Source organism: Pinus tabuliformis, chromosome 1_1, assembly GCF_031772625.1.
Source record: "Pinus tabuliformis cultivar Carrire ecotype Pingquan chromosome 1_1, CPIR1, whole genome shotgun sequence".
Classification (NCBI taxonomy): domain Eukaryota; kingdom Viridiplantae; phylum Streptophyta; class Pinopsida; order Pinales; family Pinaceae; genus Pinus; species Pinus tabuliformis.
The window spans coordinates 344,244,077-344,316,165 of NC_142297.1; the positions used below are offsets into that span (position 1 = coordinate 344,244,077).

Genomic DNA, 72,089 nt, shown 5'->3' on the forward strand with positions numbered 1-72,089 from the left:
ATGATTTATTTATCATCTCAAGAAATTGGTTAAGGAATAATAAATAAATAATGATTTATCTAATTATTCTTAAGGGATTTAGTCAAATTTGACAAGGAATAATAATTAATTAGTGATTAATTAATTATTCCTAGAGAAAAATTAAGATAATTAATAATTTATCTTTTGATTTTTCATAATTGGGTCAAATATAACAAGGAATAATAATTGAACAATCTTTTAATTAATTATTCCTAGAAGAAAATAAAATAAATAGTGATTTATTTAATTATTCTTCATGAGTTTAATTATAAATTACTTAACAAAGGTGGTTTATTAAGTAATTTCTCACAATGAAAGCAATTTTACTATGGTAAAATGGACTTTACATGTTGTACTTTGATCCATCTAATAAATTAGGCTAGATGATCAATTTTTGGTGATAACACTTTCATCAAAGGGGACCGAGTTAAACAGGGAGAGAGGGTGGAATATTTTTTCTTTAGCAAGTGAATTTGAGGGCCACTGAGGATAGAACCAATAGCCATAAGCATATATTGCGTCGAAACACTCTATCGACATTGTTGAGCCGTGGATCAGGTCAACAATGGTTTGATCCACCATTTCACCTTCCAGGAGGCACCTCACCACGAAAGTGAGTGTTCAAATCACTAGAGCAAGGAGGTCGGCTGAAAATCGTGCAGACCTATCGAATCAATCGCATGGGACTATACCACTGATAGAAGGGAATTCGAGGCACTCATAACCAAACAGTCACATTGCTGATATGAAGGGTGATGTTTCTCAGTAGCAGTCGAGGTTGCGAGGAGGGTAATTTTGTGTGTTAAAATGAACACCAAGCCATCTAGTGAGTAGAGGTGTTAGATTGGTTTCAACCTCTGATTCCTTTCAATGGAAGGTGAAAGGGAGTATGAGTGTTGCATGCTGATTAGTTGATATAGCCTGAGCATTGGTCGCATTACCAAAACACTATCACAACAACTATCTAAGCAGAGAAAGGAGTTGAGCGTCCCCATATCTGTTCTAGGTGAAAGGAAGTGGACATAGCCTGGGCGTTGCACTGTCACCACAACCCTCTAAGCGCAGGAAGGATCCGAGCAAGTTTCATAGGCTTCGGTTCTGGCATTGACCATCGATTCATTATGGGAGCCAAAGTTGTCATCACTCTTAATAGCAAAGACAAGATTATTTTTACCATAGCGTCGGTCAAGGAGCCAACCATGGTCCTCTTCAGGTGCACGTGAAAATATTTGTTTTATTACATAGATAATTGATCTCGCTACATCAAGATCACCCACATATTAGTCATAGAGGCAAAGACACCATGTTTTTGCGGAATCGAGTAAATTATATTTCATCAAAACATTTTGTGGTGGGTCACCATAATTAAATAAAGTAATGCTATGTCTTTTTTCGTTATATAGTATGTTGCATTATGTGGTTGGATTGGTGTAGAGGTTTATCATTGTCGAATATAGTCTTATGCCTATACATTTGAAACCTCTAACATCAAATTCAATGTCGCACATGATCCATTGATCACTCGCAAAGGGCATAATTATTAGGTCCACATTCTTTTGATTAGTGTATGAAGATCTAAGTCTTTACCTGAAAACTGATTCTCTTTCCATCTAGATAGATTTTCCACTCAAAAATCTCAGTGTGGAAGCATGAAAGATGGCAGGTTATGGACTAAACCATGTTGATAGCTTTGAAAAGTTTGATTGGTTTTAGCATTTGACAAGGGGTTTGTCAAATTTTGGAGTTTGATGATAGAAAAGAGATTTTGTGTTAAAAAAAAAGAAAATGGAATAGGAAAGGAAGGAGGTGGTACAATCATCTTACTATTACCAATCAAGTTTGTATTTACCTTATCTTGGGGCGAAATCCATTGAAGAATTAGTGTATTCATGCTTTGGTATGAGGGGAGATGGGACTTTCCCTAGAAAACACATAAAATTTTGGACAAAATTCTAGATAAAATAAAAGAAGCATGGGGCATTTTCTTAGCAATACCACTTTATAATAGAATAGCAAGTCTTTCTCAAAAATGGTCTATGCCATTACGCAACAAAAATTCCCATGGGAAGTGAAGGAAGGACAAGGAAGAGGAGCTAAGTTCTTCGCACTTGGATCTTAATTGCAATGAACAAAGTCAACCATAGTCCTTCAGAAATTGGAGGAATTAGATACATGGCTATTAGAGGTGGGGCAAACAGAATGGAGGAAACTCAGTTGGAATCTCAAGCCATCTATGCTTTCATTAATACAACCCAAACTCATGGAGCATCCTTGTGAAGAGGTCAAGCTCACAATTGCTTCTTCTCTCAGCAAGATCATAGCTTTAACATCCCATGCATTGTCTTACAATAATTATCTTATGAGGGAGATATACAGTCATGGCAGAATTCAACTTTGGCACATTCATACTAAATTTGGAATGTGATGAGTTGATCTTTTAGTTGCTCCATAACTTTTACACTAGTATTACATAAGCTCATTTAGACCATGTCAAAACAAGCATACAAAAGATTGTGTCTCTATTATTAGAAGGCCATGCTCACATATGCAAGATACTAAGATGTAAATTGTTGACCATTTGGAGGAAGGAACACAGGGATCCTATGATCTAGTCGAGAAGTTTGTCAGGAAAAACATAAAATTACTCAAAAGGGTGCTCACTACGAAGGAGTTGATAAGTATTGATGGAGGAAGCAAGAACAAAATATGCATCAATAATGAACTAAGGATGAGAGGACTATGCTTTATCTGCAAGGGACCTTGGGCCCTTAACCATTCATGTCCAAGTGATAAGAGGAAACAAGGGCAGATCATGAAGATTCATCCATAGTTGGTTTCACTGGTTTTTAGAAGAGAACCTATGAAGGATCCAAGTAGTGAAGTACAAATGGTGAGCAACAACACCATGTTTTTCAGAGAAACTTATAGGACATGTTGATGATAATCAATCAACTTAACAAAGTAAATCGTGAAAGGAAGGAGGGAATTCCTCCTGATGATGAGGTAGTTGAGTCTATAGATATCTAGGAGAACATCCATAAAGAGTATGGATAATCAGGTATAGATAACAATCCACCAATACATCCATGTTTGACAATCAAAGAGGGTGGACAACTTATCCCCACATGTGAAAAATGCCAGGAAGAAGACATTCTAGGAGAACCAAATGAGGAGCCAATAATAATAAACTGACATGATGAGCATGATCATGCATGGTATCATGACAAATATAGTATGCAGGATAAGCCATTTCTAGAGGGTCAAACAAAGGTTCAAGTTAAAGTTGTGGTCATGGGGCATCCAGTGCAGTCAAATATAAAGACATTTTGCAGGGCACAAGAATTTCTAGTAGAGGACTTTTGGGAAAGGATCATGCATTACAAGACAAATCTTACGATGTTGAAGTAGAGAGTCAGGGTAGCCTGAGACACTGTCTTACAGGAGAATAGAAAATTTGAGAACCTCATAAGGGTATGTGTTGAATCAATGACCCAGTTGTCTAGTGTTGAGGAACGACTCAAGTCCCTCACAAGGCAGGAAGAGGAGTACATTTGGGAGTTGCAGAGCAGCCCTCTACAAGAGTACATAGATAAGGCTTGTAGCTCTACCAACCTGCCATTATACATTGGGGATAGTAAGGAAGAGTTATACAAATGGATCATAATGGGTGATCGGGTGGAGCAACATGAGTTGAGCCTTAGGCAACATCAACATGGTATATTTATTCCATGTGCAGGGATTCATGCATTATATACTTCCCACAAGATGGATTTACAAGAAATTATGAGTTGGAACTCTATTGACGGGATACTCTTAGCCAAGGGCATATTGCAAGTTGGGCCCTCAAGCACAAGCAATGATGGAGGGCTGAGGTGGTGTCATAACCAACATGTCCTAGGACTTAGGTGGCATTGGGATCTAGGAAAATCCATTGGGGGTAGTATTGACCAAAGGATTGTTTTGGATTCAGGTACTGAAGGATCCATTCATGATGATTTAGAATGGAGGCATGGAATAACACATTGGGTTGTATGGGATCTTGGTATCAATATACAAATGCTTCTTTTGTGGATAGAAGTGGATTACCTGAGGGCAAACAACCTTTGGGTGGGAGGATTTGTAATATATATATATATATACATATATATATATATATATATATATATATATATATATATATATATATATATATATATATATATATATATATATATATATAGATATAGATATATGGATATGGTCAAAGTGGATGGAATCTTCCCATGGTATTTAATGTGGCAGTTGCCCATGGCATTGGCCCATGGTATTTGCCTTTGTTTTTCGAGGGAAAACAATAAAATAAAGTCTCTAAAGAGTCAGTCAAGCCTATAAAAGGGGATAGGAGAGTTATTTATCTATTTGGCTTTTGTTGTGAACTTGGCAAGGCTAGTTCTAGTTGATCCTAGTTATGAAAACCCATGGGAGTAATTTTTGTAGTGGATCCATCTGGGATCTACGATTGTGCTTCAATATATTTAATTTCTTTGTTGATGGGCATCCATACATGCCAAGGCACAAGCTTTAGTAGGTCTTGTGTGGCCATGTAATTTTGTTTCTATTTATTTACATAAAGAAGAGGCTGCATTCTTAGATATTTATTATGTTAGGTCTTTTTAGTGCAAGAATTTCATTAGAACGCCTAGAGTGTACCATATCTCATTAAAATTTTGATGTTGGGATATTACAAGATTCAATCATGCAATATTTGCATGTTAGTGGAGCGCTATAAGCCAAGTAGACGTTCTTCATGGTTTTTCTAATATTTTGACAAAATTATCACCATTCAATAATGGGGTTAAGGTCCATTGCAATTTATTCTTTTAAAATGAAATAGTCAATGAACACTACTCCCATAATTAAGGATAATTTGTATAAGTTCAAAATATAGATCCAAATATGCATATACCAAATAAATCGCTAACATGCATGCATATAAGCATAGTAGTTATGTTTCTCATAATGCGTTTTTAATGGGGGATTAGCCAAAAAATATATTCCATCATTCCCAACATAGCTTCATCTACAATATCCTAGTACGAAAGAAATAACCAAAATTTCTTCTCTAGAAGGCTTTGAGAAGATGGAGACTTCAAAAGGAAAGACAATTTCAAGAGGAGCGACTGCTTTTAGGAGGTAATGAGACAATAGGTGTTTTACTTGAATTGTTATTAGAGTTTTAAATATTGTGACGAGGGATTTTCATTTTTTTAAGTATTTTTAGAAAGTATTGGCATCTTGAAAATAAAAATAGAGATGTAGTTAGAGTAAAAATAATTGGGAAACAATCATGAGACGTCATGGCGTATTGAGGAGGACATCATAGCTTGCTTAGAAAGATTTTTGAGTTTAGCACGGAGATAAATAAATTCTAAAAAATGGTATTTTGGACAATAGCTTGGCAAGGCCACAATAAGTGGTGTCTAAGAGGAGTTATGGCCACAATGCGTGGGTGTCTAAGAAGAATAACTCCTCTGAAATAGTACAGTGAGTAGTTGTCTCTTTAAAAGTCTATGTACATTATTTTTAATGTGAGGACAATAGCTTGGCAAGGCCACATTAAGTGGGTGTATAAGAGGAGTTATGGCCACAATACATGGGTGTCTAAGAAGAATAACTCCTCTGAAATAGTACAGTGACTAGTTGTCTCTTTAAAACTCTATGTACAATACTTTTATTGGGAGGACAATAACTTGAGAAGGTCAAAATAAGTATGAACCCTATATAAAGGATAAAGCCTCCTCATTGAGATATATCGAGTCTTATTTTGTCATTGAGCTCTGCACTATTGGAGGTTGCCCCCTCGAAGAGGCAAGTGAACACTACCTCCATCTCTTAATAATAAAATACTTGTTGTTTTTCTCATTTTGTTCTATGTTTCGGGTTGTATTTCTTTGCATATTTGGTATTTTGGAATTTCTCGCAAGTCAAGAGCATAACAATTTATGAGTGGTACATGGAGTCTTTTCCAATGGCTTTTAAAAATACCATTCTCCTTCAACATACCATGTGTGGTTCAACAAGTGCAAGGTTATGTTATGATTGTGACACCTTGTTAATCTTTGAAATATCTTGCAACCTTTTCTTTGCAAAGTATACATGAATTTGATCATCCCATCACATTTGTCTTTTAATAATCCTTGGATTTACTTCCAACATGTGAATAGATTTGATTGAGACTTGTATATTGAAGATGCCAACTATTGACATGATTTTAATGGTGTCTTGTGCTAATAATTACAAATCATGGATAATCTTACATAACACAATGCCTTAATACGTGGATGAGATCATCAAGGCTACCTTTATTCATGAAATTTTAAAAGTGACTGCAATACTTACAATCTCAAACTCCTTCCTAAAAATCAGAATCGTAGGGGTAAAAGGAAGGGCTTTATGAAACCTCTTTTCAACTTGAAACAAAATATAAGGAGGCAAGCCATAGGTTCTCCACCACTGCAACTTAAGTTCAAATGAATGGTTTATAAAGTAGTATGAGAGATTCATCACAACTGACTTGAGGGGTAAATCCTCCAATTTTGAACTCAATTGTTTTTCCTTAAAAATATCTTCAATAGCCACCAAATATCTATAATAGTAATCTTATTTTGAATCAAGCTAATATTATTACACGAAAACACTTGATACTAGATAAAACTATATACATTTTTAATAACATTAACCACCAAAAATACATTTCTAAAAGAATAATAAATAAAGTGATTCTATTAAAATAAATTCTCAAAAAATAAAAAAATAAAAAAACATTTATTAACAAGACTACCAAAACCAAAATATCTTACATAGACAAACATATTATTATCTTACATAAAAGACCTTATTATTAGTAATAATTAATAAATATACCACACATACACTAGATTTTCCTTCGGAAGTGTAGAATTACATGTGATACCTAAATTCAATGCAAGATTATCTTATTATTAATAATAATTAAAAAGTATACCACATAGACCAGATTTTCATATAACCATACTAGATTTTCCTTCCAAAGTATAAAGTGACATGTGATACCTAAATTCACATGGTAAAAGTCCACCAAAAAAAAAGGTTGCTTGCAATATTATGCTAAAGGGTGAGTGAGTCCCATGATAAAATAATTTTTTTTGAAGAGTCACAAATACTAAAAAAATCACATTTATGATTAAACACTTCAATCTCAAAAAGAATAACTCGTCTGCCAATATGTCATCCTTGTGACGTTGGTCTTTGCATGATTGATAATGTCATTCATGTAAATTTAATACATGAAAACTTCAAAACTTGACCCTGGTTGGGAGTGTAGATGGTTTTCAAATTCGAGTTTGGAGTTCGCCTACTTCTATATAAGGCAGGATATGCAATTGTATTTCTCACCTCTTGCTTACGGAATTTGCCCTACTCCAGTTCTAGGTATGGTTGTATATTTCTAATCTGTGAGATATCATTGATTTGCTCATATTCTATGTCCACGTTAAGCATTGATTTAGAGTAACTTATCAATGTCCACGTTATGTATTGTTGAACTGAAGTCGTTTTTTTTTTCAGAAGTGTGAATCTTGTTGTCTTCGAAGGCGTTCCAGTTTCAATATTCGTAAGCCAACAACATGAACAATCAGCGGAAATAAGAACAAGGTCGACCGCAGGTTCGACAGCGGCGACAAGAACGCTATTGGCCCCAACACCCAGATTCATGGGAATCCCATCCTCGGCGACAACAGGGGCAACAGCAGCAAGATCGATGACAATAACAAAACCAAGAGCAACTTGTTTTAGATTGTACACAAGGAAGACACTCCTTCCTAGAAGGCCATTAGTTCACAATGGCGATCTCATGTAAATAACCTGCAATGTTCATAACATTAAGCTGCGTATCATAGCCTTGACTCTCGATACTAATGGAAATAAGCATATTTACTTGTTGTTCCATGATAGGGGGGTTTTTAAAAATGGGTGTTCTGATTTGTAGCTTTGATATAATTCAATTTTTAATTCGATGAAATACATGTTTATTCTGTTAAAATAGAAATGATGTGTTTCATAGTTTGGTGTATGTCACGCTAGAGAAATTGAAACAACAGCTCTCTCCCTTTTTTTCATTCAAATAAATAATATATAAAGAAAGGTTTATTTTTTAATGGTTTATGGTGAAGGGCAGATGATATTTAATGCTCAACATATCAAACAGTATTGAATGTTAAAGACCTTGTAGTGAAAGGCAAAGCACAAAGAAGGGCAGATGATATTTAATGCTCAACCTATCAAACAGTAATGAGTGTTAAAGACCCTATAGTGAAAGGCAAAGCACAAAAAATGATTGAGGACTCAATTGTCCATAATACCCAAGTGCAATTTACCCATGTAGAAGTCCCCACACAGTTGGACATCATATAATAACTAAAAAAAATAATAACCTGAATAACTTGAATACAAACATCCAGTGTAAGACTAGTGATAGAACAACCCAGAGTGCACCAGGACATTTTCAATTCATTTGGAGACTAATTTCTGCAGTCTCATGAAAGAAAAAAAGTTTTGCAATTGGTCCCCATTTCTAACATTCAACATAACTGGAGATGAATAGCCAAAAGAGAGCAGCTCAATGCACCCTTTAAATTTTTCACTTTGTTTTCCATTTTTCTCCATTATATCATATAGACATGTTATGCTCAATTGAAAAAATGATTCATCACCACCACCACAGCATTCAATCCACTCCAAACTTATTTCATCAACTACATAGGTTTACACACATATGCATCGTATGATAGAAGAGAAAAAGACCCTGCCAGGTACTGGAAACTTTAGATTCAATCTCAGAGAGAAAAATTAGAAGGAAAAAATAAAATCCAGAGCTGCAACATCACTATATAAGTGGGGAAAGGGAAAACAAAAGTGATACAATGAATCTGGTTCTTCCTCAATTGAATGAAACTATGAAATTACAAATATGTAATGTAGGAATACTCTGATTCTCATCCAAAATCTAACTTAAACTCTATCCACTAATTCCTCTAAGAAATCTTTCCAGCAACTAATAAAAAGACGAAAGTAAGAATAAGCCAACTGTCAACAACCATATAGGTAAGGCAGGTCTATTGCCATTAAGTCTAGCAACCTTGTTAGATCCTTTGAGGGCAGTGACTAGGCCAAGAGTACCCCAGGTGACCAGGCCACTATGAACTTATCATAAACGTGTAGACTGTAATTGAGACCAAAAGGGATTTAGGAGTGCGACATACTACATTGAGAGAGCCTCAGGTCACCAGGTCATTATGAACCTAATCGTAAACAGGCAGACTGTAACTGATCAAGAATTGTGGCATAAAATATTACATTTGTTGAATCCCAAGCTTTACCAACTCATGCCTAAATAATAAATGGATATGGCAAAAAAATTGAAATAACTAATTTGAGGATGTTCTAGTTTCAATTTTTCCATGAAATAATTTGACCGACACTATTGGAAAAACAATATATGTAAACCAATCAAAATTTCCAAATCCGAAAGACTGAAAGAATATGAAGAGGAAGTGTGGGTTTACTGAAAAAACCGCTCTTTTCATCAAACCCGCTCTTAAGGGTTGTAATAAATCATTGTCAAGCAGCCGAAGGACAAGCAAAAATTAAATCAATCCACAGATGCACCAATAAATCAAAAAAATAATACATAGACAAAGAAATGGGCAAAATGTTTTAAAAAAAGATAAGGAAAAAACCAATTTAAAAATAAATAAATAAAATAAAATAACCCCAAAAAGTAGTTTTCACAGTGCATGAGAACTTACCCTCTCAAGCTCATCCTGGATTTCCTGTAACTTTTCAATGGAGAGAACAAGCTCACCGTCTATGTGCTCTTCCTCTTCCCCTTTTTCTCTCTTGGACTTGTCCATCTTGACCAGTTCTTCTGACCCAAAAGTCCTAAAAATTCAAGAGAGTCAAAGGCGTAGGCAGATTGGCGGAGAGGGAATGGTCCTAGCATTCATTATTACTTCCAGAAATGTTGCACCCTCCATCTTGCCATCCTTAATGAAGAAAACTTCCAAAGCTTAAAATTTAGATCCTATCATTCATTATTACGTCCAGAAATGTTACACGCTCCATCCTGCCATCCTTAATGAAGAAAAATTCAAATGAAATATTATCATTAAAATACCAAATAAGTTGTTGATTATTTTTTACTTCCACCTACAAAAGAGCATTTGCGAGTCTAGGATATATGTTTTGAAATAGTAACATTGGTAGTAGAGTGTGTGCTGAATTACCAAGCTGCAATGGTGGCACCTAATTTACCAGGAACGAAACTTAGGAAAAGGACTCAAAATAGATGTGCATCTACATCCTATTAAACTAGCAATATTTATAGTAAATAGAACTAATATCTCAACTATTTTCATATTTTATGAACTGTACCTGTAGAGGTCCAGCAACAGCAAGACCAAAAGATTTATTCTAAAGCTTCAAGCTGTAAAAAATTTGACCATCGCGCCATATAAGTTTCCCATTGATTTGAAGGCTTCGACATATTGATGTTGCAAGTAAAACATGCAATGGAGGCTTGCACAAAGCATTAACCAAATATCACAAGTTTCTTTAATCAGGTTGACGCTTATCATAATAAATACAATTCACATCTAACAACAATCAAGCCAATTTTTTCCATTTGTTATTTACAAAATGAAATGGAAATGAATATCTAATACCCACCCAGAGCCTACTGCTCACTAATCTCTAGGGACAAGTGCATTGCATAAACCTATCAAATAACCAAGAAGATCTAGGACAAAAGGTGGAGTTGCTACTATGGGTACTGCTTTTGATTGAACATTGGGACATTTGGCAGGTGAAAACATTGATTTCTGTATCAGTGGCGGATAATTATTCATATGGAAGGTAACAGTTTACTTGCATGTTTGGAGGTAACAAGGTAGATTAGGAGGTAACAAGGTATAAGGTACATATGGAAAGACATATGGGAGGTAACCTCTACAAGCATAAAAAGTGCTTAGAAGAATATATGTGTGCTCTGACTTCTCAGCAACATCAAGGAAAAACTTAATTTCAAAAATAAATTATTTAATGATCTCTGTACCTATTACTTACCACTTCAGATAGAAGTGTTGAGTGTGACAACTGCCAAAAAAACATATTATTATTAGACATATTGGAAGAAAACTTATTGAAATAAGCATAAAATGTAATACTTATATTAGAAAAACCTATACAAATGCAAACATCTCAAATAGTGACAGATGAACTTAAGCCTTTTCATTGAAATAACTTACCACTTCTCTGGAATCCATTTTAGAATCCAAAGTAAATCCCAAAACTTAGAAGACTAGCCATTCTTGAACTTCTTTCCTTCTCATTCTCCAACTCAAAATGGTGAGCCCCATGCTTGTGATAATAGGGCATAATAGAAATGGCGTCCAACAATCTAGATGATGCCATCAGCTCGAAATCCTTCTATGCTATTATAGCTTTTCTGGAGGATATAGAGCTTGTACCATGCATAAGCATGATACACATGACTTTCTAATATCTAAAATATCTTTGTTAACTTTGAATAATAGATTGTCGTCATATGAGGTTTAGGAATATTCTTGACCATACACAAGGCCATGAATATCTTCTATAGAGTGAAAAGCTTTCTACATATCATATGCCATCTGTCATAAGAAATAGTATAAGGCAAAAATATATTAAAAATAAAAATAATTTAGCTCACAGATTCTATAATAGGTTCATGAAATTTCATTCAACCCTAAGCTTCCTCTACAATAGGGTATTCTCCAATAATTAATTCCTACAAGATCAAACTATATCAACCTTCCCATCTAGACAAATATAATCCTATATCTAATTCAATAGATAACATTTTAGATTGCTGGCCCCCATTCGATAGTGATACCTTCTTAAAGGTGTGCCAAAAATCTACTCAACATGACATTATAACTATTTACATCATGGGCAATATGGGTAAACTCCCAACCAGAGATAAATGGTTTCTAGAATATGATTTTTCTACACATTTCCCTCATCCCATTTCACATTTTCCTCATCCCATTTCACAATGGTAGCCAACAATCCAGATGATACCATCAGCTTCAAATCCTTTTATGCTGAGTATTTATTGTAGCCTTTCTGGAGTATATAGAGCTTGTACCTTGCATAAGCATGATACAAATGACTTTCTAATATCCAAAATATCTTTCTTAACTTTGAATAGTAGTTTGTCATCATTTGAGGTTTAGGAATCTTCTTCATCATACACAAGGTCATGAATATCTTCTATAGAGTGAAAAGCTTCCTACATATCATATGCCACCTGTCATAAGAAATAGTATAAGGCAAAAATATATTAAAAATAAAAAATTTAGCTCACATATACTACAGTAGGTTCATCAAATTTCATTTAACCCAAAGCTTCCTCTGCAATAGGGTATTCTCCAATAATTAATTCCTACAAGCTCAAACTATATCAACCTTCCCATCTAGACAACTATAATCCTATATCTAATTCAATGGATAACATTTTAGATTTCTAATGCCCATTCGATAATTATACCTTCTTAAAGGTGTGCCGAAAATCTACTCAACATGACATTATAACTATTTACATCATGGGCAATATGGATAAACTCCCAACCAAAGATAAATGTGTTGTGCCTTTTTCCCATAAGAATTTATTAGCATACCCTTTTTAGTTCAGAGAAGATCCTTTGGATAGTGGGATGCAATCTTTAGTTCTTGTGAGGGCATCCAAAAATCATACTTGGACAATTGATTGCTAGCATCTCTACAATAGTTTTTGCTCACTGACTTGATACTTGTCTCAGGGGAGCTTTCCTTGAGGGTCTTTTGCCCAACACTTCGCCTTAAGGTAAAAGTGTGTATAAATTGTTGTATATAATCTTTATCTTCCATATTATCAATACAAGAAGATACAAATCCACCAGTTCAATATGCAATAAGTGCAAAATTAGACAGCTCAAATAGTTCACACTTTTTGTTTTCATCAAAGTTGGCTGATCTTGCATGTTCTTCATTAGAATTTGTCCAAACTGTTGTATTTTCTTTTTCTACAGTACAACTTTCATCCACACTACCCTTTGAATGTGATTTCTCCTGATTCATTTCTTCAACCTTATCCTCATTATACATCGTACTGGACAATCATCATTCTAGTACAGAACAACCTCTGGATATTGTTGGTGAATAATTGTAGTTAATGGGTTCTCATGCAAAGATTCTGAATACCAATGGAACAACATATAATTTGAATCACTCAAGTAATGAATCTCAATTTAACAACATTATAATATAATTACATTCTACCATAAATAGACATCAAGAATTCTTTGTCTTGTAGATTTCAGCACCCATGTATTCGATGGATTTATGGAATGAAGGGAAATTGGAAAGCCAATGATCTCCTACAGTTATCTATGGCCTTGTCTAGTACCTATGGCCTCTTAGACAACCAAGATTGAGCTCAAACTCACCCCAGCAAATGAAAATAATGCTCAGGGGAGAGGGAAACGACTCTAGTAAGTAGAAATCCACCCAAGAACACTTAAGAACACTCCAGGTAAGGAGAGAGAAATTCTTAACAGTCGTATAGAAACCAAATTAGCAACTCCTTGAGGAAATGCAACAGCTCTAGAACCATGGCAGTTGATCTCTAACTCAACAAGAAAGTGGATTATGAGTAACTTAAAGCTGATGCATTTCATAGAGCATCAATCAATCAAGAGTTTCTGAATGATGCTAATAGAAATTCAATGGAGAGTTATTTATTTCAGCCATGAGCACAAAGACAGGGAGCACATGTAATATAACTAAGGATTAAGAATGATGATAACTCATACACCATAAGTTTATTATATCTTCGGAACATATATTAGATGAGAGCCTAACACATTGCCTTCATTGTCAAAAGAGAGATGTCCATGTGCAAATTAACCCTCGCTCCATGTGAGACTATTGCAGCATAGCTGCTAACGAAGGAATTGGTCATGGCAGTTAAATAATGAATTGAGCTAGTTTCAGTGTTGTCCAATTAGGGCTATTGCATCTTGTCACACACAAAGATTGCTGGACATTTCAACATTACAAAGGCAACAATCCAGGCATAGTCACTTTTTGTTTAGTTAAGTCAAAGCTCATGGAGAATGATATCTAGGCGTTTTAGCCTATATTCGAACTCTTTTGGGTAGCAACCAAGAAAGTGAAAAAGCTCAAAGTCTGTAATCCAATGGGAGAAGAAAAACTGAGTATAAAAAAAGTCTAAAACACTTGAAGAAACTGAAGTCTGTGACTAAGCCGAATCTCAATCTAAAGCTATTTGTTTGCAGCAGGATCTGAATATCTGTGGTAAAGAGTCAAGGGTTTTCTGTAGTAGCCGAAGATCAGTAATAGAAGGCAAAGAGTTTGTAATTGGAAGTCAGTGTATTGTAATAAGAGACTAAACCTGCAATAAGGATAGAAATTCAGAAGCTGCTTCTGACTTTGACTAGGCAGAGACTCAACTATTGACCTTGACTTAAAGAGGAGGGCTGACTTGGAGGGACTCTTTGGTCTTGTTTTGGATATCTCATTTTGAATAAATTCAATAAGAGGAGGATGGTTGGGTTTTCCCCTATTGAGAGGTTTTGCCTTGCCTTGAAAGCCTAAATCTTTGTGTCTCGTACTTTTTTGTGTTTTTGGAAGAACAATTTGTGTAATTACTTGATGAAAGAGAAATATTAACTAACAAAGAAAAGAATACTTATATAGGAGTTTACTTCCAACTATGAAGTAATACAATGAGGACATAAAATTTGTAAATCTTAAACTTGGCTAGGCCACTGCACCTCCAAAAACCTGACTCATTAAGCCATAAACTAGAAACCTTCTGTGGAACTCCAAAAATAAATGAATTAGAATGAATTATCAACCAAAATCAAGGGCCTTTACACTTTACATTTAACAATCTATTGCAGTGTGAATATTGAGGTCACAACTATTCATTTATATTGCATTGTTGTAAGAAAGGATGATCATATTTTATATATTTTGTCTAGTAAGGCCCGCACTTCATCATTGCCAGCTCTAACCAAGGTTTCATGTTCCCATTGTAATGAACAATAGTTGCATTGTCAATCTGTGAACAGTCCATGCTAGGATTATATCCTAAACCCAGCACATACCAAGACTTGTCCAAAGGATGGGTCAAGCCATAAAATGTTCAATCCAGGGGGTAGTGTTCCAGGCTTCCAAAACACTCTATCCTCATTCTGACATACAATAAAAGAAAAACTTAGAAATAGAACAAAGAAAAACCCATTAAGTTTTCTAGCTAATTACTTCAGATTTACTTCAAATAATTTAAAGTAAGCATCACATGAATTAACATAAATAAACCACACTACACACTTACCGTGTTCTGCCACTTGTGATATATTCCAGTTATATCTTGTTTCTCCCATTCTTTGAGATCAAATACGTTCATCCCATATGCCCAACCACAAGCATTAGGATCAAAGTGCCTGGCTATGTGCGGATTGGAAAAATTAAGGTATTTGTCAAACCAGCGAAAGCTTTCTCCACAGGTTTCCACTGAACCATTAACCTTTTCATGAAGATCTACTGACCACAAGGGTGTCAAATCTTTCTGCACCACAATTTCATCATCCAAGAAAAGGATCTTGTCCATTTTGGGATAAACTTGTGTAAGATAGAAATGAAGATGATTTAGCATGGATAAATATTTTGGATTTATATATTTCAAATTGGAGGAACATGCTGAGAGTGTATTCGAGTGATCTTCCTTGAAATAATACTCTTTCATAGCTGCAGATTCAAGTTGGCAAAGCACAGGGAAATAGGAGGAATTGAGCCATTTAAAATCATCAACATTTTCTACATGTATCATAGCTTTCCCCGGGGGATTAAGTAAAAACCACATTTTCATGGCAACAAAATTTAACTTGTCAGTGATGAGATGAAATACATGATTCTCAGATTCCTGCAAGCACATGTAAATCACCTACAATGAGATCCAAATATTAAATGTAAAATGCAGCAAAACTATTGGACTTCCAAACTTTAGAGTATTTTAAATTAATAACACTTCACCTTAGCATTCATGACAGTTGAATTCACAGATGCAGCCAATACATTGTTAGAAAATAATGCATAGTGATAAAGATTTGGATGCTCCAACTTGTCCTTTTTAGGAAATTTCGCTTTTCAAGGGAAGGCAAGTAATAATCCATGGTCAATCGCATGGACAGACAGTGCAGGCCATTGGGAACAATCTTTGTTGCCAGCTATCTTAAAAATGTACTTTGCTTTTTCAAGGTCCTTACTTGCTCGTCTGCAGACTGAAGCATGTTTCGCAACTTCTTTGTTACTGTCGCACCATCATAAAATTATTCTCTAGCCTTGGATAGGACATGACCCATAGCCTTGATCTTCTCAGGTGCACTGAAAGATTCATATCAATTATCGATCATGAAAAAGAGAATGAAAAGCAGAAAGATTGACACACAGACTACAACTTTAAAAGAAACAAAGGATATGCACACCAAATGCAAATGGAAGCACTTACTACTCTTGATTTAGAAGCAGCCAATGTGAAAACTATTACCTTCGAGGTAGATCAGAATCTGCATTAGTCTCGCCCTGTTGGGTCCCTATAATATTAGTGATTACCCCATTACTATTGTAGTTATACCCCTTATTTATAATTTTATGCCCCTATTACCCCCATGTTGTTATTTCTATGCCCCATAGAATCCCTCTTTTGTTATTTTTGTGGCTTTATATTATCATTGTTAGGTCGGCTGGATTATATTGTGACTCCTTAGACTCCTATATATAGAAAGGAGGTTTTGTCATTTGTATCATCCAAGAATTGTTCATTTATGTAATTTAAAGGAGGTTTCCCCCTCGAAGAGGCTGAATTATAAGGCGTTGATCTATCTTTTCTATCTTTTCTTTAGCTGGTTTCATAACATTTGGTATCAAAGCTTTGGATTCTAGGGTTTCGCTGATCCAAATATGTCATCGTGGCATTTTAGCTATAACTTTGTTTCTGTGGCATTTCAGAAGTTGCAAAAACAACCCATTTGAGAAGACATCGTGCTGAACCTTGGGTCCAAATTTCAGAGCTTTTTGCACTATTTTTGCGGAGTTATGATCTGAGGAAGTTGGTCTTTTTTGCAGACTCCTGAATTACATTCCAAACAGGTGACTTAGGGAAAATCGTCATGACTTTCTATCTGGGGATCAGATTGAAATTTCGTAAGAAGGTACAGAAATATCACGGACTGCAGTTTCTTGTATGCATTTTTCAAATCCAGAGGTCGAAACAGTGAGTCGTGGCACGTCGTACAACTTCACTCTACTGAACTAGTCTATAATCAAGTCACTGTGGGAGATTTCGCATAACGCTTCCTTAGAGAATCCAATTTGGGTCAGACTTGTGGCATTGGAAAAAGGACACAGAGGGCTACGAGAACTCTCAAATTCAGAACTAGATGATTGGATGGTACAGAGATACATCAGAGGCAATATCGAGCTCCTACAAAGTGAGAAAAGGTGTGTAAATTTTCTTAAATTTTTGCTTAAGCTTGGTTTGAAAATTTATTTTGAAGGAATTCAAAGGGCATAGTAGAGCATTATTATCGGTAACTGATGCCCCGAAAGAAAATGCAAACACCTAGTAAGGAACCTGAAAGCTCTAGCATGACTCATGAAGAAGAGGAAGAAATGCTACATGATATATCAAAATTACAAGAACAAGTGCAACACATGTCACACTCACAAAAGCTAACAGAAGCTAAGATAAATGGCGTGGAATCTAAGATAAATGGCGTGGAATCTAAGATAAAGGGCATGGAAGCTAAGATGGATGATTCGAAGAGAGACATGGCAGATTTGAAGACAGACATGGACGAATTGAAGATAAATATGAATAAGTTGCTACAAGAAATGGGCACTAAGGGCGAAAGGGTACTAAAGGAAACTCATGATGAGAATAAAAGAAATGTTAATCATGATTCCATAGACACTAATGTTGGATAGAAGACTCACCATATTCCAAAAATCGATATGAGGAAGTTTGATGGCAAGGATCCTGCCACATGGATATTACAGATGGAGCAATTCTTTGATCTCAATAATGTGCAAAACACACAAAAGGTACGTATGGCAACTTTATATTTGGAACCAAATCAGTTTGTATGGTATCAATGGCTTTGCTCTCGAAACAATTTATCACTTGGGCAATTTTTACAGAAGAATTGGTAGCACAATATGAGGATACAAAAATCAACACTTTTTTTAGCCAATGGATAAGTCTCAAACAAAAGGGTTCAATAATGGAGCACATTGAGGAGTTCAAAAAATTGAACATCAGGGTAAAAGATATTCCAGAGGAGCATAGGATTGATGTGTTCATAGGGTCTTTAAAGGATAATATCCAACATGATGTTCGCCTTTGGGAACCTGATTCATTAGAGAAGGCATTCAGGTTAGCAAGAAAAATGGAAAGAAAAATTATGGCAACCAGGAAGCATACCACTCACAACTATAAAGATAGAAGTGTTGTTGCTCCTAGTCTTCCACAACCTATAAGGTTGACACCACAACAATTGGAAGAAAAAAGAGCAAAAGGCCTTTGTTACAGTTGTGATAGCAAATACACTAAAGGTCATAAGTGTGCTGAGAAGAAATTATTCTACATAGATTGTGAAGAGGAAGAAGAAAAGGAGCAAGAAAGGTCAAAAGAAGAGGATATACTCCAGGAACAAAGCCTAGATGAAGAACAAATAAATCCGACCATATCTTGTAATGCATTGGCAGGAATTACCACTCCTCAAACCATCAAGATAGAAGGACAAATCAAGAAGAAAAAGGTAATAGTTTTGATTGATTCAGGAAGCACCCACAATTTTATTCATTGTAAGGTAGCAAAAGAATTGAATTGCTTCCTATATCCAACACCAGAGTGTCAAGTGATGATTGCAAATGGAGGAAAAATAAATTTCTCTGGAAAGTGCCATAATATCAAGCTATCCATGGGAGAATATGTATTGACTAGCCCAATGCTTTCCATTCCAATGGGAGGTGCTGATGTTGTACTAGGAGTCCAATGGCTACAATCCTTGGGTACAATAGCTTTTAATTTTCAAGAACTTTTCATCAAATTTTCTACAGAAGGAAAGGAAGTTGAATTAAGGGGTATTGCAGGGAAACCAGGAAAGATAATCAGCTCTAATGGTATGACAAAGCTTCTAAAAAAGGAGCAAAGGGTGTAATTGCACAATTATGTTCGCTAGATGTTTCCACATTGGAATCATCTATTTCTCCAGATCTCCAAAAAGTCCTGGACAATCATTCCAAGGTATTTGAGACTCCCAAAGGTCTCCCACCTATGCGTGATCATGATCATGCTATTCATCTGATTCCAGGAAGTGTTCCTCCAAACATCAGGCCGTACAGATATCCCTATGTCCAAAAAAGTGAAATTGAACGTATGGTTGCAGAAATGCTAGAGGCTGGTATAATTCAACCAAGTCAAAGTTCTTTCTCTGCTCCAGTAGTATTGGTGCACAAGAAGGATGGATCATGGTGCATGTGTCCAGATTATAGGGAGCTCAACAAGCTCACTATTAAAGATAAGTTCCCCATTCCTGTCATTGATGAATTACTGGATGAATTGCATGGATCAATTTACTTCACCAAGTTGGATCTTCGTTCAGGATATCATCAAATTAGAATGAAGATTGAAGACATTCCGAAAATGGCATTTAGAACTCATGAGGGTCATTATGAATTTTTGGTCATGCCTTTTGGCCTTACCAATGCACCTTCAACATTTCAAGGTTTGATGAATTCAATTTTCAAACCATTCCTTAGAAAATTTGTGTTAGTATTTTTTGATGATATACTAATCTACAGCAAGTCTTGAAAGGATCATGTTGAACATGTTGACAAGGTGCTACAACTATTGGAGGAGAAACAATTATATGCAAAAAGATCCAAATGTTTCTTTGGAGTCCAGGAGGTGGAATATTTGGGTCATATTGTATCTCATGAAGGAGTTAAGGTAGACCCTAGAAAAATTAAAGCCATTAAGGAATGGAAAATCCCCACATCCATAAAGCATCTGCGAGGATTTCTTGGGTTGACAGGGTATTATCGCAAGTTTGTTAAGAATTATGGGAGAATAGCAGCACCTCTAACAACATTATTGAAGAAAGATTCATTTTCATGGACTATGGAAGCAACAAAGGCCTTTGAACATCTTAAAGAGGCAATGTGCCAAGCACCGGTCTTAGCTACACCGGACTTCACAAAAACCTTTATTGTGGAATGTGATGCTTCAGGAAATGGAATTGGTGTTGTTCTAATGCAAGATGAAAGACCCATTGCTTTTGAAAGTCGTCCAATCAAGGGAAAGTTTTTAAGCAAAGCTATTTATGAGAAGGAAATGTTGGCAATACTCCATGCACTTAAGAAATGGCGACCCTACCTAATGGGAAGACACTTCAAGGTAAAAACGGATCATGATAGCCTTAAATACTTTTTAGAACAAAGATTATCCTCTGAAGAGCAACAAAAGTGGGTCACAAAGATGTTGGGTTATGACTTTGAAATCATCTACAAAAAGGGAAGCAAAATGTGGTGGCAGATGCACTCTCAAGAAAGGATGAGGATGTGGAAGCATTGTTGTGCGCCATTTCTATTATCCAACCAGATTGGATAAATGAAGCAAGGGAGGAATGGAAGAATGATGAAGAAGTGTGGGCACTTATTCGAAAGCTACAACAAGATTCCAGTAAGTCTGATACATTTAGCTAGAACAATGACTCGTTATGGTACACAGATCGCTTAAACCTCTGTAAGAATTCCCAGCTAAAACAAAAAATTCTTATGGAATTACACACTTCTCCTTTAGGAGGGCACTCAGGATTTTTAAAAACTTACCACAGGGTTAAGAAGGAATTTTTTTGGGATGGCCTTAAATCAGATATTCAAAAGTTTGTGGCGGAATGTTTGGTTTGCCAACAAAATAAAGTTGAAACAATTAAGACACCGGGTCTATTACAACCTTTATCCATTCCAAGCCAACGTTGGGAGGAGGTTTCAATGGATTTTATCATAGGTTTACCCAAGTCTGATGGAAAGAGTGTCATCATGGTGGTAGTTGATAGACTTACCAAGTATGCACACTTTTGTGCATTATCACATCCATTTAAAGCTAGTACAGTTTCTACTGCATTTATGGAAACAATTCAAAATCTACATGGAAACCCAAAGATTATTGTAAGTGACAGAGATCCCATTTTTATTGGAAAATTTTGGATAGAATTATTTTCTTGTCTTGGTACTCAGTTAGCTCATAGCTCATCTTATCCTCAATCTGATGGGCAAACTGAGATAGTAAACAAATGTTTGGAAGGATATCTTCGTTGCTTTGTATCTGATAAACAGACACAATGGGTCAAATGGTTGCCTCTGGCTGAATGGTGGTATAACACTTCCTTCCATACAGCAACAAAAATGACCCCATTTATGGCACTTTATGGGTATCAACCACCATCCATCACATCATATTTAAGAGAAAATTCTAAGGTTCAGGTAGTGGAACATCACATCGAACATCAACAACAAGTCCTCCAACTCTTAAAGGATAACCTCATGTTGGCACAAAATAGAATGAAACAAGAGGCAGATTAACATCGCAGTGAAAGAAGTTTTGATGTAGGTGATTGGGTATTCCTACGGCTACAACCATATAAGCAAATGTCCCTAAAGCAAGCTAAGAAGGATAATAAATTATCAACAAAGTATTATGGTCCATACAAGGTGTTGCAAAAGATTGGTACTATGGCATACAAATTGGAACTTCCTGCAGCTTCTCGATTGCACCCAGTTTTCCATGTTTCATGTTTAAAGAAGGTTATAGGCGACAAGCTCCCAGTTCAAACAATATTGCCAGAACTTGACGAGGAAGGAAAAATTATATTGGAACCGGAAGCAGTCACAGAAACAAGAACTCGACAGCTACGAAATCGATCAATTTCAGAGTATCTTATCAAGTGGAAGAACTTATCCATTGAAGATTCTGTTAACACCCAGGTTGTTCCCTATGACTCCCAAGGGAATACGGCCGGGGTAACCACTAACCAATCTTTGGATCACTGCTTCTAGCCTAACAGTGATCAGAGAGGGCTCTCTCTTTATGATTTGTAACTGTTTGTTGTAGGGTTTTAGGCTAGCTATTATGCACTGTGTTTTGTTTATGTTTGGTTGGTGAAATTCCTTTTAGGTTCTAGTGAAGTAGTTTTCTGAGAAGTTGAGTACCATTGGGCAATGGAGTCTGTAGCTGTATATATTTGAAGTTTTGGGATGAAAGATGGGACTTACAGGGCCACTTGGGTGTTTAATAAGACAGATTTTGATTAAAAGACTGGAAACAGCTAGCACGAACAGTGAAAGCATTAAAGAATTTTCATTATTTATTTATATGTTCCCAACAGATAGATTTAAGAGGAGAAAACAGATGTCTTAGGGGCAGAGTTGAATCCCTGAGAATGACTGTTATAATAAATACACAGTTCTGAATTGCAGCATTTAAGAATTACAATTCTGTTACTGTATAAGAGGAAAACATTTATAGTAGCTCAGTTTGAGTCCAGGGTAAACATGTTTAAATCCTGGTACTAATCATTCACCTTGCTATCAAGTGTAAACATAAGAACAGTAAAGAGAACAAAAGACTCAAAGCAGACACGACAAAGAGATTTGAGAATACTTATAGTCTTATGCAACACCCATGGAATCCTGTAACATGCATCCTTCACCACAAGACATCAGATAACACTCAGCCTTGGAAATTCCATGCTTTCTTTGTATTAGTTTCTCTGAAAAATTACAATGAGCCAGAGCTCTTCTAGGAGAATTACAAATATCGACCAACCAACCCTTTTCACTGCTGTGAAGGGTGAATATATACTAGTCATTCTTTACAAAATATCTGAGTCCTCGGTTATCTCAGATTTACTTCTTTACCAACTATCTAAGATATTATGGGCAGAATTTAATACAGCATTTAATACATAGTACAGGCATTTTAATGCTCTGTCAGAAGATATTTCAGATTACTGGGAATAGCTAAGTCGGTCTGAATATTTGGAGTTAATGCATGGAGAACCCGACTGTAGGCTGGTACACTGTATCTCGGACCTGTCCATTATGACTTTGACTGCTGCAGGTGGTGAGTCATTGGTCTGGCTGAGTTGGCTCAGCCTCTGTCCTTTCCTGTGGGTATTAATTCCCAAAATTGTCGCTGTATGTACCTGTTTCTTTCCTTCTGCGCTATTGGTTCTGTCCTGTCAAAATTGTCTGAGTCAAATGCCTCCAGACATCCTGTGTGGGCAGTTGATGTGCCAAAATTGCCCCTAGAGTTTCATCTGCCTCTGTGAACTTAAAGAAATTGGGAGGTGTATCAAACAGGTGATCTATCTCATTCATGAGAAAAAACAGGTTCTCCACTCTATCATACATCATTTGTCCCGTGGCTGGCCCTGTGTCCTTTGAACTGCTGGGAGCTTTTGCAATCTCTGCCACAGCATGGGCATCAATTCTCTTATTATAGTTGTCCAAAGTGAGCAGTCTACCCACACTGCTCAAAATGTTGGGGAGGCCTCTGTTCTGCAGTGTTACAAACTTCTCCAGGAACCTGTTGATTTCTGTCTGCATATCTTGTGTCCTTCTTTCCAAGGTTCCAATCAAGTTTCTCAGAGTAACAACTCTCTTGGCTATGGCAATTGTTTCTGTTCTGTTGTTGATTCCCATGGTGGCCAATTGAGTGCTGGTCTTGTAATTCAGGATATTGATCATCCTGGTAGCTGCTTCTGGCATGTGCCCAAGGCTTGCCCTTGCTCTTTGTATCTCTTTGTTAGCTTTGGTGATGAGCACCATTTGTTCATCCATGGTCTCAATGTATTGCCACTGTTTGGCAATGGATCTCCCAATGTTGCTCCACAACACTGCTTTCATGTCAGCTGTCACCCTTTCCAGTGCAAGCTCCTTTTCCAGCTCAGCAATCCTTCTCTTAAGGGTTTTCACCTCCCTTTCCTTGGCTGCCTCATTTTGTTTGCTTTTATCAAATCTCTCATGAACATTAGCCAAGTTCTGTTTGAGCTCATCCAGCTCTTTCATTTGAGCTTCCATAGCTCGGATCTCTGCTTGTAGCTTCTGCATATCTAGGGTAGCAGCTTGCTCTGATGTTGTTGTGGGGGCTGTGGATGATGCTGTAGCTCCTGTTTGCTGAGGAGGAGGAGTGATGATCGGAGGTGTTTCCTCGAGATTTATTATTATTGGAGGAGGCTGGGAGGATTGACCTTCCCCTTTCTGCTTCATGGCTTCTTGTAGCGCTGCCTTTGCAGCTTCAGTTTGCCCTAGCTGGTCTTGAGTCCTAACCAGCTCCTTGTATAAGGATACCAGCAAGTCTGTGGTATCTTTTTCTTGCCTCTGCTGGGCAACTTCATCTGTTTGTGGATGGATGGTGGCCGGGAGCTTGATTTTCTTTCTTAGGGCTGCCATGTCAGCATCCCTTATTTTCAGCAGTTCTTGGATGCCCTTGACATCCTTGGGATCATGTCCAATCTCTATGATTACCTCCTCCAAGGATTTGATTCTGTTGTCCTTGGCCTGTGAGGATGCTCTTTCCAATTCCAGCTGGGATGATGTATTGTCTAGGCTGCTCTTTAACTTGTAATTTTCCAGTGTCTCATCTGCCAGGGAGGCGTACACCATTTCACCCGTTTGCTTGTGTAACTCTATCTTATCCATGGGGTGAATATCTTTAGCCAGAACCTCCATGTTGGTTCTTAAATAGTCTGAGGTGGACTGAGGATGTAGAGTTGTGGGCATGAAATGGCTCATTATCATTTTTCCCTCACTCACATCAAAAGCAGACATTAGTCTCTGCTGGTTGCTGGGAGCTAGTTTTAACAAGTGATCATAGAGTTGCACTTTTATGGGATCACTCCTTCTCTTGATTTCTATGAACTGCTGCTTTATGCTTGAGTGCCCCTCTCTATGCTGGCCAGAAGAGCTGACCTCTCCTCCCATTGTCATATCTGGTCCTCTTTGAGATGAGCTGGCCGAGAGTTCTCCACTGGGTGGGCCCATGCCCATGGCCTGCCTTACTGCCATGTCCTCCTCTTGGGAGTCATTCAATCTTTGTCTCTTCTCTCCTCTGATAAAGGATGAAGTCTGGGGAGTCTCTCTCTCTCTCTTTCTGGTTAAGTCCTCCTTCTGGGGTGTTTGGAGGACTGAGCTGTCCACATTGATGTCTGTTCTTGGAGACAACTCTGTTTGGGGCTGCTGTTCTGTAGATCCGGGCAAATCTGTCTCTTTATTTTGCTGTAATGGCTGCTGCTCACTAGTTTGTGATTTATCTTGTTGCTGCCCCAACTCCCGTTCTTCCATTTCTTCTTGCTGCTGTAGCAAGGTGTCAACCTGTTCTTTTGTTAATATAGGTGGTTGTTCCACCTGTTTGCCTTTGTCCTTGCTTGCTGCTTGGGTTGTCTGCTCGGCAGTTCGCTGTTGTGTTGCTGGTGTTGTGGTGGCTGCCCCAATTTGCCTCCTGTAGGAAGTAGGCACCTGTCCACAAGTTTCCAAGTCAGCTTGTTTTTGGACATTTCTAGCCTCTTGCTCAAATATTTCTTCACTAGTCATTTGCTCTATTAATGTGCCCTCTTCCCAGTCTGGTGCATTTGCATATTTCTCAATTTCAGGTAGTCTTGCATGTGCATAGTTGCCTAACTTGTACCTGATCCTCCTGAGAGAAATAGAGTGGTTAGGGTCATATGGAATCCACTCAAAACTGGTTTTCAATTGGAGTCCTTCCAGGATCCTGTCTGCCTCCTTCCAGCCTTCTTCCTTTCTGTTGTATAAGAAGGGACCTAGCTGATTTCTCACTTTCAACTGTGATTTCTTGTTTTTACTCTGAAAGTGTAGGTAATCTGAGTTCCCAAATTGCCTGAAGTATTCTAAGGCAAACAGTCTCATGGGAACGTACCTCGGCAGTCTAAATGGATTTAATTCACATCCATACACCCTAATGACTGTGTGATTCTGGTAGAAGTACCAGTTGCCAATGTTGTAAAGCTTGTTCAAATGAAGAATTCTTTTCATCTCCTCTGTCAGTCTAGGAGGAGGGGCACCTTGCAGCACTGTCAGGGCTGGATGGACAAATAAGTCAATAAACTCACAGTATGTATAAGGTGATACTGAGGTACGATGGAACACTGGGGTCCAAAAGACAACTGATCTTGGGGTTCCTTGGGCGTTGAGTGGCCTCAAAGGGACAGAGAAGGTAGCTGGCTGGTTGAACAAGAACAGATGGTATATGTAGGAGGTGTATTTGAACAGCCTCTCCCTCTTCAAGTTCATGAACTGGTCATGAATCTTCTCAGCTATATAAGTAGCATAATCATAGTGGATAGCTGGAGGCTTACCAGGGGCAAATATGGACAGCATTGCCAATATGCACTCATCTACATCTTCTAGTCCTCTGAATCCTAGGACATAGCTAATCAAGTCCACCATCATCTTGCCCAACTCATTCAGGTATTGGTAACCAATGGGAGGGGTTCTGACTGCTTCAGAGCTAGGTGCAACAAATAGCTGGTTGATCTTCACAATCTGGTCATTAGGCAGGCTGCTTCCTCTCTTTATCAAATCTTGCATGGAAAGAGGGGTCAACTTCTTGGCTGTATGGAAATGCAGCATCTGATTTATACTCTCTGGAGTGATCTGAAACAGTACTAGGCCTGTGGGGCTAATGACTGCCCTTTGGCTGGGGTCATAGCGCTCTTGGCAACTGTAGATAAGCTCTGGCATGGGATTAACTTGGGGAAGGTTGTATATGGGCAAATTTGATTCCCAAATTCCCAGGATATCTGCTCCACTCATGTGCTGGGCTCTCAGTTCATTTAACATTTGGATATTATACTTAGTTCCCATAGGAAACCAGTCCAACATCTGGTAATCCATGTCTCCCAGGGCTTGCCATGCTAATTCTTGGTGGGGGGCATTGATAGGCTTAATATTGAGAGCAATGGGAGTCTCCATAGCTTGTGAAAGGATAAACAGTTGCAATTGGACAATTGAGTGGCAAAACAGACTGCAGATTGCCCTCTGTGGTAAAACTTGATTTTCTGAACTGTCAGAAGGGAATTTACCAGCTAGAAATTGAAATACTGCTGGTAATTGGTTACAGAGGCTCTTTTTGGTGTTCAATTTTGGCTCCTGGTAGTATTTCAGAGGTGTTCAGAGGGGCATTGACCGAGAACACGGAGGACGAGGGGTTTTCAACTGAATTGCGGTTTGTTAGCACTCTGCAGGGAAGTTTGGGACTTCACAGGGACAATGGTGGAGGTATAATTTGGTTCCAGCGGTGAAAAATTTGTTTTACGGTCCTATTGTGCCTGTGAGTAGCTTAGAGAAGAATGCAGGTCGTATGGAGGGCAGAGCAGGGTAAATACCTGTAATTCGACGTGCAGAGGTCGTGGTTAGGTGTGGCGCAGGTACTGGAGCGGTCGCCTTGGTCGAATTTCACAGGTTGGCGAAAATTCGGGCAGCAACGGTTAAGCAGAGCATTCAGCAGACACAACAGTAAAATGACGAAAAACACGGGTAGAATTGGTAAATATGGGTTTTTTACCAACTTGGCGCTTTTTATGATGACGTCAGCATGACGTCATTGGTGGGTCATGGCGACGTGACGTCGGCTGACGTCATCGGGGAGGACGTGGCAGCAGACGACTGGTCAACGGGGCGATGAGGTGGCAGCCCAGTCAGCAGTGAGGTGGACCAATAAGAAAGGCGGGTACGAGCGGAGAAAGACGTGGCGCTGGGTCAGCGGCGAACCGGTGGTGGTCAAACCGTAGCGGTCACGGTTATAGCCTTAACCGCCGCGGTTTCTCGGGGCGGTTTGAGTACGGCGCGGAGGGTGTCAGACGGAGCTCCGAGATGGGTGAGCGCTTGACGCGTGGCGGAAGCATGACAAGGCGCAACGTCATCTTCTCGGGACATAACGTGCGGCCATCGGATGTGCTCCGATATTGATGAGGACCGTCGGATCTGATGGGCTTGATCCGACGGCTGACGGAGGAGGAAGGTGTACGTTCGATAATATGGGCGGAAAATATTAAAATTTATGGGTTTTGTATGGTTTTTTCAAATGTTTTTATTCAAATCACCTGCGCTCGCATTTGGGAGTGTGCCGAAGGCGGATTTTGATTTTTGTAAGGTTTGCAAAGGATTTTATAGGCCAAAGGGGTTTGGAGAGGGGTTTTACCAATGCAGAGGTGATTTGAGGGTAAATTGACTTGCAGCAAAAGGGGAAAGGGGTGGAATAGGTTCACCAAAGTGGCCAGATGCCATTATGGTCCCTTTTTGAAGAATGCTCGGCTATTATGCCTAGGGGAGGGAATATACATAAGATTTGGGGCTTTATACACCTTAGTGTTAGTATTATTAGGGGTAGGGGTAAAATAGGGGAGCTAAATAGTAGAATTAGGAGTTAGTATAAGTGAAGGTGGGGGGTTTAGAAAGGGGGTGTTAGTGATGGAGTAGAGGGGGAAAAGAGAAGTTAGTGATGCTCTTTGCTGTGAGTCCATGGAATTCACCACCTTGTTTGCTGATATATCTATTGCCTTGGCAAAACATCTTGTGACAACTGTGTAATGGTGAACATATCCCTTCTGCAACCACAACTGCCTACCCAACTATTTCACCTAACATTTTTTGTTTCTTCTTGGAGGGGCACTTAGACTTGCAACCCTCAATTGCCTTTTCTTTTCTTTGGCTTTTTCCTTTTTTATCTATCTACTTCTACCCTTATCTCCTCCAAGGTCCCAGATTAGACTTTTGGGAACCTTTGTTTCTCTACCTGAACTACTTGTCTGCCAAGATTAGGCTGTTTGGACAGACTTCTTCATCTATTCTACAACTCAAAATTGAAACATGGCATGATCCAGTTTAGACTGTTGAATCATCCACAAAATGAAATAAGGTCCTCCATATCTGAAGTAATTTCACACACCTCTGATTACCTGGAAATATGTGATCTTTGTGCTAACAATGCAGAGCATATTTGGAAAATTAATAATCAATCATGAAATATGAAACCTATTACTATAGGCATCCAACAGTGGCTCCACATGGGGATGGTTTTTCTTTTGAAAGACCAAGAACAGCAGGTCAGATTGCCTTGTTCCTTGGATGTCCATCTTGATCTTTGAGATCTTATGCATGTAACCTGTCAAAATGGTGTGTTTCTTTTTTGGAGAACCTCTGATATTATCTGCCTGTTGCTGCTAGTTGCAGCACTTGGGAAAACCTCTTTATACAATGTAAATCAAAAGAGAATATATACAATTGCATATATACAATGAACCTTCGGAATCCTCATCATATTGAACCATCATAATAGTGCTTCAGCATCCTGCCATTGACAGGACCTTCATCTGGTTCAGTCACAGTCAAGCTCTTAAGGAAATAAGTATTATTACCTTGTACTGCTTGGATGGCAAATGGTCCTTTCCATAAAGAATCAAACTTCCCATGTTTCCCTTTGTCTTCTCTTCTTGCATCCCACTTTAGAACTTTGTCTCCTAGATTGAAGTCTTCTGCTTTGGTTCTTCTGTCAAAGGCCTTTTTCAGTTTCTCTTGTAGTATCTGCACTCTGTTGAAGACTTGTTCTCTGGTCTGCTGTAAACAGATTATCTGGTTGATCCTTCTTTGCATGTCATTTGGCTCTGCTTGACTTTCTTGTAGAAGTTTCATAACTGGCACCCCTAGTGATGAGGGAAACCTGGCCTCTAATCCGTAGACTAACTCATATGGGCTGGTCCCAATTGATCTTTTGGTGGTTAATCTGTCTGCCCATAAAGCATTTACTATTTTCTTGTGCCAGTTCTTTTTGTTCTCTTCCAGCACTTTCTTAATGATGTTTATCAGGCTTTTGTTTGATGATTCAGCAAGACCATTTCCCTGAGGATAGTAAGCTGTAGAATGGCCTAAAGTGATATGAAATTTATGGCAAAAATTTATCATTTTCTTGGATTTGAAGGCAGCAGCATTGTCTGTTATTATCTTGTCTGGGCAGCCAAATCTGGCCAGTATATTGTTCTCTAAGAATTGAATGATCACTGAGTCATTTGCTTGTCTGCATGGGGCAGCTTCAATCCACTTGGTAAAGTAGTCTGTTGCTGTTAGAATCCATCTGTGTTGTCCTGAAGATGAGGGGTGAATTTCTCCAATGAAATCCAAGCCCCATTGTTGAAAAGGTCTCTCTGTTGCAATGGGCCTCAAAGGAAGTGGCAGCAGCTGTCTTTTGCCTTCAAACAGTTGGCACTTGTGGCATGATGTTGTGAATTTCTTCATATCTGAGAACATAATGGGCCAGTAATAACCAGCCCTTAATATCTTGTCCACAGTGGATTTCCAGTACAGATGTCCACCACAGTCTCCAGCATGGAATTCTTGCATAATTTTATCAGTTTCATTCTCAAGAAGACAGTGCAGCAAAATACCTTCATGGTTTTTCCAAAGCAGATTCTCATCTAACACACAGAATTTAGATGTTTTCATTTTTAGGAACCTAGACTTAGTTCTGGACAGTCCTGGGGGAGCACACAGGTTTTGTAACACATAACAGATATCAGAGTACCATGGAGATTGTTCAAAGGCTACATTGATCTTTGGAGTCGCCAGCTCTGTTTCACTGTCCAGTTGGTTTATATCTAAGGCTTGGAAATTTGCTTCTGTCATTAACTTAGCTAATCCCTGCCCTTTTATCAACTTTGTAGGTTTGATTTCAATGTCAAATTCAAGTATGTTTGCAATCCATTTTCCCCTCCTTCCTTCTAAGTTTTCTTGGGTGAGAATGTCTTTAACAATAGGACTTGGTACATAAGCCACAACATGAGAGTAAAGGATATAGATCCTAAAATCTTTGATAGCTTTGATTAATGCATAGGCTTGTTTTTCCATTATTTGGTATTTCAAAGGAGCATCTCTAAGAGCTCTGCTGAAGAAGGCAATGGGCTTTTCATTCCCTTGATCATCTTTCTGCAATAAAACAGCAGCAATAGTATGCTGGGAGGCAAAAGAAAAAATAATAAAGTCTTTGTCAAACTGAGGGTTAGTTAATACCGGGGTTTGGGTTAAAGCCAGTTTTATGCTTTCAAAGGCTTGCTTTGCTTCCACAGTCCACTTAACCTTTGAATCTTTCTTTAGCATATTGTTTAGCAGTCTGATCAATTCTGCTAAATTTGGGATGAACCTTCTTAAAAAATTGAGTTTTCCTAAGAATCCTTGCAACTCTTTGACATTCCTAGGGTGAGGCATTTGTAGGATCGCTTGTATCCTTTCTGGATCAATTCTTATGCCATCCTTTGAAATGATGTGTCCTAAAAGTTTCCCTTCTTCCAAACCAAATAAAGACTTCTTGGGGTTCAAGGAAATGCCATATTTTCTGCATGTTATGAAAATCTGTCTTAAATGTTTCAAATGTTCTTGGTCAGATTTTGAGAAGGGTGTAAGATCATCTAAGTAAATGACCAAGAAATCATGAATTTCTTTTGCAAAAGCAATGTCCATTGCTCTTTGAAATGTCGCCCCTGCATTTTTCAAACCAAATGGCATTTTCACATACTTGAAAGTTCCCCATGGGGTAGTAAATGCAGTTTTGTCTTGATCGTCAGGGTGTACCAGGATTTGATTGAAACCTGAGAAGCCATCCAACAATGATATTCTTGATGCTCCTACTACTCTTTGGAGGATGTGGTCCATTTTGGGTAAGGGATAGTTGTCTTTGAGTGATACTAGGTTCAAATTCCTTAAGTCTACACAAAGTCTAATCTCACCAGTTTTCTTTCTTGTAGGGACCAAATTTGAAATCCAGTCAGAAAACCTGATTGGTGCTATGATCCCAGCTTTGAACATTTTTTGTAATTCCTTTTCAATGGACGGAAGAAGCACAGGATTGATTCTTCTCAATTTCTGTTTGAATGGTTTTTGATTAGGCTTGAGGGGAATGGTGTGCTGTATAACAGAGGTATCATAAGACTTCAAGTCTTGATAACCCCAGGCAAAGACATCTTGGAATTCTTTAAAGAGATCAACATATTTGGGCTTTTGATCGGGGGGCAAAGAGGCGGACAGCTTGACTATCTTAGGCTTTTCCATAGTGCCAATATTACATTCTTCAACTCTTGCATCTAATGGCTGCATCTTTGGTTTCCTGGGGACATCATTTGAGTCAAAAATGTCCTCTAGTGGGGTAAGGCCTGCTGGGAGGAAGTTGTCTTTGAGTTGTATAATTTCAGTTTCAATGTTGCTCACCTCTTCACAGTCCATTTGTTTAATTTGTTGAATGTTTTCATTGTTGAAAATGGTTGGGCTGAGTAATTGTTTTGCTGTCCTAAGTGACATTGGGCGAGCAGATTGTTGAAACTGTAATTGTGATTGACTTGCTCCATCAACAATTTGAGATTGACTTGCTGTCTCAAGGTCAATATTTAATCCTGTAAACTCTTGTTGCAAAGTTAAAAAGTTGTTTATTTGCCTATCATTCTCAAATACTTGCCATTCTTTGACATTGTTTGGAATAGAAGGCCTATATTTGACTTCTGCTGTGAAACAATTGTTGGGTTGTAGTGGGAATTTGAAGGTGCTGGCAAATGTTGCCAAGCTGTGAGCATGGAGATTGTGGCCCCTTGGAATCTTTGTGAGAACAAACTCGGAGAAAGTTTCTAGTATTTCAATTACAGCAGACCTGTAGGACCTTAATCTTTTGTCATTGGTGACAAAATCCCCTTTTACTTGTTGAATTACTAGATCAGAGTCCCCCATGATTGAGAGGCTATGCGCTTGTAATGATTTTGCAATTTTGAGGCCTAGTAGCAGAGCTTCATACTCTGCCATGTTGTTAGTGCATCTAAAGTTCAATCTATAAGCCCTGCCTTGTGCACAGGCTTTCTCTTTGTTATGTATCCACACTCCAGCCCCTGCCCCTAACTTGTTAACTGAGCCGTCAAACTCTAGGACCCACAGACTATCCTGCTGTTCAGGAGATTTGAGGTTCTGTTCATGGGATGGCAGTGTGAGCATGAGTTGGGGTATCTTCTCCCATTTGTTTTCCAGGGTAGCTTCATCATTTGTTTGACAATTTTTGACAACTAAAGGAGGGTGAATGGGTATTGTTGGGCTGATTAAATTTTTGCAGGTGCCATTTGTTTGAGGGATGTTTTGCTCTGGTTTAAATGTCTCCGTACTAATGTGACTGCCCGAGAGGCCTATGCTGTCATTAAAGAGGATGTAAGAGTCTACGTCTGAATGGACAGCATATATTGGAAAATTTTGGGGTTTCTCTTCACTGCTAACCATATACTTCATGAGTGTTTCCCTATAAAGTCTTTTTGGTTGTCCAAAGACAGAGATGGTTGCATATGACATGTCTAACTGCAGGGAGCCTTGAAGCTTTGCTCCCCATGATCTTGATAGTAGCATCCCATACTTGGGTGGGATATCAGCAACAACAACATCCATCAAAATGGTCTTGTTGGGGAATTGGACCAGGGACACACATAAATCCTTAATCAGGCCCAGGCATTTTACTTGACTAGAATCAAAAGAAAACAGGTCTTTGTATGGTCTCGTTATATCCAAATTTAATCTTTCCATGACTGCTTTTGGCATGAGGTTGTGAGATGCACCTGAGTCAAACATTGCATTGTGCAGTATTTTATCATGCACGTGTAGGCTGACATAAAAAGGTAAAACCCCTGTGACTACTGTTTTTCCATCTACCTCTGGACCAAACAGTAATTCTGGAGTGTCATCTAGCACATTTACATCATCTCTGTTGTTGGTGAGCTGAAGGGATTTCTTGATCTGTTGCTTATATATGTCATGCTTGGCTAGCTCTAAAAGGGGAATTGCTATTTTTAACTTGCCAATCTCTGTTCCTAGGTCAAAGGGTTTATCCACCTGAATTTTAGGGTCACGGACAGCAGTCCTTTCCTTGTTCAATGAATCTTCTGGTTGGATTTCATCTTGATTTTGGAACCTGCTCCCCATGTCCATGTCTTGAGGGGTGATGTTCGGATTTGGGTGAGAGGATGATGTTGCTGTGGGCTCTTGTGATGTAGGCAGAAGTTCAGTGACCTCCTCAACCACTACTTCCTTTGCAGGTAAGTTTGTTTTGTCATTAGGTTCAGTGACTGAGGCTTCTTTAGATTGCTGTTTCTCCTTTACCTTTTCAGGCTGATTTGCATTTACAGTCCGACTTCTTAGTTTGTACTGCTTATGGACTTCATAGACAGCAGTATCATATCCTTGCTTAAAGTCAAAGGATTCTCCTGATTGTGTTTGGAATGTTTTGTCTTCATCCTTATCATGGTCTTCTTGTGTTAGGAAAACATGGCTTTTACCATCCAGCCCTATTAAATTGATCTCAGGATCTTCATTGAGCTGATTAGCCGAGGAAGTTTCTGCATAATTTTCTTGAAAAGGTGGTCTGATATCTTGGTCAGCACCTGTTTTTCCTGTATTGGGGTTTTGTGTTCTCCTAAAATTTGGGTTTCTAGGAGTATTGTTTTGTGGCGCTTCCCAGGATGACTTTCTTTCTACTGATTCCACTCTCTCACCTAGTCTTTTCATGCTGTTTAGTATTGCATCCAACTTCTGATCAAAGCCCGAGGGCTCTTCCTTGAAACCAACCTTCTTTTCCAGCTTTGCCCTGTTTCTTTTGGCAATTAGGTTGGCCTCTACAGTGACTGCAACTCTTTGGGCTTCTGCAAGGGTTGGAGGGTCTCTTTCTCTCAACTGATAAGCCATATCCGAGTCAAAACCATCAGGGAAGTTATAAAGGGCCAAATCAGGAGGGGGCCTTAAGTTCTGGGGAATAGCATTGTATATGTTGTTAAACCTAGCACAATATTCCAACACCGTTTCTTGGGGACCTCTTTTAATAGTGTTATATTCACCCAGTATGTGGTGGGGATCTCTCTTTTTCTCCCATCTGTTAGTAAATTCGTGGTATAAAACTTCAGGGGTTGCAATGGAATTTGCATTCAAGGATCTAAACCAAGTTCTGACATCCCCAGTCAAGCTTTGAACAAAGATTCTCATCCTGACACTGTCATCATCAATTTCATAGGTCTCAAAGTGGTCTTGCATCTTTTTAGCATGCTGGATGGCTGTCAAAGGGCCATGGGAATCAAAAAATGAGAGTTTGGTTTGATAATCTTGGGGTAGGGCTGGCGCATTGGCTGGAATCTGCAATGGTGCATATCTGTTAGCCATGTTTATAGGGTTAATAGGGTTGATAGGAACAAATGGGACAACTGGGATAACAGGTGTACTGGGGTTAATAGGATGGGTAACAAGTAGAGAACTGGCTGAGTGAGTATGTGCAGATGGTGAAGATGGAAAGGTAGGACTTTGAGGGGTTGAAGATGAACTAGGGGAGTTGGGTGTGGAACGAAAAAGGACTTTGCAAGGAGTGGGAATGAGGATGGGTTGGTCTGACCTTATACCTGAATCAGCAGGTTTATCCTGCTTGTGCTGTTTCCTTATGTTCTTTGGGATGATATTAGGGTTATCAACAATGATGGGTTGATCAGGGTCAGGGTGTGCCCTAGTATGCCTTGGGTTTCTTTTAGGAGCCAGCTTCTAAGTGTTCTTTCAGAACTTTATACAGAAGTTTAGTATTTACAAGGGCAAAATAAGAACTCTGGAATGACTATATATGTTTCAAGGCTAGGATAAGTTTCCCTAGTTTAGCTCTTCCCTAAGACTGCCCCTGTATTAGAGAAACAGTCCTAAGATGTCTTGGCTAGTTTCAGGCTTGATGAAAGCTTTGGAAGATAGATAGTAATTGAATAGTTGTCCCCAGTGGAGTCGCCAATTATGTTAACACCCAGGTTGTTCCCTATGACTCCCAAGGGAATACGGCCGGGGTAACCACTAACCAATCTTTGGATCACTGCTTCTAGCCTAACAGTGATCAGAGAGGGCTCTCTCTTTATGATTTGTAACTGTTTGTTGTAGGGTTTTAGGCTAGCTATTATGCACTGTGTTTTGTTTATGTTTGGTTGGTGAAATTCCTTTTAGGTTCTAGTGAAGTAGTTTTCTGAGAAGTTGAGTACCATTGGGCAATGGAGTCTGTAGCTGTATATATTTGAAGTTTTGGGATGAAAGATGGGACTTACAGGGCCACTTGGGTGTTTAATAAGACAGATTTTGATTAAAAGACTGGAAACAGCTAGCACGAACAGTGAAAGCATTAAAGAATTTTCATTATTTATTTATATGTTCCCAACAGATAGATTTAAGAGGAGAAAACAGATGTCTTAGGGGCAGAGTTGAATCCCTGAGAATGACTGTTATAATAAATACACAGTTCTGAATTGCAGCATTTAAGAATTACAATTCTGTTACTGTATAAGAGGAAAACATTTATAGTAGCTCAGTTTGAGTCCAGGGTAAACATGTTTAAATCCTGGTACTAATCATTCACCTTGCTATCAAGTGTAAACATAAGAACAGTAAAGAGAACAAAAGACTCAAAGCAGACACGACAAAGAGATTTGAGAATACTTATAGTCTTATGCAACACCCATGGAATCCTGTAACATGCATCCTTCACCACAAGACATCAGATAACACTCAGCCTTGGAAATTCCATGCTTTCTTTGTATTAGTTTCTCTGAAAAATTACAATGAGCCAGAGCTCTTCTAGGAGAGTTACAAATATCGACCAACCAACCCTTTTCACTGCTGTGAAGGGTGAATATATACTAGTCATTCTTTACAAAATATCTGAGTCCTCGGTTATCTCAGATTTACTTCTTTACCAACTATCTAAGATATTATGGGCAGAATTTAATACAGCATTTAATACATAGTACAGGCATTTTAATGCTCTGTCAGAAGATATTTCAGATTACTGGGAATAGCTAAGTCGGTCTGAATATTTGGAGTTAATGCATGGAGAACCCGACTGTAGGCTGGTACACTGTATCTCGGACCTGTCCATTATGACTTTGACTGCTGCAGGTGGTGAGTCATTGGTCTGGCTGAGTTGGCTCAGCCTCTGTCCTTTCCTGTGGGTATTAATTCCCAAAATTGTCGCTGTATGTACCTGTTTCTTTCCTTCTGCGCTATTGGTTCTGTCCTGTCAAAATTGTCTGAGTCAAATGCCTCCAGACATCCTGTGTGGGCAGTTGATGTGCCAAAATTGCCCCTAGAGTTTCATCTGCCTCTGTGAACTTAAAGAAATTGGGAGGTGTATCAAACAGGTGATCTATCTCATTCATGAGAAAAAACAGGTTCTCCACTCTATCATACATCATTTGTCCCGTGGCTGGCCCTGTGTCCTTTGAACTGCTGGGAGCTTTTGCAATCTCTGCCACAGCATGGGCATCAATTCTCTTATTATAGTTGTCCAAAGTGAGCAGTCTACCCACACTGCTCAAAATGTTGGGGAGGCCTCTGTTCTGCAGTGTTACAAACTTCTCCAGGAACCTGTTGATTTCTGTCTGCATATCTTGTGTCCTTCTTTCCAAGGTTCCAATCAAGTTTCTCAGAGTAACAACTCTCTTGGCTATGGCAATTGTTTCTGTTCTGTTGTTGATTCCCATGGTGGCCAATTGAGTGCTGGTCTTGTAATTCAGGATATTGATCATCCTGGTAGCTGCTTCTGGCATGTGCCCAAGGCTTGCCCTTGCTCTTTGTATCTCTTTGTTAGCTTTGGTGATGAGCACCATTTGTTCATCCATGGTCTCAATGTATTGCCACTGTTTGGCAATGGATCTCCCAATGTTGCTCCACAACACTGCTTTCATGTCAGCTGTCACCCTTTCCAGTGCAAGCTCCTTTTCCAGCTCAGCAATCCTTCTCTTAAGGGTTTTCACCTCCCTTTCCTTGGCTGCCTCATTTTGTTTGCTTTTATCAAATCTCTCATGAACATTAGCCAAGTTCTGTTTGAGCTCATCCAGCTCTTTCATTTGAGCTTCCATAGCTCGGATCTCTGCTTGTAGCTTCTGCATATCTAGGGTAGCAGCTTGCTCTGATGTTGTTGTGGGGGCTGTGGATGATGCTGTAGCTCCTGTTTGCTGAGGAGGAGGAGTGATGATCGGAGGTGTTTCCTCGAGATTTATTATTATTGGAGGAGGCTGGGAGGATTGACCTTCCCCTTTCTGCTTCATGGCTTCTTGTAGCGCTGCCTTTGCAGCTTCAGTTTGCCCTAGCTGGTCTTGAGTCCTAACCAGCTCCTTGTATAAGGATACCAGCAAGTCTGTGGTATCTTTTTCTTGCCTCTGCTGGGCAACTTCATCTGTTTGTGGATGGATGGTGGCCGGGAGCTTGATTTTCTTTCTTAGGGCTGCCATGTCAGCATCCCTTATTTTCAGCAGTTCTTGGATGCCCTTGACATCCTTGGGATCATGTCCAATCTCTATGATTACCTCCTCCAAGGATTTGATTCTGTTGTCCTTGGCCTGTGAGGATGCTCTTTCCAATTCCAGCTGGGATGATGTATTGTCTAGGCTGCTCTTTAACTTGTAATTTTCCAGTGTCTCATCTGCCAGGGAGGCGTACACCATTTCACCCGTTTGCTTGTGTAACTCTATCTTATCCATGGGGTGAATATCTTTAGCCAGAACCTCCATGTTGGTTCTTAAATAGTCTGAGGTGGACTGAGGATGTAGAGTTGTGGGCATGAAATGGCTCATTATCATTTTTCCCTCACTCACATCAAAAGCAGACATTAGTCTCTGCTGGTTGCTGGGAGCTAGTTTTAACAAGTGATCATAGAGTTGCACTTTTATGGGATCACTCCTTCTCTTGATTTCTATGAACTGCTGCTTTATGCTTGAGTGCCCCTCTCTATGCTGGCCAGAAGAGCTGACCTCTCCTCCCATTGTCATATCTGGTCCTCTTTGAGATGAGCTGGCCGAGAGTTCTCCACTGGGTGGGCCCATGCCCATGGCCTGCCTTACTGCCATGTCCTCCTCTTGGGAGTCATTCAATCTTTGTCTCTTCTCTCCTCTGATAAAGGATGAAGTCTGGGGAGTCTCTCTCTCTCTCTTTCTGGTTAAGTCCTCCTTCTGGGGTGTTTGGAGGACTGAGCTGTCCACATTGATGTCTGTTCTTGGAGACAACTCTGTTTGGGGCTGCTGTTCTGTAGATCCGGGCAAATCTGTCTCTTTATTTTGCTGTAATGGCTGCTGCTCACTAGTTTGTGATTTATCTTGTTGCTGCCCCAACTCCCGTTCTTCCATTTCTTCTTGCTGCTGTAGCAAGGTGTCAACCTGTTCTTTTGTTAATATAGGTGGTTGTTCCACCTGTTTGCCTTTGTCCTTGCTTGCTGCTTGGGTTGTCTGCTCGGCAGTTCGCTGTTGTGTTGCTGGTGTTGTGGTGGCTGCCCCAATTTGCCTCCTGTAGGAAGTAGGCACCTGTCCACAAGTTTCCAAGTCAGCTTGTTTTTGGACATTTCTAGCCTCTTGCTCAAATATTTCTTCACTAGTCATTTGCTCTATTAATGTGCCCTCTTCCCAGTCTGGTGCATTTGCATATTTCTCAATTTCAGGTAGTCTTGCATGTGCATAGTTGCCTAACTTGTACCTGATCCTCCTGAGAGAAATAGAGTGGTTAGGGTCATATGGAATCCACTCAAAACTGGTTTTCAATTGGAGTCCTTCCAGGATCCTGTCTGCCTCCTTCCAGCCTTCTTCCTTTCTGTTGTATAAGAAGGGACCTAGCTGATTTCTCACTTTCAACTGTGATTTCTTGTTTTTACTCTGAAAGTGTAGGTAATCTGAGTTCCCAAATTGCCTGAAGTATTCTAAGGCAAACAGTCTCATGGGAACGTACCTCGGCAGTCTAAATGGATTTAATTCACATCCATACACCCTAATGACTGTGTGATTCTGGTAGAAGTACCAGTTGCCAATGTTGTAAAGCTTGTTCAAATGAAGAATTCTTTTCATCTCCTCTGTCAGTCTAGGAGGAGGGGCACCTTGCAGCACTGTCAGGGCTGGATGGACAAATAAGTCAATAAACTCACAGTATGTATAAGGTGATACTGAGGTACGATGGAACACTGGGGTCCAAAAGACAACTGATCTTGGGGTTCCTTGGGCGTTGAGTGGCCTCAAAGGGACAGAGAAGGTAGCTGGCTGGTTGAACAAGAACAGATGGTATATGTAGGAGGTGTATTTGAACAGCCTCTCCCTCTTCAAGTTCATGAACTGGTCATGAATCTTCTCAGCTATATAAGTAGCATAATCATAGTGGATAGCTGGAGGCTTACCAGGGGCAAATATGGACAGCATTGCCAATATGCACTCATCTACATCTTCTAGTCCTCTGAATCCTAGGACATAGCTAATCAAGTCCACCATCATCTTGCCCAACTCATTCAGGTATTGGTAACCAATGGGAGGGGTTCTGACTGCTTCAGAGCTAGGTGCAACAAATAGCTGGTTGATCTTCACAATCTGGTCATTAGGCAGGCTGCTTCCTCTCTTTATCAAATCTTGCATGGAAAGAGGGGTCAACTTCTTGGCTGTATGGAAATGCAGCATCTGATTTATACTCTCTGGAGTGATCTGAAACAGTACTAGGCCTGTGGGGCTAATGACTGCCCTTTGGCTGGGGTCATAGCGCTCTTGGCAACTGTAGATAAGCTCTGGCATGGGATTAACTTGGGGAAGGTTGTATATGGGCAAATTTGATTCCCAAATTCCCAGGATATCTGCTCCACTCATGTGCTGGGCTCTCAGTTCATTTAACATTTGGATATTATACTTAGTTCCCATAGGAAACCAGTCCAACATCTGGTAATCCATGTCTCCCAGGGCTTGCCATGCTAATTCTTGGTGGGGGGCATTGATAGGCTTAATATTGAGAGCAATGGGAGTCTCCATAGCTTGTGAAGGGATAAACAGTTGCAATTGGACAATTGAGTGGCAAAACAGACTGCAGATTGCCCTCTGTGGTAAAACTTGATTTTCTGAACTGTCAGGAGGGAACTTACCAGCTAGAAATTGAAATACTGCTGGTAATTGGTTACAGAGACTCTTTTGGTGTTCAATTTGGCTCCTGGTAGTAATTCAGAGGTATTCAGAGGGGCATTGGCCGAGAACACGCAGGACGAGGGGTTTTCAGCTGAATTGCGGTTTGTTAGCACTCTGCGAGGAAGTTTTGGACTTCACAGGGACAATGGTGGAGGTATAACTTGGTTCCAGCGGTGAAAAATTTGTTTTACGGTCCTATTGTGCCTGTGAGTAGTTTAGAGAAGAATGCAGGTCGTATGGAGGGCAGAGCAGGGTAAATACCTGTAATTCGACGTGCAGAGGTCGTGGTAAGGTGTGGCGCAGGTACTGGAGCGGTCGCCTTGGTCGAATTCACAGGTTGGCGAAAATTCGGGCAGCAACGGTTAAGCAGAGCATTCAGCAGACACAACAGTAAAATGACGAAAAACACGGGTAGAATTGGTAAATATGGGTTTTTTACCAACTTGGCGCTTTTTATGATGACGTCAGCATGACGTCATTGGTGGGTCATGGCGACGTGACGTCGGCTGACGTCATCGGGGAGGACGTGGCAGCAGACGACTGGTCAACGGGGCGATGAGGTGGCAGCCCAGTCAGCAGTGAGGTGGACCAATAAGAAAGGCGGGTACGAGCGGAGAAAGACGTGGCGCTGGGTCAGCGGCGAACCGGTGGTGGTCAAACCGTAGCGGTCACGGTTATAGCCTTAACCGCCGCGGTTTCTCGGGGCGGTTTGAGTACGGCGCGGAGGGTGTCAGACGGAGCTCCGAGATGGGTGAGCGCTTGACGCGTGGCGGAAGCATGACAAGGCGCAACGTCATTTTCTCGGGACATAACGTGCGGCCATCGGATGTGCTCCGATATTGATGAGGACCGTCGGATCTGATGGGCTTGATCCGACGGCTGACGGAGGAGGAAGGTGTACGTTCGATAATACGGGCGGAAAATATTAAAATTTATGGGTTTTGTATGGTTTTTTCAAATGTTTTTATTCAAATCACCTGCGCTCGCATTTGGGAGTGTGCCGAAGGCGGATTTTGATTTTTGTAAGGTTTGCAAAGGATTTTATAGGCCAAAGGGGTTTGGAGAGGGGTTTTACCAATGCAGAGGTGATTTGAGGGTAAATTGACTTGCAGCAAAAGGGGAAAGGGGTGGAATAGGTTCACCAAAGTGGCCAGATGCCATTATGGTCCCTTTTTGAAGAATGCTCGGCTATTATGCCTAGGGGAGGGAATATACATAAGATTTGGGGCTTTATACACCTTAGTGTTAGTATTATTAGGGGTAGGGGTAAAATAGGGGAGCTAAATAGTAGAATTAGGAGTTAGTATAAGTGAAGGTGGGGGGTTTAGAAAGGGGGTGTTAGTGATGGAGTAGAGGGGGAAAAGAGAAGTTAGTGATGCTCTTTGCTGTGAGTCCATGGAATTCACCACCTTGTTTGCTGATATATCTATTGCCTTGGCAAAACATCTTGTGACAACTGTGTAATGGTGAACATATCCCTTCTGCAACCACAACTGCCTACCCAACTATTTCACCTAACATTTTTTGTTTCTTCTTGGAGGGGCACTTAGACTTGCAACCCTCAATTGCCTTTTCTTTTCTTTGGCTTTTTCCTTTTTTATCTATCTACTTCTACCCTTATCTCCTCCAAGGTCCCAGATTAGACTTTTGGGAACCTTTGTTTCTCTACCTGAACTACTTGTCTGCCAAGATTAGGCTGTTTGGACAGACTTCTTCATCTATTCTACAACTCAAAATTGAAACATGGCATGATCCAGTTTAGACTGTTGAATCATCCACAAAATGAAATAAGGTCCTCCATATCTGAAGTAATTTCACACACCTCTGATTACCTGGAAATATGTGATCTTTGTGCTAACAATGCAGAGCATATTTGGAAAATTAATAATCAATCATGAAATATGAAACCTATTACTATAGGCATCCAACAGATTCCACATGGGAGGATGAGAATTTTATGCAGAAGTATCCAGAACTACTCAAGCGTTGAGGACAACACTTTTTTGAAGGAGAGGGGCATGTTGGGTCCCTATAATATTAGTGATTACCCCATTACAATTGTAGTTATATCCCTTATTTATATTGTTATGCCCCTATTACCCCCATGTTGTTATTTCTGTGCCCCATAGAATCCCTCTTTTGTTATTTTTGTGGCTTTATATTATTATTGTTAGGTCGGCTGGATTATATTGTGACTCCTTAGACTCCTATATATAGAAAGGAGGTTTTGTCATTTGTATCATCCAAGAATTGTTCATTTATGTAATGTAAAGGAGGTTGCCCCCTCGAAGAGGCTGAATTCTAAGGTGTTGATCTATCTTTTCTATCTTTTCTTGAGCTGGTTTCATAACACACCCAATGTACGCTAACATTCTTTAATACGAAGCATCAATTCATGGTATAAATCAAGATTATTCCTATCCTGGGAAATGCTTGAATACACCCTAGCCATGATCAGTTGGTCTTGCATCAATCTAACAGTGGAGTCAGAATTCTCATTCTCATTCTCCCACCTCCAAACGTTGTATTTTCCTAGGACAGCAGAATCTACCTCCTTGGAACGTTTAATTGTTGCGTTTTCAAGCTCAACTCATTTTTCTTCATCCTGTTGAACCAGCTCTGTTGACCTTTTCTTCCTCCTCTTTTGTCTCAATTGCTGTAAGAATTAAACTACTAAAAACTGAAGCATACTATGCTAAAATCTAAGAAATAAAAAAAATTTCTATTGGAGAAGTAACATTCAAAAAGGATTTTGGAAAATAATATAACAATTCCCTTTTCCATGAGAACAAAAAGTAGCGATCTAGTGCAACAAACAATTTTACCCTCTGCGAAACTTTTGTTGGACTTTCTTCAAGCTGCAAATGGTCTGCATTACAACAACCATTGTCCCGGGAGTTTGACTAGACATTACTTTATAGTAGGATACAAATATCATAGACCAGTTAACCAGGGAAAATCAAAAGTTACCATCAAGAGCATTCTCTTTGACGCCTCGATGTTCACTTCCTGTGTCATCCTCTTGAAACCTCGTAAGAAGTTCTTCGCCATTGGAATTTTTTATTTTTTTTTATTTTTTTTTTATTTTTCTGTACCTCATCATTCATTTTACCCCCCTCAGGATTTTCCTTGCCTTCTTCATTGAAGATCACACCATCTTGTTGTGAATGTAACTTTTCTGAGCTTTCTCCAGAAGTCATTTGCCTCTGCTTGATGTACACCGTTAGAAATAGAGAAGCACCCCTGCCAATGTCAGTTTTCACTTCATGCTTAATACAACCCTACTCAACTACATAGATCATCATCACATATGTTTCCTTACATGTTCAATAGAGAAAATAACCAAAATCTTCACCAATCATACCTCAGAGTTAGTAATATCCCTTTGGTTTACTTCGGAGGGCTTTTCTAATACCCATGAGAAAGATAAATCATTCCATCCAACAATATTTAGTTTAGAGTTCCCGAGTCCTTTGTGTTAGCTGTTATGACATCAATCACCTGCCTAGTAAAGATTTTTTTTTGTCAATTCTATGCTCAATAGGGGAGAAATAAACTTTAAGATATCCAAATGCAGCAGGTTTCTTATAGTTGCCTCCTTTGGGAAGAGAGAGTCAATGCTCTCTGTTAAACTCTACTTTCTCCAGTCATCTGCCTGTTCCTGTGAACCCCACAGATAAATAGATAAGAGTGATTTTAAACATATGATAGAGCTCCAGTATCCTCGATAATTCCTCTCTATTTCAATCCACTCAAGTCGATTAAATTTTAGTGTAGGGACACTATTTATTTTCTGGGATTAGACTAACATAAGTGCAAGTGCATTGCCCATATCCTGAAAAAGAACAAAATGGCCATAGAAAAATAGAATTGGTTTTCAAGATGTGGAAAGAGAATACCATTCTAACAGATCCATCTCCTGAGAAGTTGTTCCCTGCTGTTTTAAATGACAAAAAATGCATAAAAGGTCAGGTAGAAAGACTTGATGGAGAAGAATATCTATAAAAATACTGAAACGCTAAAAAGGGGGTTGCTTTGCTATCATGCATATGCTAAGATCAAGATCGCATTACACATCAATAATAAAATGGTGTGTATAATATCTATCGTTTGTTTTGGCCAATGTGCTCTGAACACTGTGGGAACAGTGTGAAAATGATATGTATAGCAGAAAGTAGCCAGTGAACAAGATTGTCATTGTGAATTGGGTCTAGGTTGGGTGGATCAGAACTAGTTTTAGCTTGACAGATGCGAAGTGGATTTAGCTTTATGGATGGAAAGTGGGTCTGGCTTGGATAATGAGTGGACGAGAAGAATGATTATTACCCTTCCCACCCAGATTCAATTCCCATGAGTAATATGTTGAACTAAACTCTTAACAAATATATTTTTATAATACCCATCGAGCTTATGCAGAATCCAGCGCACACTTAGTACCATCCTACTCAGAATGAGGACTGCCCAGCGAATTCACCGAGCAGTTGCCCATCAAATTTACCAGTCATATGCATTTCCCTTTGTTAAAAAATGGAAAGGGCATTGTTATTTCTTGCTATCGGGATGAATGGTTTCATTATCTTTGGCAAGGGAAATTACCCTAGGGGCAGTTGGTAAAACCTTTGCTCTTGCATGAGAGAGGTACAAACTTTGAATCTTTCTCCTGGTAGGTATTGTACCGTGTTAATGCAGAGATGGAGTTCACGGCTTCACACAGATCAAATGGAAGGAAACCTATAAAGAAAACTCACAAAATGTCTGGAAAAATGCTAGATATGCTAAACTTTTGACAATAAGTGAGGAATGTATGTTTGATAACATCTGTGCCTTCAGATCTGTGAAAAAAGTTAAAAGGAAAATCAAGTTCCAAAGTATTTCCATGGGGCTTTGGTTCAATGGTTAACCGGGGGTGGTGAAGGAAAATCAAATTTCGAAGCAGGTCCATGGGGTCTTGATTCAATGGTTAACCCAGGGTGATGATAATTCTCCGCCAAGGCTCAAATCACATAAATACATTGTTCAATGGGTTCTCAATGAAAGGGATCTTTCTAAAATAGTATAAGACGACTACACTTCATTGTAATGGAGATCATATTTGAATGTTGTAAGAAGTCTACGCTTCATTGTAATACTACCAGATTAAGAAAGGGCATGCTTGCCAATAAAGATATATTAAACGCTGACCCACTGCAAAAAAAGAGACAGAAGCAACCTGATGAGGGAGGAGGGCAGGAAGAAGCTTACCAGTGAGGGAGGAGGGCAGGAAGAAGCTTACCAGTGAGGGAGGAGGGAAGGAAGAAGCTTACCAGTTGTAGATGTAGATGTAGAGTGATGAAACCTAGCTGCCAGAAAAACCAATGGCATGACCACAAAGATAACAAGGAAGCCCACCATAGCTATTCAATGATGAAAACCTCGACCTCCCCATCCTCCATTTCTACCATGTTGGTGGCCCTACTACCCTCCATTCCACACACCTCCTCTTTTCACAAGCATCTTTAGCTCTCATCCCTAACACCACTTTTCTCCTTCTCCTCCTCCTAAACAGATATCGAGCAATGCAACCCTTACTCAATCATAATCCTCTACATCAAACCCATATCATGGTTAGTAGAAATATATGAAGTCGGAAACAACCAAAAAAACCCTTAGAGCTCATATATACTTCAAAGCATTTGATAGAAAAATTTAACAAAGGCATTACGAAATGGATAGAGTAACTGATTTCATTCAGTTTTGAGAAAGAAAGGGACACTGACATGGTAAAAACCAATTGAAAATGGGCATAGGGTCCGGAAGTAGACATATTTGAGGGTCTCTATCTCTGTTAGTTTTTTTGGTTAAAAAACCAAAACATATAATTAAGGGAAACACGTCATTCAGATTCAGATGCCAACATAGATGTTATTATTAATGGGGATCCTCACTAGTCTGGCTAATTGTTCATACACTATGACATAGGAAGAGGAAGAACAGGCAGGCAGCGTTGGGTATATATGACGCCCCTCAACTTACTAATTTAACTGAGTATGTACCGACTTGGCATGCCTTGCATTGAGGCATGTAAAGGTAAAGGGAATGCTAGGGGGCTAATTTGATGGAAAGCAAGGGTGAATTATGCATCGCTGAATGCACATCATGAGACTGTGTTTAAGATTCGCAATTCTGAAGCTACGAGAATACTAGAGTGTAAGCACAAGAGAGAAGCTAAACATATTGTGATCTAACATTTAAAATGGTGACTTGTTGATTGATTTCTCATTCAGAATGAAGAGAAAAAATTTGATCATTAGGGAGAGAAATGATGAGTGTTCTATTGAGTAAAGGAAATACATCATTTTGAGGACATGGATAGTTCTTAATGGTATGGGATGCCAGTGTTAGTAAAACCTTACCTAAATGCCTTATGACTGCCACGTGGATGAGTGTTACACTTACATTATTGATGCACTAACCATAGGGAGTTGGTATAATATTCATTGTTATGGGTGCTTACAAAACTGGGTTTTCATATACCTATGAAATGAAAGGGAAGCAAGTACCCTTTCTTCAAGATAGGAGTAAGGGTGTAAGCTTTAAACCAGCTAATAGAGAAAAAGTTTGTTAAAGAATACATTTTAAACATCCTGTGTCAATTAGTATGAACTGGTTTATAAACATAGTGTTGGGTTAATGTCATAGCACTTCTAGAAGTTGTTTTGATTCTCAGAAAACATGTTGTATGTTGTCGTCTGCTTCGAATTTTGCACAAGAAATAGTTGATCCTTTAACAAGACTCAAGTGTGCCAACATGGACTGAAGAAGAGGTTATTAGCATTGCAAACCCTCTTCTCAGATCAGTATGTCAATTTTAATTTTAGCAGAAGTTGGAAATAAAAGATATGACGTTATAGAAGCTAAAAGATAGAGATCACATGAATCTACAACTTCTTACCTCTATTTTTGTCATGTTTAGCTTGCCCCGCCAGAATGGTATCAAATTTAAGGTGAGGGCAAGGTATCAGAGCTAAGGTGAGGGCAAGCCCAAGCAAGGAAGAAAGAAATCACAAGAAGTTTTTTGACAACACTGACCTCCTTCCTCTTCAAAGATCAGTCATCGTGAAGCATTGAAACTCCTACTACAAAATTCTAGGTTTCAGATCCCAGAAAGGAAATGAGATTAAGGACCCATCAATCAAGCATCTCTAGGATAGAGCTCTCTATAAAATTGTTGGTCAAATGATCTATATCTAAGGCCTTTTGTCATGACTACAGCCAGGAAGCTTTGGTTGCTTTAGGGTCAAATCTTCTATTATGAAATCACCCTTGAATTGAATTTGGTTTGGAGATAGTGTCTCACTCGGAATTTCTTCTCTGTTGCAGGTTTATATAAAATCATATCTAAAGCTATAAAATTCCTAGGTGAAGTATCCTCGGCCCTTGGACATCAATCAAGCAGCTTTGAAAAATAGTGTTCATGATTTTCCATTAGGTAGATGCTTATTGAAGGTAAAGGATCAACCTTTGTGCGTCTCTGAGATTCTGGTATCAAAGGAAAGGGGGTTCATGACAAATAAAGATCATTTCAAGGATCTTGAAATGTCAAACACAATGTTCTAAAATCTCATTTAAATAGGTATGACTGTTATTGGTGTCTTAGCCAAATGCATCTCAACATTTCTTCTCATATCAACTGATTGAGGAAATCAGGACACACACGTGGGTTTAGCCTAGAGCCATCACTTTTTATATGATTTTTACATCTTGGGTTTAAAAAACCTTTATATACTCTAATTAGTAATTTCTAGTACCCATGTTGGGTGCATGCTGCACATTATTTTTCATAGCTGCCAAATTTGCATTCCATCAGTTAAAGCTAGGATAGAATTAGTCTTAGTCAAAGAAGTCTATTTATTTGATGGATTCAAACTGAATTTAATTTATTATGGTTTTTCCTCTCCTTTAATTTACTCTGGTTTCAATAACCATAAAATCTTCCAAAGACAGAAATTCGATAATAGAATTGGAGTCAGATAGAGACTTACCACTGCGAGAAATGGATACAGTCAAAAGTTCTTTCCCAAGGCTTGGCAGGTCGACGGGCTCCATGAATTGTTTTTCCCTCTTCCCCAAATTTATCAACGACCTTTGCTGCAACAGCCTCAGAGGGGTTTTTGTTGCCTGTGCAAGGGAAAATGTATGATTCCAAAGGGGATGTCCAACAACTGAAGCTTTTTCTTCAGTTACTCGAGTCCAGAATTTCTGGAATAGGTCTATCAACCTCTTTGACTTCCTTGGAGGAGAAGGCAACAACCTATAGAGAGAGAGGGGCATTTTTTGGGTGATAGTGGAAAGGAACAACCCTGTTTGAACCTTATGTGTGTCTAGGGTTCCATAGCCAAATCAAGGAGTCGCACAAGTTCCAGTTAGGCGTCCCGTTCCCTACACAAAACCCCAACAATCCCCTTCCTCTATCAAAGTGGAAGGGAAAAATAGGATACTCGTAGCAAAATGTTAGTCTCCATTGCTAAAACCTCCTCCAGAATTCAAAAATTCATGGTTTGAACAAAATTGCTGAAACCTTCTCCATAATTCAAAAATCTAGGGTATCAACAAACATGTGTCGCCCATTGTTCTTCTTCCATTCTTGAAAGCTCCTTGAGGGTGCTCCTTGAGGGTTTGAACAAAAATGGCATCGCCCTCCTTGAAATTTTATTTGGTGACTGGTACGGGGGAGACAAAATGTCTTAAATAAAGTTATTAAATTTCCATGGTATGTTTTAACAAGTTCCTATGAAAAAAAAAATATATATCTTCTAATGCCTCTCAATGTCTTCCATGGGGAATTTTGATTATGATAAATTTAATAAATAAAATGAAATTTTAATATGAATTCATGTAGTAGTGATTCAATGGAATGGAATCATTTTTAAATGCTTTGGAAACTCTTTTTCACGATGCATTTAGATATATATTTTTTTCTAGATAGTTTCACCTTTTTCAAAGGGGGAAGAGGCGATAGTCTCTTGTAGTAGTGATTCAATAAGATGGAATCATTCTTAAATTTTTGGAAACATTTTTCCATGATGTTTTTAGACATTTACCCTTTTTCTAAAAAATTTCACCACTTTCAAAGGGGCAAAAGGTGACAGTCTATTGTTGCTCTTTCACAAAAGGTGTCATGTCACTCCTTGTCAAAGGGACTAGAGTGACATGCTTCAAAATGTCACATTCTGCCATGGTTTGAGTCAAGATTTTAAGCCAATGAGGTGGAAGGGTCTTTAAGATTATTTAGGGGTACAGTTAAAAATGAACATTTCACTGTCATTCTCATATTCAAATAAAAGTTCATGGAAGAGCTCAGTCTTCTCTTTTTATCAATCTGATAAAATAGTTTACATATGGAATAGGGTATATCTTGGCTACAAACATGGGCTATAAAGTTTGGGATGGCATCAGACAACAATAAAAAGGTCTGTTGACAAATGTAGATCCTCCCAATCTCCCCCTCAGGAATAGGCCTCTGTGCAAAATGGGTACATGAATCTTCAAAGGAAATTTAGGATGAATATTGTGCTTGCAAGCTGAAGTTTCATGAACAAGAGATGGGAAAGGATATTTTCTTTTTCTCTGTAAATACTAATTCTATTAAAAAAGGTGAAAAAATATGTACAATGAGGTCAAAGCCTCAGAGGAGGCCGAGGCCATTCCTCATCCAAAAACTCAGGGACAATACAGTTTAACCTGTCAACCAGATTTACAATGCAGACCTCAGAGATTTGATTTCGGTCCCTGACATACTGACAAAATTTACCCGGACTACCGTTATCATACCCTTCAGTGACCTCCAAAACACAGTAGCACCTAACATAGCTGACTTTATAACAAAAATTGAAATCTGTGTTGACCAAAATTGCTACCTGAAGCATGAGACTGAAACAGACAAGAGTATTTAGCTGCAAAATCAAAGACACAGGATCAAAAAAGCATAGCATGTGCACCCAGTGGAGTTTAGTCCGCATGACTTGGAGAAGCTTGCATATCCTCCTTCGCCTGGCTTGGAGAGGGGACCCAAGTAATGAACCCGTCTTCGTCCAGAAGCAACACTCCACCAAAATTAGTAACCAAATGTAAACAACCAGTTGGTCTTTGAGATGGCTCACAGACATTGTCATCTTCCTTAGCGGGGTCAGGTTGCTGAGGCACATCCGGGACAGGGGCATCCTCATTCATGTGGTCGACATGAAACACCAACCTAGTCATATCCCCAAGTAGAATGTTGTCATCCTGCGAATTTGAGGAAGCGGGAGGGATCGAGCTGAGCAGGTTGCTCTCCTCCTCTGAGACAAATACTGTAAAATTCACTGTCACCACCGGCCTGTTGAGCCGACTTTGGAATACAAATCTGGAGGTCTGGTAAGAGTTATTCAGGATGATCCTCTCTTGGTCTGAAAGCGGAGATGAGGGAGGGACTAAGGCAATTGGGGCAACCTGCTGAGGAGCAGATTGAGAAGGGCAAGCCCTGATTCCAGACCGACCCCCCCGACGCGGTATACCTCGACTGCGAGGCATTGTAACAGAAGCAAAAGACCTGAGAGATCGATTGAGACAGAGGAAGCCCGAAATGGCTGGAGTGCTGCTGATATCTTGACAATTCCAGAGCCAAGAGATTAAGTCGATAGGAAAGACCAGACAAGGAAACTGAAGTGGCTTAGCTTCATATAGAACAAATTCATTAACTGCAGCAGAGGAATTGAGCCGATCCATGTTGATGAGCCGAATCGAGGATAGAGTAGCCATGCTCGCATTGAAATCCAGCTTGCTTCGAGACTGAACAGGCTTTAATTCACCTGCCTTAAACCTTAAACTACCTCCAATGACGCGTACCCTGTAGATCTCCCACCTGCCATCCGTCAGGCCAAGTGTCTGCGTGGTATGCTCGATCATTGATTGCAGATGTGAACACCCGCATCCGGGTGCATATCCTTTATCTGAGATTTTTCCTGAGTAACAATTTCCTGGACTTTGGCAATTTGGTCCCTGGAAGCTAAGCTGGCGATAGTACCTTCAAAGTAACCATCCTTAGCGTCCACTCCAATGTTGGCAAGAAGATCAGCGAGATTATTTCCTTCCCTTCTAGTATGTTTGAATGTGATTGCTTGGTGCTGAGAAAGCCAGTGATTTATTAGCTCAAGCCTCTGGGCCATTCTCCAGCTATTGCTTACCTTGTGAATGGGTGAACCGTGTTGAAGCTTTGTGATCATTCTGATTATGATCTGAAAATCTCCTTCTATAATGAGAGGAAAAAAATCCTTTTCATGTGCTAATTTGAGACCTCGCCATAATCTCTCCAGTTCTGCTGAGTTGTTGGTGTCCCATCCTATCGAGCCCATGAAGGTGCAATGAGGATTACCCTTATGGTCTCTGAAAGCCCCTCCGTATCCTGCTTTCCCTGGATTTCCTTTAGAGGCTCCATCAAAGTTGAGCTGGAGCATGTCTAAGGGCGGCGGAGTCCAATTGCTTGCTTCCTGACTTTGCATATTGGGGTTCTTTTTATTGATTGAGTTTTGGTTTATCTGAAGCCTCCAATTGTCCCATACTGTTTTTTCCTGAGGTAGTGTGGGAAGATCTTCTGAATGCCATTCTCTGATTGAAAGAGTCTCCATAATGTTCTGATGGAATTTGTTCCAGATTTTTTCTAGAGGCATAGTTTGATCTTTGAATATTCTTCTGTTACGCTCTTTCCATATATTCCACATCAGTAAGCCAGGTATAAGATGCCACAAGGTGTTAAGGAGATTGCTTTGAAATGGCTTTTGACTCCAATTGCGTATGGTGATTTTGAGGTCTCCTTGCACTCTTCCCTCTTTTTGACAGCGGAAAGCAACCTTCTCCCATAGTTTCCTCCCTGTTTGACAAGTTTGCATAAGATGAAGGGTTGTTTCCTCCTCTTGCCTGCACATGTGACATATAGATGGTCCCGAGAAGCTTCTTTTCCTGAGATTATCCCACGTTAGAATTCTGTTGTGACATAAAATCCATAGAAATGTAGAAACTTTCGGCCAATTGGAAGTGTGCCAAATTTTTTCCCATAAGTTATCTTTGTTTATCTGCTCTTGTATGATTATGTTGTACGCTTCCTTTGTAGTAAAAATTCCTTTCTCTTCATAACCCCATCTTAAAATGTCCATTTCTTCTGAGACCATGATTTGCCTCTTTTGTAATTCTGTATTGAGAAGATGCTGAGTTTGTGCAGAGCTATTCGGTAGAAATTGATTTGCATTTTTCCATTGCCTATATTCTTGAGTTGTAGCTGTGTTCCAAAATTGATTGACTTTGGCTAATTCATTTATCTCCCGCTCAGCAATTGGAAGATCTTGGAGAATGTCTCTTATTTTTGGTAATTGCTGCCAGGAGTCCTCCCAAAAACGAGCAGTGGTTCCACTTTTGATTTCCCAAAAACTATGTTCTTGTATGAGATTTCTGTGTTGTATGGCTGAATTCCAGATTGCCGATCCCGTGCTTATCTCTGTCATGCGTATTCTTTCTTCCATGGGGCAGTTGCTTGCATATTTAGCTGTCCAAAGGGAGGCCCATGGAGTATTAGGATGGGCAAGCCATCTCCACCAGATTTTTGCACCCATTGCCTTATTGCTGTTCTCAGGGTCTCTCAGACCAATACCTCCTGCTTTCTTAGGAAGACAAACTTTATCCCATTTAATTAAAGCCCATTTACGATTTTGGCCAGAGCTTCCCCACAGAAATTTGCGCTGGAGATTCTTGATTTCTTTGAGAACCCATTTTGGGGCAGCCAGGATGGAGAAAAGATAGAGGGGCATGGAGTGAAGGACTGCCTTGATAAGAACTATTCTGCTTGCCATATTCATAGCCCGATTAGTCCAGAGGAATAGTCGAGTCTCTAGTTTTTCCAACAATTGCTTCCAGGAAGAATGTTTAAGAGCTGAGGCCATTAGAGGGGCACCGAGATACTTGGAGGGAAGGGATGCACTGGTGAAACCCAGAATTCGACCTATGGCTCTCTGGGTAGGAACAGGAGTGTTAAAGAAAAAGATTTGGGATTTGACTCGATTGATAAGGGCACCAGAAGCATCAGAGAAAGTAGACAGAATGGATTTGAGGAGGTGAGCTTCCTACACCGAAGGATGGCCAAAAAGCATATTATCATCTACAAATTGTTGGTGGGAGTAGGCAGGGGAATTGTTAAAAGAAAGACCTCTTAATTACTTATAGAGCCTAGTAGCGGTGATGTTTCTACCCAATCCCTCAGCCATTATTACGAAGAGAAAGGGAGACAAGGGGTCTCCTTGCCTAATCCCTCTGGAGGGACGGTAAGTAGCCGAAGGAATACCATTAATTAACACAGAGAAGAAAGCTGAAGATAATAGGTTAAAAATCCATCTGACCCATGAGTGTGCAAAGCCAAAGGCAATAAGAATTTTTTGTATATAGACCCAACTGAGACTATCAAAAGCTTTAGATAGATCTAGCTTAAGCAACATACCTGGCTTCTTGGTTTGCTTTAGGGAGTGGATTATCTCATGAGTTAAAATAATCCCGTCCGTTATTTGTCGACCTTCTACATAGCCTGATTGCTCGGGCGAGATAATAAGAGGGAGTAGCGGCTTTAATCTTGTTGCTATTACTTTTGAAGTAATTTTATAGATGATATTACACAGAGCAATAGGTCTGTATTTGTCAGGGGTGTTGGAGTCTTCCCCCTTTGGAATTAAGGCTATGAAGGTAGCATTTAAGCCTGGATACATCCATCTGAGAGCTCTGGATTCCTCCACGACTTGCCAGACCTCATTCTTTATCAAGTCCCAGAATTTATGAAAAAAATTCGATGTAAAGCCATTCGGACTTGGCGCTTTCCCCTCCTTCATTTGTTGAACTGCCTATTCAACCTCCTGTAAGCTAATATGCTTAATAAGAAGACTATTATGTCCCTCTGTTATTATCCTGGGTATGTTCTTTAGAAGCTTGTTGATAGCCGGCATTCTGTTGATGTTGGGTTCCTGATGAGCTTTCTTGAAATAGTTGAGAAATTCCCCTTCAATGCCATCATGGGTTTCAATTTTCTCCCCCTGTTCATTTTTAATGTGAGTGATGTAATTTATCATTCTGCGTTGCACAGTAGTTTTATGAAAAAAATTTGTGTTCTTTTCTCCACTTTTTAGCCATCTGATTCTTGATTTCTGTCTCCATAATGTTTCCTCCTGTTTGTCCCTTTCTAAAATTTTTGATTCTATGGCTTGCTCCTATTTGGTAAGTTCCTCCGTACGCCCAACAGTGATAATGGTTTGCTGAATTTTCTTCATCTCTGTGTTGAGCATGGCTTGGGCTTTAAAGATGTTTCCAAACGTGTTGTGATTCCATTGTTTGATTGCCCCTTTTAGATACTTGAGTTTTTGTTGGAATCTGGACATTCTAGTACCTTCAGCCGGATTGAAGTTGAGCCAGGTTGATCTGACTAGCTCTTCAAAGTCTGGGTGAGATAACCAAAATTCTTCAAAACGGAAGGGGCGTTTGAGATTGTTGCCTAGCCTATTCCATTGTATCTCGATGGGCCAGTGATCCTATCCAGAGAAAGGGAGAATAGATGTTGTGAATTCCCCTCCTAAGTGAGTTGCATTATCTGAGATGAGGAATCTGTCAAGACGTGATGCGATCTGCTCCAAACCTTCCCTTTTGTTAGTCCAATTGAAGAGGTCGTTTCTTGTGGGAATATCTATCAACCAATTGTTATTAATGAAGTTTTTTAGTAGATTGCCATCACTATTTGCTTTACTTCTACCTCCGTGTTTTTCTTCCATGCTGGATGTCATGTTGTAATCGCCTCCAGAGATCCATAGTGGGAACGACCTATATTTATTGAGTTTTGACAATGTATTCAGGATTTGAGCTTTTTAAGCAGTATCCTGAGGAAAATATACATTAGTTATCAGTCCATGGGTATTAGTACCTGAGAGGTGGAAAGTTGCCTGGATGAAACTTTTGTTAGCTTGTATATTGTTGAGTTGGATGGCCCGGGCATCCCAAAGGATTGCCAGTCCTCCTGAAGCTCCCTAAGCATCAAAAGCTGTAACTAGCCCTCCTAGCCAAGCTTTCGCTGCTATTTTTTCCAAAATTGTTGAGCTGCATTTCGTCTCCTGCAAAAAGAGAATACTTGATTTTTCTTGCATCAACATATTTTTTAATAATCTACCTTTCCGCGGGCCATTGAGCCCTCTGATATTCCATGATATCAACTTCATTGAGAAGGGTGGGGGTTTGCATTGAAATACTTGGTCAGTTTGGCATACCTCCCTGACTCCACTAATATCTCTCCGATCTTGATAGTTCTCTCCAGTGTAGTTTTTCTACCTCTCTTCTTATTTTCCTTGGTGATAAATTTACCATCCCATGGACTTCCTATTTGGACTCCTAGAGAGTATTTCTTCTGTGCTCTGTTCAAAACTTCTACTAGGTTATCCACTTGCCGTTCTGGTATTTTTTCAAAATTCCCTGTCTTGCATGCTTGTTCCAAACCTAGTATGTCCAGATCCCCTATGTCTAAGGGTTCCGGATCTTCTTCCATGTTTTGAGGTGCTTGAGAGGTATCCTCTCGCTCATTTGAAGATTTTTCATTTGGCTGCGAGTATTCAACGTCCATTCCTTGAGATTGCCATGGCAGGGATTTGGCTTGAGAAATCAAGTTTACTTGCTTTTGGGTTTTCTTTCCTGCTTGCCCTGATGTCTCGCCTGGTTGTTCTTGATGGGCCTCTTTGTCTTTCGCCCTTTCCTTCTTCGGATCTTGCTCATCGTCCTTGTCCAGTGCTTCGAAACTATTGCTCGTTGTGGGCATTGCCTTATTGACTGGATTTACCTTGGGATTTCCTATTGCTTTCTTGTTTCCTCTCCTTCGATTTGTTACCTTGGTGAATCCATCTGTTGTTTGATTGTCAGAACTGTCTTGGGAAGAGGGTTTCTTATTTTGAGGACAATCTCTAAAGAGATTCCCTATATCATGGCATTTCCTACATCTAAAGGGCACATGTTCATAGTCTATAACTTGAATCCACTCAGAGTCTTCATGAAAGAAACTTACCGTGTCTGGCAACGCTTGCTTGAGATCCATGTAAACACAGATCTGAGCATAGGATGTATATCTGCATAGTTTTGTTTCTTCTGCAACCTTTACAAACTCGCCAATAGCATTCCCAATTTCTTGTAGAGACTTTTCTTCCCAGTATTCCCACGGCAGTGAATAAAGCCTTATCCACACTGGCGCATAGCTCAGATCCTCCTTGTCTGGGTTGAATCTTTCGACCCAGCCTTTAAGATATAATCCTGCGGAGTTGAAAAAATAAGGACCCCCATCCAATATCCTATTGCGGTCTTCCAGGCAGTTAAAAACTGCGGTGAAGAAGCCCTTGGCACCTAAATGCAAAGAGATGTGCCCCTTTGGATGCCATTTGGTATTGATCCAACTTCTCAGCGCTCTCTCCGTCGGCCATATTCCTATGAATTTACCGATCAGCACGTGATCTCTCATGTACTGTATCCTAGCATTGATGCGTTCACTCGGGAAGTCCACCCTTGGTCTGTGGGCCGCTACAGGCTTGCAAGTTGAAGAACTTGCCTTATTCCTTTCATCTGCGTCAATGTCCTTTCCTTTCTGTTGTCTGTTGTCCATGGTGCCGCCGCTCATTTCATTTTCGTTCTCCTTGTCGGTCGTATGCCGTGATCGGTTGTCCGGATTGGGGGGAGGCCCCTGGCCCTCCCCCTGAGGGGGTTGCATTTTGCCTAGTTCCTTATGGGCGCTTCTTCTTGATCGCTGGTTCACCAAACTCTACCGGTTGTACCAAGTTTGACAGGCCTGCCGTTTGCAGGTTTCGCAGAAACCCTAGGGTTGGTTGGATCACCCGTAGGTAATCCCTTCTATGCCAATGGATCCGTGATTTCACTCCATAGATGGGAAAGGATATTGTTGGGACATTTAGGAAGAATTTAAAGCAAGATACGTAAGCTTAGAAAACCTAAGGAGAAACCCAAGATAAACATATGAGCTCTAACCCTCGTCCTGAGTCATCCAATGCTACTTCTTCACAAAAATTCTATTATTCGTGTTGGTGGATAAAGAAAAAAAGGAGAGGGATGCTAATGATAGGTAAGGGAGAGTGAATATGAAATAGATGAGATCGACGTTTCCCCTAGACAATGCCATTTCCCCTATCCCCCAAAGTCTATTTCCTCTTCTTAATGAAAGGCATATTACATTAAATATATAGATAATTATAAGCCATGCATTTTGACACCCTTGTACATTCTTTTTGATTAATGAAAAATCTTCGACTTGCAAAAAAAAATAACACACTATACTCACACACAATGCAATAAGCAAGCCCCCATCGATGTTATGAACTACTTTAAATGGGTTTAATAACCTTGGATGGCTCTAACAATCATAGTTGAATGTATATGATGTTAACTAATTTAACCAAAAAAACATGCCTTCGACAATGGTAACTAGACTGTCACTCCATTTACTACATTAAACAATCAAGTGAGGCTTTAATAATTGTAATCAAACATACAAGTCGTTGAACAAGTTAACCAACCTAACACAACTTTAATAGTGATAACCAAAATGTACATGTTACTAATCAATTGACGATTGTGTCATGCCTCTAACATGTGCAAGTGAACATAAATGTTGTTGATGGGGTTGACCTATCTAACATATCTCCCACAATTGTAGTTAAACATGCATGTTGATTTGGTTAATCTTCTAGATAATGTTAATCAAAAATACATATTAATATCCAACCTAACATTCACTAATAGTGACAATGGAATGTGCATGTCAATGGCTAAGCTAATTGACCTTATATGTTTTTCATTGAGATGATTAACACATAGCTCACTAAGCTGACCAAGTTGACAAACCATTGGTTTTGTCATTGAACTAACATGCCTTTAATAGACACAACTAAATGTACATGATGTTACACCAGTAAACCATCATGACATGCCTTTAACAGTAGTAAGAAGGTGTGCAGGTTCTGGATTGGGAAAACCAAACTAGTATACCTATGATAATCATAATTGACCATACATGTTTGTTGTGATCAACTCTTCAAGTTTTCCCTTGCTTCTATACAAAATTAAGCATTCCATGCAACTCTCAAAGTAACTTTGATACATATACAAATTAAGTTTGTATTTACATGTTCGATTTGTGTTAAAGTGTTTCCTCTTTAAAGGTCACGGGATTCGATCCAATGGAAATTAAGGTATGTACACATCCATAGATTAATTAGTTAAAGCATTGAATGGAGGGAATCCCTTGTCTCACAAACAAGGGGTTATCATATGTCAACTTGGCAGATACCTGCATTATAACTTAATATTAAATAATATTCTTATTTTGTCAATCAATATGAATGCTTCTAATATTTAATATATTGTTAAGGAGATTACCCCTTGACTAATTAGTGAAGTATTTAATTTTGGATGAGAGAGTTGTAAGGCTGAAATTTTGGCTACCACAGGTTAAGTTTGGTGTTTGTGTTATGTCAATGCAAAATTAGATTTCACATCTCTCCAGGAATAAATCAAAATCATTTACACATACCAATCAAAGGTATTCAATAGATGGTTAAAGAAGTGGTTGGTAGGAGTTCACTGTCATATCTATCCAAGGGTTTCCAAACTAGAGAAACAAGGGCATGTGTTTGATTTATGGGCTAACATTTGAAAGATTGCTACGAGGAGAAGAGTTGGTGGGAGTCCTTATTATGAAAAGGCCCTGCACCTCTTCGTTTATTTCTTAAGGTATGCTTGAAATAAGTGATTATAGATATATGATACATATAATATGAAAACCACTCAACACACAACAATATTGAACATTTGCATGATACATAATTTATTTTCAATATATTTTTGCTTTAAAAAAGGCAAGATATGCTACCATGATGTAAGACAATGATTCACCAATATTGGGCACCAAGCAAATGACTTGGATTACAGATGTTATGTATGATGACAATCATCCACTATAAGCTATGATTATTAGGCACTCTAACACCCCTCATTTATGGTCACTCATTGAACATGCTCATGAAATTTGAGATCATTGGACATGGTTAACATGCTTTGGTTAACACAATATAGTATGGTGTGAGGGCCTTGCCTACAATGCAAGCTTTCTAACACCCTTTACAACAACATTGCTTCACAAAAGGCATTTGACATTGATTCATAATTTTGCCTTTATATATGAGAAAGAAACTAAATGTTACTTCTCCCTTATCCAAGATAATGCTCTTGATTACAAATTGAACAATGTATCATGACATTGCCTTTCTCTCTTTGTGTGAACTTGCTCAATTAGAATCTAGATACCTTGTGAGACAAAAATCAATGTATGTATTGTATTTGGTATTGTGTCAATTATTCAATTTTTATGTCCTAATATTGTGTTAATGGCCTTCCAATGCATGGCCAATCTTGAATTAAAAATTTGACATGGAAAATCCCAATTTTACAATTTTGGCAACCAAAGGCACAATGTTGGGACAATGTGTATCCATCTTGGTGGACAATGGGGCAAATAAAATTTCTATTGATGCATAGTTGGTGGAGTGTAGACGCATTCATAGATTGATATATATCCTGAACAACGTGGGCGAGAGAGGATTCCGTGGTTCACCTCAGTTGTCTTCTTGATTGTTGGTTTGATATGTTGAGGATATGGTTGATGGGACAAATGTTGAGGATATGGTTGATGGTTTGATATTGAAGTCAAAATCCTTCCTTGACCCTTTAGCCAAAGAGGTGTCTCCTAAAGTATCTCCAATAATATCCTATGAAGAGTCATAACATTTAACCTGGAATTATGGCCCACCATGATCATCTAATAATTAATTGGAATAGCACTAAACCATAATTTAGGGATTGGGTGAATCATATGGTGGGACTATGCTAGTGGGAACCCTAAATAAATGACTTGAAAGCCCATTGATTTTCTACCTTGATGTCATTCATCTCCCAAATTTCTTGTTGGATACACAGGTCCTAGAAAACATGACAAGGAAGATGAGAGGGAGTTGACAAGGACATTAGGTTGTTCTAGAACATCATAGATTGCATCCACATGGATGAACATGGATTTGGAATTAAGGTCATAAAGTATACTAGAGAGTTAGACAAATAGGGTGCATAAAAATATTTTTGGAGTGTCCCAAAGAGAAATATACAATTCTTATCTCCTCTAAAATACAATATACATTTATTGTGGTGATAGTAATCACAAGATTCTTAGAACTAGTGGTATAGTGCTTGATCATGAATGAATATGTGGAAAATAAATCTAAAGATTTCGACTCACTGGCATAAAATAGTTCATGGGGCCGAATCAAAATTTCAAGGGACATGTCAAGGATCTTTGGCAAAATGGGGTTGGTAGCCAAAGGATACCTTTCAAATAATTTAAGGAGAGTAGGGAATAATTAGAGGAGGCCAACTCAAGAAACCATAAGCACGAAAAGGGGGAAAGTATCTAAAAAATATGGTTAGAGTAGGCATCAAAATCCCCATCCTTGAATGAAATGGTGGTTTACACAGGGCTCATGAGAGAATATGGGATGGAGGGTAGATTGGCATGGTCAGAAAATGAGAGAAGGGTTTTATCTACTAAAGGAATATGGGATGGAGGTTATGTCTAAGTTCAGGGAGGCCATTAGCTTTTTTGATAAGGAAAAAGGTGGATGTATCACAAGAAAGGAGCTTGGGACAGTAATTCATTCTTTGGGTTGAACACCCAATGTATATTGGAAGTGGTCCAAATATTTTATATTCAATAATCTAGTGCCAAATACAATAAACCAGAAAAGTGTAGTTCTAATCTACCTGTAAATGGAAGATATTAAATACACCATTCCAAATTGATTTTACTATAGAGAATCAAAGAAATGGATGATTATGGTCATCCATCACCTCCATACAGAGTAAACAACAACTAGGCCCACTCTATCCTTTACGACACAAATTCTCCCATGCCAAGATGAAGCCAAAAAAATACATTTACTGATATTCTTAGGCAGAGCGAAAATATGAAGCCAATATACAGAGATTCTATGAAGGACTGCTTGAACTAGAGTCAACTTGCCTCTTAGGGAGAGCCTCTTGTGTGCCCATGATAAAAGTATACAGTGGATTTTCTCTATAATTCAGCTCCAATCCTTAATTCCATAACAATTAGGTTGGAGCATAAATCTAAGATATTTAAAATCTGCATTCAATGCAGTGGAGATAACACCAAAATTATGATAAATCTCCAGTACCAATGCATCATTTTGGTAAGAATAAATCTGATGACATTTAATATTATTCATAAGGAGTCCAAAGATCAATCAAAAGAGGTCAATCTACCAAATAGTAACACATCATCGAAAAAAATCAAAGGAGTAACTACGACTTGTCTACCTACACACATGCAACCAAAATTACATTTAATCCATCTACCTCCACACCTGCAACCAAAATTACCGCCCTTGTGAATTTTGTGACTAATTCTTTGAAATCCAATATTTTATTCTCAACGTCTTCTTCTCACAAAAGTTGTCATAGATATTTTGAAGTAGGCATATTGTCTACTAACGAATATTCTGTAATTTACCTCCACCATCCTTGTAGAAATTATGTTGTAGAGTTGCAACTACTCATGAAGTTTTAATCAAAATCATAAGACACAAGCCTACTCTACTGCTCTCTAGAAGTTAATTCACAATTTAAAACCAAAATTTCATACATGAAATAAGAAATAACACACATACACACAAAATATTTCCTAAGGAAAACAATATGCTAAAAACCCCAATGTCTGTTTGCACTTATATGATCAATAGAAATGTGCTGCAATTTATTTTCTCAACTAATCACAACCTACGGACACTGAAACGCGCGCGCGCTCTGCTCTGTTCTGCGGAGTTGAACTTAGGTCTGCAGCCGCCAACGCTTGGACGCTGCCATGAGCGGGCCTGGGGGTGGGGAGTCCGCTCCCACCCCTCCATCATCCACTGAAGAAGCTTTCCGAAGGCTTTTATCGCAGAAGGGGAAGAAACTTCAGACTGCTGATGTGCCGAAATTCATAAAAAAGATTGAAGAAATTCCTGAGATAGCACTCCCAGAGGATCAGCCGATTAAAATCGCTCTTGCTCTGTCTGATAGAGGCCTGGTAGGGCAGTTTATGGGCCGCTGGCCTTCCACTAAAACTACGGACGACTGGATTCAGCGAAACTGGAGACCTCAGCTAAAAAACAACGTGATTTGTTATGCTGTGGGACGAGGTTATTTCATTTTTGAATTTACCACCAAAGAATATCGTGATCTGGTGTTCAAAAACGGGCCATATTTTATGGGAAACTAGGGTTTGTATCTTAACAAATGGAGCCGTGACTTCGATCCTTCTGTCGATGTCCCTAAGGAGGCGTCGGTCTGGGTTCGTCTACCTAATCTCCCGATACACTGCTGGAGCTATCAATCTCTGCAAAATATTGGTAATGGGCTGGGTCGTTTCATTGACAAAGCTGATCATAAGGGCTAATACACATGCGCTAGAATCTACGTGGAACTCGACCTGGAAGCCGGTATGCCAGAAGCGGTCAAACTTACACTCGGAGAATGGCAGCATTACCAGAAGCTGGACTACGAGCAGTTGCCGTTCAAATGCCGAACCTGTCATGAGCATGGCCATTTCCAGCGAAACTGCCCAAAAGCTCCAACAGGGAACACGGTTGAAGAAGAAGGATGGAAAGAAATCAAAAATGGAAAGGCTGTTCCAAAGCCTCCGAGGCAGAAAACCTCCGGGCCAAAGGGGAAGTCTCAAATTAATTCAAAAGCCGCTGCTGTTTCTAAAGATGGCTCCTCCTCAGGAGAAAAGGCGGTTGTCATGGAGATCCAAGAGGAAACAGAAAAAATGGTGAAGCAAGCGAAAGAAAAGGAAGTCGAATCACCTGTTCCACCAGTTGATGATTGTCAGAGGGGAAATGAAGGCAATGAAGAGCACATCAGTCTAGCCTCAGACTCTGAGGGAGATTCAGAAGAGATAGATTCAGAAACTGATAACTCGCTAGTCACTCCTATCAAAACGACAAGGGGGTGGAAATCCAAGAAGAAACAGAGAGAGGAAAAAACCTACATAGATGTCCTCCAAGGATCCGAAAAAACCCTCAAAGGAATGATGAATACCAGATCAGGGCGCAAGAGTAACAGGGCTCCAATAGGAGCCTCAACCCCCCAAATAAGTAAATAATGAAATACGTCTCCTGCAACTATAGAGGATTAGGTAGCAGGTCGAAAGAGGAAGCATTGAAAGATATAGTGAGAATATACTGGCCTGACATCCTCCTCGTTCTGGAGACAAGGATGGAGGATATCCCTCTCCTCCAATCTAGTAAAGCTTTTTGGCAAAAAGGTCATGGAAGAGCGGTTAGTGCAAGAGGCGCTTCTGGTGGAATAGCCACCTTTTGGAACAGCGCCATATATGATTTTATTCAAGAAAAAAGTAGCCCCCACTGGCTTCTCACTCAGCTTCTTCACAAAGATTCTGGTCAACAAGTAAGTATGTTTAATGTTTATGGCCCTGTTTTGCCAGGCGAAATTTTTTTATTATTGGAATTCGCTTCATTCTTTCCTTTCAGAGCAAAATCTTGGAAATATCATTATTGCAGGTGACCTGAATGTCACCCTTGCTCTTGATGAGAAAAAGGGAGGCTCCATTGTCAGGGACCCTGCCAGAGAATGGGTTGAAGATATAATGCTGGGCTGGGATCTGGAGGATATTAAACCATCTTCAGGTAAATGCACCTGGTCCAATAGAAGATTAGGCCCCAATCACATTGCTGCCCGTTTGGATAGATTCCTTGTCCATTCTTCTTTCTTGACATGTGGTCTAATGGCCACTTCTAAAATTCTTCCAAATCTCACTTCAGATCATAAGCCCATCCTACTCGAGCTTTCCCGAGATGGTAATTTTGGCCCCATTCCTTTTTGTTTCAGCCCTCTATGGATTCAGCAAGAAGGATTCCAAGAGGTGGTTTCGGAATCCTGGAATAGACCTGTCCAAGGCTCTCCTTTCTTTGTATGGGAAGAGAAAATTAGGGGCCTAAAAAGAAACCTTAAAGAGTGGGCTAAAACATTGAAAAACCCTACAGTCAAAAGAAAAGAAACTCTAAACAGTCTTGCTGCTCACCAATTAAATATGGAGAATAGTCCTGTATCTCAAAGTCTTCTCCAAAAAGAAGTCGAGCTTCAAAAAGAGGTTCACAGATCCAGCAGGGAGGAGGAAGAATTTTGGCGTCAGAAGTCTAGGAACCTATGGTTGCAGTCTGGAGATAGAAACACCAGCTTCTTTCATAAGCAAGCCGAAGCCCGTAAGAATTTCAAATCAGTCTCTGAGATCCAATTCCAAAACACTGTGATTAAGGACTTTGAGGGCATTAAGAGAGCTGCTTTCTCCTACTTCCAAGATCTTTATTCGGCTCCTGAAGAACCAGCCATTGATCCTCATGCCTATCCGATTGAATTAATCCCCAAGTGCGTTCATGATTCGGATAATGCCATGTTGACAACTCCGATCAACATGGACGAGCTTAAGAAAGTTCTGGACAACATGGAACCTGATAAAGCCCCAGGTCCAGATGGGTTCTCTGTCAGGTTTCTTTTGACTTGCTGGTCAACAATAAAAAAAGATTTATTGAGAATGGTCAGAAAGTCCCAGAACTGTGCAAAGCTGGGCGGTGGCATCAATTCGGCCTTTCTCACCTTGATCCCAAAAGAAAAAGGCACCTCAGACTTCAGCAGATTTAGGCCCATATCCCTGTGCAATTCTAGTTATAAGCTGGTATCCAAAATTATTGCCAACAGGCTTAAAAACATATTGCCAAACATCATCCCTGAAAATCAAGGCGGATTCATAAAAGGAAGAAAGATATTGGACAACATTGTGCTGGTGCAAGAAGCAGTTCACTCTAGCTACCAAAGAAAAGAGAAAGGTATGGTGATTAAGCTCGATCTGGCTAACGCTTTTGATAGGGTGAGACATGATTTTTTGTTCACTGTGATGAAGAAGTTAGGCTTTTCAACAGACTTCATAAACTGGGTGAAAGCCTGTATTGCCTCTCCATGGATCGCGCCGCTGGTCAATGGCCGATCTACTGACTTCTTCCAAGCCTCTAGGGGCCTTAGACAAGGTTGTCCCTTGTCTCCACTTCTCTATGCTGTTCAGGCCTCGGTGCTTAGTTTCCAACTCGAACACAATCAGCAGATTCAAATCCTGCCTAGTCTCAGAACTACTCACAAGGTGAAAGACATTAACTCTGCCTAGTTCACCGATGACACCTTGTTGCTCGGAGGAGCCAGCATAATTTCTGCCAGATCCTTCAAGAAGGAGCTGGACATTTACAGGTTGATCTCGGGCAGCAAAATCAACTATCGTAAATGCTCTATCTATGGCTGGAATTGCTCGATCAAGGAGCTGTCAGATATTGCAAGGCTTTTAGAAATGGATGGAATTCGAAATTGGGAGTCATTTAAATACCTCGGGATCCCAATATTCAAAACTAAACCTAAAGTTGCTCATTGGCTGCCTCTGCTCGATAAGATAAAGATTAGAATCCAAGCTTGGGGTGCCTCTTGGCTGAATAATGCAGGGAAAGTCATCCTTATGAAATCGGTCCTTATAAGTATGCCCCTATATCAAAACTCTGTTCTCTTGGCCCCCAAAACCTTTCTCAGCAAAATGGACAGTCTGTTGAGAAGATTCCTGTGGGAAGGCGGGAATAACAATGACAGAAGGATTCATTTAGTGAATTGGGAAACTCTCAAGAGACCACTTCTGGAAGGAGGCCTCCATCTGCGTAACTTGGCTGCTCAAAATCTAGCTTTGGGTTCCAAGATCCTTTGGAATTTAGTCTCTGGAAACTCTAGCTGGAGTAAAAGAGTCATTTGGAAGAAATACTTCCAAGGGCAACGCTTGAGATGTTTGGATAAGCCTCCAAGATCCTCAAAAGGCTCTCCGATCTTTAATCTTTGCAGTTCTGCTAGGGAGAAATTCATCCAATATTTTATTGGATCCCTGGTAATGGGAGAAAAATCAAAGACTCGATATTGGGTGATCAACCATTGAATCAAGTGGAAGGTCTTGCAAATATCAAAGGCTGGCTTCAGTCCTGCAATCTGCATACTCTGTGGGATATTTCGAACTGGAAGGAAGCTCCTGATAGAACCTGGGATTGTTGGAATCTGGGGGAGGTCCCCATTATGCTGCAGGGGGAAGCTTCTTTGCTATTAGATCTGCTTCAAGGCAAATCTCCATCAAAGGCCACTTCTAAGGATAAAAGAGGCTGGGGCTCACTCTCCGGCTCTTACACTGCTGCCGAAGGTTATAAAAGAATTATGGCTGTCCCATATGCTCCTCCTAATCCAGCTCAATGGAAATTTATATGGGATTTCCCCTCTCTCCCCAAAATTGACTTCTTCTATTGGACTGTTGCACACCAAAGCATTCTCACCAGAGATAATTTGCGTAGACGAGGGATGGAAGGGCCTTCCAGATGTTCCCTTTGCTTGTCCAACGAAGAAACTGTCAATCATCTGCTGCTGCTATGTCCCTTTGCTCAAGTAGTCTGGAGGGGAGTTCTGATGTTAGGCCCTGCTAACCTTGATCTCCCAGATAGCATTCCCTCTCTGCTTCGAAATTGGGCCAGTTTATCTCCCTTCTGCCTAAAAAAAAAAAGCCTTCTTAAAACAAGCTGGATGTGGATCCCTAAATTCATCTGCTGGAAGCTGTGGTTGGAAAGGAATAATAGAATTTTCCGAGGAGAAAGCAACACTTCTATAAGAGTTATCTCTAAAATCAAAGCTTTACTGGGCGAGGCTTTGGAAGCCAATACTTCCCCAAGGAATGAAACGAGCCTGGTCAAAGAGGAGGAGCAATGGCTAAAAGGTCTGGTTCCAAATTTGAAGGAAAGGTCCATCCCCCCTGCATTTGCCCATGCCAACTGGGAGATTAGGCTGGAGGAACTGGAGTTTATTAAGTGGAGATCGGCTCTGGATGATCACAGTTTATTCTTCGACGGGGCCTCTAAAGGAAACCCTGGGATTGCTGGCAGTGGTGGGGTTCTTCTGCGTCCTGGAGGTGCTCTGGATTTGCGGTTTCATTGGGGTCTGGGAATTGAAACCAACAATAGAGCGGAGGCTCTAGCATTGTGGCAGGGGCTGAAGCTGGCGATTAACAGGAATATCCTATCTCTCTCTGTCTTTGGAGATTCTAGACTCATCATCCAATCGTTGATCCATCCCTCGACCTCCCATCAGGTCCATTTAGCCTCTATTATCAAAAAAATCCGGCTATTATTGCCCAAATTCAGAAAGATCTCCTTCTTCCACATCTTAAGAAATCTTAATTCTCAAGCTGATATGGAGGCCAACCTAGGCTCCCTCTGCAATCGGAGATCTTTGGTGGTCAACTCGATTGAGTCCACCTGCTCCATCCCTTAATGGTTCTGCTGGCCGGATTTCCTTTTCTAACTGTTCTTTGGGCTTTCTCTGTTCTCCTCAATACCCTGATCTACGGGATTTCAACCCTCTGTATATTCAATCTGCTTAAATGGTGGTCTCAGGCCTGCGTTCATTCTATGTTGTCTTCCTATCTTCGGCCCTGTTTCCAGTCGATGAACTGCTTCTCAAAAGCCCACAATGGTCCTTCAAGATGGCACCGCAGATCCAGTTTTGACCTTTCCTATGTTCTCAAATCTGAAGGCTGTTTCAGCATTTCCAGAGCTTTTCTCCTCCGAAAGGTTGCATTCTCTGTGAGAAGTAAAATTGGGCCTTGCGTTGGAGCTCTTTCGCTACAGCAGCCACCAAAGCAGTCGTGGATAGCCAGTTTCTTCTTCCATTCAACCGCAAGTAGCACTTATGTATTGCACGATCAAGAATTGCCTGGGAAGTCCTCTGGCCCCCGCGCGTTGTTCCATATTGGTCTACAGTAAATCATCCAGCTCTGAGGGTTTTCTTGTCAAAGCAGACGCAATGTTCAACCTCTGACTCGGTTCACCTTGCTGACCGGTAGTTTTCTGATAGAGGGGCGAACAATCCATATCTAAACAGCTACCCTGAGAATCATTCTCTGACTTGCTGTATTGTATGAGCCTGCGGCAGCTTGTTTGCCGCCCAAAATAAAAATAACCGTTATAGTAAAAAAAAAAAAAAAAAAAAAAAAAAAACTAATCACAACCTACAAGTGAATAACCTGTCTCTCTACTCACTGAGAAGCTCTAAGCCAGACTTAGTAAATTTCTACCTTTTCTTGGGCCCATATTTCCTTGCGCAATTCCTTGAGAAATTAGGCCCCTATTATTTAGGAATTTTTACAAAATGGATTGCGAAATTCCCAAGGTTGATCATCTGACTGTATGCAACACCTGTACACTCAAGGCTAGTCTATATTTGATGTTACACTACCTTAGAATCTGCACCACAGCTGGGGAACTCGAATTCTCCATGCATTAGCTATTTTGGTTTGATTGATTAGTTAACTGGATGATCACTGAGTTTGACTGAAGTTCCACTGCACAATTGGCCTTCCACTAGATCCTCAACCAGTTGGAACTAGTTGAACTAAAAATAACTTGAGATAATAGACTTTGATTGCTACAAATTAACAATCATACATGCTTAACTGAACTATAACTCCAACTCGAATTTACTATGTAAACCAAGTGACACAATCCATGTCACACAAGTTAACTGCATCCATGCTGTCTGTTGATGTGGAAATTCAATTTTTCTCAACTTAGTCAAGGAAAAATCAAATTGAGAATTTCTTGCTACATTTTTTAAGACTCCCTCTCTGCAAGAAAGGGATTATCAGCCACCCCTATCCTGCACCTAAGGAATTTGAACTTCCGTCTTGACAAATATTTTGTCAAAATGTCAACATCTTACTCCTCTATTAGAATGGAGTGTAGCAACATCATCTGCCTCTAGACACAGTCTTGTAAATGGCGATATTGGATATCTATATGCTTGGATTGATCATGAAATATAAGATTCTCAGAGAGATTGATGCAACTCTGATTATCACAATTGGATCCATCATCTGACCAAATAGTCCATCAAGTATCTTTCTTATCCATATCGCCTCACATGTTTCTTGACTTGCAACCATGTATTATGCTTCTGTCTAGCTGAGCACCACAGATCTTTACTTCATGTCGTACCAAGAAACAGCTACAAACCCAACACTAAAAATTACGCTTGATGTACTCTTTCATTCTAATGGACTTCGTGCCCAACCTGCATCTGTGAAGCCGCACAACTTCACTCCCTCTGCTCGTCTATACCATAGCCCAAACTGGGTAGTGCCTATGAGGTACCGTAAAACATGCTTAGTTGCCTTCCAAAATAGTTTGGTTAACCTAACCATAGCGTGTCTTAGCTCATTGACTGCATATCACATATTTGGTCATATGTTCACAAGATACATGAGCGGACCCACTAGTTGTCGATAAATGGTAGCATCCACTTCACCTGAAGTGGCATCCTCCTTCCTCTAGTTGTTCCTTAGAGGCTTTTCCATGGGTTTACAACTCTCCATGCAGAATCTCTGCAATATCTCATTTTCATACTTGCCTTGAGAGACAAATAATTACCCATCACCTTGTCATACTTCCAACCTGAGAAAGTAGTCCATGAGACCCATGTCCTTCATTTAAAATTCCCTTGCAAGGTCCTCCTTGCAAGATATGATCAACGTCTCATCACTAGTTAAAATAAAATTATCAACATATAAGACAATAATAAGAAATTTACCTTCTATCCATACATGATGAGGTTTACATCTAGTTCACTTATGGTGAAGCCCAAACCGGTGAGATAACTATTGATCTTGCTGTACCAAGCACGAGGTGCTTGCTTGAGATCATACAATGTTCACTTGAGTTTGCACACATGAGACTCTTGATCAAATGTCTCAAAACCTTTTTGTTACTCTATGTACACCTCCTCCTTAATAACCCCATTCAGAAATGTTGTTTTTACACCCATCCAGTGGATATTCCACCCCATCTATGTAGCGAGATGAAGAATTGATCTAATGGATGAGTACCTTACTACAAGAGAAAATTTCTCCTCATTGTCAATTCCCTCAAATTGAGAGTACCCCTTGGCCACAAATCTGGTTTTATACTTCCCTATTCTTCCATTTGATGCCTGCTTCACCTTGAAGATCCATCTCAAACCCACTATTGATTTAAATGTTGTTCTTGGGATCTTTTCCCAAACACGGTTCTTTGTAATGGATTCATATTCCTCCACCATTGCATCAACCCATACATGTTTCTATATTTCTTCCTAAAAATAGGATGGCTCAATCTCTATAAGCTCAGTCATAAGAGTTGTTATAGATCTGATCCAAAAATATAATATAATAGAAATAAACCCAATAAATGAGAAAATCTGAATATAGATAGAAATGTTTCTTTATTGATCAAAACCCTTAAGGTAGGGCAACACCATACATTCACTCAAGGAAGGAGAACACTCCACAAGCCATATGCCTGTTCATACAATAATTCCTTAACATCTCTCAATGTGGAGTCTCTAGCCTCTATATAGGCCTCATACATACAATACCATGGGTCATTACCATGGTTCCCTTAATACCATCTATCTAATACCATGGGCCCATTACATTATTACTAACTACATGTGGTCCCTTACATGATACAGGTTAACCACCTTATTTATTACTATGGCCCATCCCATTATTACATTATTCCCTTGGGTACCTCCCTTTGTACCCCATATTATCCCCCCTAGGTGTAT

General features: G+C 39.6%; 1 pseudogene; it reads right to left on the bottom strand.

Moving 5' to 3' along the window:
- Window positions 1–15,061: 15,061 nt before the first annotated feature.
- Window positions 15,062–44,419, bottom strand: LOC149212994 (polygalacturonate 4-alpha-galacturonosyltransferase-like; annotated as a pseudogene).
- Window positions 44,420–72,089: the final 27,670 nt, after the last annotated feature.